At 46.4% G+C, this 70194-nt stretch overlaps 5 protein-coding genes and 1 non-coding gene across 9 annotated transcripts; 4 read left to right on the forward strand and 2 right to left on the reverse strand.

Annotated features, from left to right (window-relative positions):
- Nucleotides 1-12752: 12752 nt before the first annotated feature.
- LOC123148418 (uncharacterized) lies at nucleotides 12753-17036 on the forward strand. Of its 2 annotated transcripts, XM_044567849.1 has the most exons (3): nucleotides 12753-13385; nucleotides 13850-13905; nucleotides 16746-17036. In XM_044567849.1, the coding sequence occupies exons 1-2, from the start codon at nucleotides 12999-13001 to the stop codon at nucleotides 13859-13861; spliced, it is 399 nt and encodes a 132-aa protein (XP_044423784.1). In that variant the 5' UTR covers nucleotides 12753-12998; the 3' UTR covers nucleotides 13862-13905; nucleotides 16746-17036. The 2 variants fall into 2 exon arrangements, with proteins under 2 accessions (XP_044423784.1, XP_044423783.1); XM_044567848.1 differs by lacking the exon at nucleotides 13850-13905 and having other exon boundaries at nucleotides 12761-13385.
- Nucleotides 17037-17560: 524 nt separating this feature from the next.
- Nucleotides 17561-19436, forward strand: LOC123152341 (cinnamoyl-CoA reductase 1-like). The gene is made up of 6 exons (XM_044571915.1): nucleotides 17561-17848; nucleotides 17935-18104; nucleotides 18201-18386; nucleotides 18494-18656; nucleotides 18758-18947; nucleotides 19038-19436. The coding sequence occupies exons 1-6, from the start codon at nucleotides 17719-17721 to the stop codon at nucleotides 19171-19173; spliced, it is 975 nt and encodes a 324-aa protein (XP_044427850.1). The 5' UTR covers nucleotides 17561-17718; the 3' UTR covers nucleotides 19174-19436.
- Nucleotides 19356-19436, reverse strand: TRNAL-CAG (transfer RNA leucine (anticodon CAG)). Its single transcript has one exon. It is a non-coding gene; the product is annotated as a tRNA-Leu (tRNA).
- An 824-nt stretch (nucleotides 19437-20260) lies between these two features.
- On the forward strand, nucleotides 20261-24377 carry LOC123148419 (protein ALP1-like). Of its 3 annotated transcripts, XM_044567852.1 has the most exons (5): nucleotides 20346-20551; nucleotides 21119-21643; nucleotides 21725-21950; nucleotides 22725-23076; nucleotides 23359-24344. In XM_044567852.1, exons 4-5 carry the CDS (start codon nucleotides 22726-22728, stop codon nucleotides 23962-23964), a joined length of 957 nt encoding a protein of 318 aa, XP_044423787.1. In that variant the 5' UTR covers nucleotides 20346-20551; nucleotides 21119-21643; nucleotides 21725-21950; nucleotide 22725; the 3' UTR covers nucleotides 23965-24344. The 3 variants fall into 3 exon arrangements, with proteins under 3 accessions (XP_044423786.1, XP_044423785.1, XP_044423787.1); XM_044567851.1 differs by lacking the exons at nucleotides 22725-23076; nucleotides 23359-24344 and adding an exon at nucleotides 22029-22717 and having other exon boundaries at nucleotides 20261-20551; XM_044567850.1 differs by lacking the exon at nucleotides 21725-21950 and having other exon boundaries at nucleotides 20345-20551; nucleotides 21119-21522; nucleotides 23359-24377.
- A 9333-nt stretch (nucleotides 24378-33710) lies between these two features.
- Nucleotides 33711-37582, forward strand: LOC123148422 (RNA-binding protein 24-A). The gene is made up of 8 exons (XM_044567854.1): nucleotides 33711-34255; nucleotides 34753-34876; nucleotides 35884-36010; nucleotides 36236-36272; nucleotides 36353-36569; nucleotides 36666-36782; nucleotides 36861-36957; nucleotides 37054-37582. The coding sequence occupies exons 1-6, from the start codon at nucleotides 33998-34000 to the stop codon at nucleotides 36752-36754; spliced, it is 852 nt and encodes a 283-aa protein (XP_044423789.1). The 5' UTR covers nucleotides 33711-33997; the 3' UTR covers nucleotides 36755-36782; nucleotides 36861-36957; nucleotides 37054-37582.
- Nucleotides 37583-38589: 1007 nt separating this feature from the next.
- Nucleotides 38590-48012, reverse strand: LOC123148421 (brefeldin A-inhibited guanine nucleotide-exchange protein 1). Its single transcript, XM_044567853.1, has 12 exons — nucleotides 46785-48012; nucleotides 45254-45571; nucleotides 44722-45055; nucleotides 44203-44625; nucleotides 43839-44131; nucleotides 43486-43759; nucleotides 42319-42821; nucleotides 41888-42209; nucleotides 41406-41751; nucleotides 40608-41266; nucleotides 39120-39818; nucleotides 38590-39028 (listed from the first exon to the last, which is right to left on the reverse strand). Exons 1-11 carry the CDS (start codon nucleotides 47786-47788, stop codon nucleotides 39210-39212), a joined length of 5085 nt encoding a protein of 1694 aa, XP_044423788.1. The 5' UTR covers nucleotides 47789-48012; the 3' UTR covers nucleotides 38590-39028; nucleotides 39120-39209.
- Between the last annotated feature and the right edge of the window lie 22182 nt (nucleotides 48013-70194).

Below are 70194 nucleotides of genomic sequence, written 5' to 3' on the forward strand. Positions count from 1 at the left end.
TCTGTACTCAGATATTGTTGCTTCCGCTGACTCGTCTATGATCGAGCTCTTGTATTCGAGCCCTCGAAGCCCCTGGCTCGTAATATGATGCTTGTATGACTTATTTTATTTGTAGAGTTGTGTTGTGATATCTTCCCGTGAGTCCCTGATCTTGATCGTACACGTTTGCGTGTATGATTAGTGTACGATTGAATCGGGGGCGTCACATGTTGTCACTCCGGGGTTGTCGGATCATAACACGTAGTAGGTGACTATAACTTGCAAGATCGAATCTAGAACATGGATATAATGATGATAACATAAACGGTTCAGATCTGAAATCATGGCACCCGGGCCCAAAGTGAAAAGCATTAAGCATGGAAAAGTCATAGCAACATCAATCTAAGAACATAGTGGATACTAGGGATCAAGCCCTAACAAAACTAACTCTATTACATGATGAATCTCATCCAACTCCTCACCGACCAGTGAGCCTACGAAGGAATTACTCACTCCCAGTGGGAAGCATCATGGAATTGGTGATGGAGAAGGGTTGGTGATGACGAAGAACGGAGATCCCCCTCTCCGGAGCCCCAAACGGACTCCAGATCTGCCCTCCCGAGGAAGAACAGGGCTTGGTGGCAGCTTCATCTCGTGGATCGCAATAATTCTTTCTCCCCGATTTTTTTCTCTGAAAATAGGATTTTATAGCGTTGGTTTCAGGGTCTGTGGGGCCACCAGGTGGGGACAACCCACCTGGGTGCACTAGGAGAGGGGGGCGCGCCCTGGTGGGTTGTGCCCACCCAGGTCTCCGGTAGGTCTTGGCTCTAGAAATTCTTATATATTATATTTTTGGGGATGGCCACATATTTATAGGTAGAGGGAGCTAGGAGAGTCCAAATGAGGTGCGGTTTTCGGCCACACGATCGTGATCGAACGACCGAGATGACGGAAGAGGTTTAGGTGGGTTTTGGGCCAAATTGTAAGGGTGTTGGGCTGCAACACACACAAGGCCTTTTCGGTCCCTCGGTTAACCATTGGAGTATCAAACGAAGTCCAAATGATACGAAACTTGACAGGCGGTCTACCGGTAGTAAACCAAGGCCGCATGACAAGTCTCGGTCCAATCCGGAAATGTTTAATCCCCACACACGAGAGAAAGGTAGGATTGGCCACCAGGGAAGAACGAAGCGCCGGATTGCAAAACGGACAATGGGGAAAATGCTCGGATGCATGAGACGAACACGTATGCAAATGAAATGCACATGATGACATGATATGCAATGCATGACATGCAAGCAATGACAAGGCAACAACAGCGAATAACTGCACGATACCTGGCACATCGGTCTCGGGGCGTTACAACACTCCACCACTACGAGAGGATCTCATCTCGAGATCTAGAATGGCACCGGGGGGACAACGGAAAAGGAAGAGAAACGGTAAAACTAATTGCTTCTTTGACAAACGAGTGAAACCAAAGAACCTTGAAAAGGTTAGGCCATCTCGAGACAAATACAACAGAGATGAACGAAGTATAAAGCACTCTGTTAGGAAAGAGGAACGAGGAAGAAGAAGGTTGAAAGCACTCCAGTTGAAAAGAGATGCAAAGCTTGATAAGGCGGAAAGAACTTGAGCAAAAGGGCACAACACTCCGGTTAAGTGGATAGGCATGAAAATAACACAATCTTGACAAAACAAGAAGATGGGTTGAAGAGAGCAACATCACAATGCCTCCGGAACAAAAGTAAGAATGGAATGGAATGAACGAAGGGAAACACGATCTTGAGAGAGCACGCTTACAAAAAATGCTAGAACGGAGTTGTTGGAAAACCAACAACGAAAAGAACAAGGTTGTAGTGGGCTTATGGAGAACATCTCAAAACTATGAGGTAAAATTCTGCCACTAATAGAAACGATATATTAGGTTGATAACAACAAGGAGGTGAGAAGCTTAATTCACCGGGAGGATAGCTGAAGAACTTGGATCATATATTATCACCAATAATAGCAACAAACCTTAGGGAAAGTTTTAGGTGAAAAATAAACCCAAGACAATTACAACGAATAGGTTGATGGCTTTAAAATATCCCAATCTTGACAGCATGTGAATCATGAAAACATGAACTCAAATTATCAAGAAAGACATAATACCACCTCCAATGATATGGTTGAACGAATTGCACTTTAAAATGCAAGATAAGGAACACTTGAGCTCCTTTGAGAAGAATCTCGATGAACACTTCGAGAAAGAATTAAATCCTTGATGAACCATCATGTAGAACCTTCATGAAGAAACTCCGGTAATAAAAGAATGATCCAAAATAATTGACTGATGGAAAGAATAAGATTGAAGCCTCACAATGATTTAGATGGATCTCTGTGGTGATAAAATTGCGAGAGCTAGGAACTCCGGGAAAGAAAAGATAAAACATCTCGAACCGAGAATGTGATATGATGAACCAGTCCGGAAAGCAGGAATTAAATCACTTGGATGAAACAAGAGTAAGAATTACATTATGCTTATCCTTCACCAATTTAAATTGATGACAATCAACGGATTTGGCATATTACTTATTCTCGTAGAAAAGGATTAAGAGAGATATCGCATAAACTCGAGAAAATTTTCAATGAACCACCGGTAGGATTGAAAAGAACGAAAGAATTGATATGATAAATGAAGGAAGAAGAATCTTGGAAGAACCATCCGAAGAATTAAAAATGAACGAATAAAAGATAACGAAACACCGGGAAGAATTAACAAATTAAAGAACATGCTTGAGAGAATTTAGATACATGAGAACGAAGAGATCATGACTGATTAGAGATCACTTGAAGGATGCACCATTAAGATTGGAGAATGATAACTGAATTCTGAGAATGAATAAACCTGAAATGATGTACTCCGAAAAACAAACTGAGAAGACTCTTGAATTGCTCCGGATAGGTGAAAAGAATTCTCACGATCAACACAATTACGAGAGGATGGCAACAAGCTAGAATCACGAATCTTGAAGAGAATGGAGCAAGATTGAGAGAAAAATCTTCTTCGGACTTCAAAATCCGAGAATGACGACGAAAACATCACCAAGAATTATTTAGACCCTCCGGAAGAATCAAAACGAAGACGTTGAGCCAACGATGAAAAGAATGGTGAAAGATCTAGGAGATGGCATTTGACTGATGATAACTCATTCTTACGTCAAACTTTAAAAGGAATTTGATTATAGCTCCAGAAAAATAGAAGAGTCAGGTAAGATCCTGGAAAAAGACCTGTGGGTTAGGGCCCACTCAAGAGAAACTCCGTTGAAATGATTAAAAAGAGAGGTTGCACCAGTTGAAATAAATGGCTTGAATGAGATAACAACCTCGAAAAAAATCTTGAACGAATGCAGAGTGGAAAACATGAATCTTCGAGATAGCTTGAGCACTCCGGAACAAATGAATAGCGAAGAGTGGATGATTAAGAATTGCACCGGCATGAGAAAACATTGAAAACGAGGAAAAGGATATGATCAACACCGAAAGCTTGAATTGGTTCCACCGGAGAAGAAAACGAGTGACGAACTTGAAACTCCGTTAGCATCTTCATGACAATCACCGGATACGAACATGAAGGAAAAGAATGGAGAGACTTCCGTCGATAAAATGAATAGTGAAAAAGAACTCTGAGTTCTTGAATAAAAAGGGTGGGTGGGCGGGAAAAACAAAGGCACCTTGGAGATGAATGAAACAAACACCGTTGAGAAGAACTGATAATTGATCTTGCGAAAATTGAAGTGATCGGATCCACTTGAAGAGAAAACACGCCGGTTGAAAAAAAAGGATTGGCATGACAAACTCGATTAACAAGGAGGATTAGTATTCACATTGGAATATGAGAACACCATTTGGGGAAGGTATGGGATCAACACTTGACTTCGAAGCAACTCGAATACCACAACTCAAAACAAACAAAGGATTGGCTTGCAAAATAAGCCAGAGCAAACATATGATAGAGATTTCGTCCGAAGTTTTCGTGGTGGGGCCTACACGGGCTCGATCGTACAGCACCATCATGTACAAGGCAGTGCACATGACATACGAAGCGTCCCCGAGTCGGCATAGCCAAGGACTCTTTAAGACACAACGAGACCACTGTAAAACCGACCGTGAATAGGCGGACCACTAGACGTCGAACCCCAATTTCATATCATACATCTGTTGGAAAAATATCCTAAGAGCTACTTGATTTCCCACCTATAAACTCCTGAAATTTTCCGGTTATGCAATCAGGTGTTGGGGATACAGGGGAAGCGTAATATCTCACCCAAACTAGCAAATCCTACATCCAGCTGTATCCATCCTTCAACACATAACCAAGAAACCTTCGGAAATCATCTACCTCAACCTTCGAAAAGCATTTGTTATACAAGTTATGGCGATACTCCTGAACTCCCGCCCCAGTACTGGGTGGCGTCGAGGTTATCTCACCAACGAACTGCATAAAAGAGATTTTCGATGTCGGTGTACTAAACTCAGGTATTCCAGAACTGCAACGATAAAATTATGACAACAACACCTCAGAGCTCAACTCCCCGGGACACTTCCACTAAACCCCTGACAGGAGGCACCAAGACAATGTTCTCATCATAAAACCATCGAAACGATTCCAAGATACCTGCGTGATCCTAAAAAAATTAGTGAAATTTGAGAAGAGAAGAGTCAAAACTCTACGTCAGGATGCCTCACCAGAGTGACAAAGGGACTTAGGAGTAAAAAGAATTCCTAAACTCTCTGATATATAATTCCTAAATGACTCAAAACATTTTTCTAGACATAACTCGGCTGCTAAAAACGATCAAGCAGTGGGGCTCCTAAGGTCGGGGAAGGCTCTGATTACCAACTTGTAACACCCTCGATGCGGCTATATCTCCCACGTGTCGAAGCACGACTTAGAGGCATAACCGCATTGAAAGCAATGTCGCAAGAGAGGTAATCTTCACACAACCCATGTAATACATAAGGGAAAGAGATACATAGTTGGCTTACAATCGCCACTTCACACAAATACATGAATAAAGCATTACATCAACCAGATACAATCAAGGTCCGACTACGGAACCAAAATGAAAGAAGAACCCCAAATGCGACAAAGGTTCCCGATCGACCCCAACTGGGCTCCACTACTGATCAACTAGAACGGAACAACACAAAGGCCAAGATCTTCATCGAGCTCCTCCTTGAGCTTGGTTGCGTCATATGCACGGACTCATCGGCACCTGCAAGCTGGTTTTGGAAGTATCTGTGAGCCACGGGGACTCAGCAATCTCGCACCCTCGCGATCAAGACTATTTAAGCTTATGGGTAAGGTAAAGGTAAGAGATGGAGCTGCAGCAAGCGACTAGCATATATGGTGGCTAAACATACGCAAAAGAGAGCGAGAAGAGAAGGCAAAGCACGATCGAGAAATCTATGATCAAGAAGTGATCCTATAGCAACCTACGCCAAGAATAACTCCAACAACCGTGTTCACTTCCCGGACCCCACCAGAAAGAGACCATCACGGTTACACACGCAGTTGATTCATTTTAATTAAGGTCGACTTCGGGTTTTCTACAACCGGATGTTAACAAATTCCCATCTGCCCATAACCGTGGGCACGGCTTTCAAAAGTTCAAATCCCTGCAGGGGTGTCCCAACTTAGCCCATGACAAGCTCTCACGGTCAACGAAGGAATAGACCTCCACCCGAGACGTTCCGATCAGACTCGGTATCCCGGTACAAAAAGACATTTCGACAGGGTAAAACTAAACCAGCAACACCGCCCGAATGTGCCGACAAATCCCGATAGGAGCTGCACATATCTCTTTCTCAGGGCACACTCATATTGTCCTAGGTACGGGTAGGCCAGCCCAGAGTTGCCCCTGGTGGCCACCGGTAGCTGACAGGTGGACCAACACTCAGAAGAGCACTGGCCCGGGGGGTAAAATAATGATGACCCTTGAGTCTGCAGAACCCAAGGGAAAGAAAAGGCTAGGTGGCAAATGGTAAAACCAATGTTGGGCATTGCTGGAAGAGCTTTACTTAAGGCGAACTGTCAAGGGGTTCCCATTATAGCCCAACCGTGTAAGGAACGCAAAATCCGGGAACATAACACCGATATGACGGAAACTAGGGCGGCAAGAGTGGAACAAAACACCAGGCATAAGGCCGAGCCTTCCACCCTTTACCAAGTATATAGATGCATTAATTAAATACGATATATAGTAGTATCCCAACAAGTAAAACATGTTCCAACAAGGAACAACATCTCCATGTTCCAACAAGGAACAACTTCAATCTTCACCTGCGACTAACAACGCTATAAGAGGGGCTGAGCAAAGCGGTAACATAGCCAATCAACGGTTTGCTAGGACAAGGTGGGTTAGGGGCTTGGTTCAACAATATAGGAGGCATGATAAGCAAGTGGTAGGTATCGCAGCATAGGCATAGCAAAAGAGCGAGCAACTAGCAAGCAAAGATAGAAGTGATTTCGAGGGTATGATCATCTTGCCTGAAATCTCGCAAGGAAGAAGAACGAGTCCATGAAGAAGACAAACGGACGTAGTCGAACGGGTCCTCACAAACGCAACGTTAATGGAACCAACCCGAAGAAGCAAACACCGGAAAAGAGCACACAACATAGTAAACAACCAACACATGAACATGGTATGATATGCGGGATGCGGTATGCGATGCATATGCACGATTGGACAAGGAATGCATGAACCTGGCCTCAACTTGCAAATCCAAGTGTGCCACTGGAAAGATGAGATGAAATTGCTTGAAAACGATATAAAGAACGCCGGAATCGGAGTTACGGTTTGGAAATGGCAAGCGATTCAAATATGACACCGGTCTGCGATTTACAGCAAGTGGTCATCTAAATGCAATGAGATAAACATTCTACAGCGCTCAAATATGACAACAAAATACATGGCAGGGATGCATTCAAGATGCTTAACAAAAGTCTAGCACTGAGCTACGGCCAAATCATCCATTAACAGGCTCAAACAAGCATGTCAAAACTGCAAATGGTAAACAGATCTCGGACTTAGTGAAATTAACACTTGTCTGAAATTTCAGATCAGATAGCACTCTTCGGAGCAACAAAACTACATGCTACAGGACCTGAACATGGCAAAGTAAAACATGGCATGGAGCTACTCAAATAGCTTAACAAAAGTCCCTTAGTGACCTTGAGCCAAAAGAGATTAGAAAATATACTAACACGCACGCGAGCATAGCAAAATCATAATCAGTTTTCAGACAGTGAAAACTGACACTTGCTGAAACATAACTCAAGTAGGCATGTTTACGAGCTCGATGCACTCACTACGGTGCAAGTCATGGCAAGGCAAGCATACATCCATTAAGAAGGCACAAAATTCAAGCTAGACATGGCAAGAACAATGGCATAGCATGCACGGATCAACCACAACATCATCGGCAAAATTGCAAACAAGTTGACAATCTGCCCAGATTCACAAAGTAGCAAAAGTAGAGCTCGATTGACTCAAGCTAGGGTGCTCCATAATTGCAAACAAAGACATGGATGGATAGAGCACTACAATATTAACAAAACTCCTTTACTGATCACCCTCAAAAGAGGCACGGATCGCTAGGAAACAACATGAACATATGGCATCATGAGATAAACAGGTTAAGGACTTAGTGGAAATGCTAAGTCCCTGAAAACAGAATTACCGAGTGCCTCACTTTGCAAGCTTGCACTAGTCACCACACACATCAAAAAAATACATGGGTTGCACCTCTGGAAAGATGACAAAACTCTTAACAAAACATATGTAGAGCGTCAGGGCATAACATGCACACAATAATCATGGCAAAAATGACAAAAGTCTAAGATGGAGTAGCAGATCTGACAATTAACTCAAGTAGCCCTCTTCTAACAGCATTTCGGGCATCACGATGAGCTCAAATGAAAATGATGCAATGGAATGAAATGATGTACTCTCTGAGATGAACATTTTGATATGCTATATGCATGAATCGGAGCTACGGATGCAAAGTTACGAGTTCTCGAACAGGGCAACATGGATCTGCAATTTCCGGGACTTAGTGAAAATATACCTCCGCGAAAGTCAACGCGGGACGGAGGGATCCGGGACGGAGCGGTGCAGATCTGAGGGTGGCATGTTTGGTTGGACTCCCGATGGATCTCGTCCAGGCGGGGCGGATCTGGCCGGGACGGACTCCGGCGAGCGGCGCGGCGATTCCGGCAAGGGGCGGAGCAAGGCGGAGCTCGGACATGGCGGACGGCGAGCTTGGTTGAGCGGCGAAGCAGCGGCGGGGCATGGCGGCGACCGGGGCTGGAGCAGGGCGGCGAGGTGCCGGCCATGGCGTCGCGGCGGCGACGGCCGGCGATGGAAAACCGGCGAGGCGCGGTGGCGCAACGGCGGGCAAGGAGCTTCGCGCGGCGCAGGGCACATGGCGGCGTGGTGAAGGCGGAGGAAGTCGGCAGCGGGCGGCGCGCGGGGAAGCGCAGGGACTCGGGCGGCGGCGCTGGCGTCCGGGCCGGGCGGGCTGCGGGAGGTGGGAGGCGCGCGGCGGACAGGTGGTGGCCTGGGAGTGGAGGAGAGCGGCGGCGGAGACGACGTGGCGGCTCCCCATTGGTGGGAGTGAGGTGGCCGGCAAGATGGACATGTCCGGCGCGGCGTGGACGCGTCCGGCGGCGCGAGAGGAGGAGTTTTAGGGTTTCAACCGCGAATATTTCGGGGATGGCCCCATATTTGTAGGTAGAGGGAGTTAGGAGAGTCCAAATGAGGTGCGGTTTTCGGCCACACGATCGTGATCGAATGACCGAGATGATGGAAGAGGTTTAGGTGGGTTTTGGGCCAAATTGTAAGGGTGTTGGGATGCAACACACACAAGGAATTTTCGGTCCCTCGGTTAACCGTTGGAGTATCAAACGAAGTCCAAATGATACGAGACTTGACAGGCGGTCTACCGGTAGTAAACCAAGGCCGCATGACAAGTCTCGGTCCAATCCGGAAATGTTTAATCCCCACACACAAGAGAAAGGTAGGATTGGCCACGGGGAAGAACGAAGCGCCGGATTGCAAAACGGACAACGGGGAAAATGCTCGGATGCATGAGACGAACACGTATGCAAATGAAATGCACATGATGACATAATATGCAATCATGACACGCAAGCAATGACAAGGCAACAACAGCGAATAACTGGACGACACCTGGCACATCGGTCTCGGGGCGTTACAATTGAAATGTATTCCGCTCATTAAAACTATCAGTTTCAAACACTGAAAAATTAGTTTCACAGCAAAAACTGGTTTTATTTCACTTTATTCAAATAACTTATTTCACTCATTTCAGAAAACACACTGCACTCATTTACGAAATATAGATTTCACCCATTTCACTAGTTTCAGAAAACACATTACAGTCATTTTCAGAAAACGTATTACACTCATTTCACTAGTTTCCAAAATAAGTATTTCACAAATTTGAAACAACGTATTTCACTGATTTGGAAAACTGATTTCACTCATTTCGATAATTGATTTCAATCATTTCGAAAAATGTAATTTGAAATGAGTGAAATTAATTTTTTTGATATGACTGAAATAGACAAATTAAACTAGTTTAAATATATTCAAGATTGGTCTCATTCTAAACATCTTATGTTCAATAATTTGAATATATGAAAATTTTAAATAATAGAACAATGTTGTAAAAAATATTGGCCATCTAAAAATGTAAACAAAAATAAAATGCATGGACTTGTTTGAGAGAGAGGAGAGATGTTGCATGCATGCGTACATCCCACTGCAAAAAGTACCGCCACTCCTCACATGGGTCCTACGTATTAATCTAACATTGATTTGACTATATACAAAAGATTAACTGCCACAATACATGGTTATACATATGAGTGGGTACCACTTAAACACACATCACAAAGCATGTGAATGGTGGATGGTTAGCCGGTGGCTCCCAGCACCGGTAAAAGAGACTTTGCGATGGTGTCACTGATGTGCCCAAGGTTGCGCGCGGAGCGTAACCAGGTGGGCATTTTGTATCCTAAAGAGCGCTGCAAATGTGGCGCTAGTTTCAGCTCAAGAACGTCACGGTAGCTAATGCGATGATCAAACGGTAGCGTGAAATTGTATTGATCAGACTAGTGTGACAAATAGTACCACAATAGCTATATGTAAGTTGACCGAATTTGTAATTTGGATAAGTCAGTTTTCTGGGAGAAGGAGCGGTTGAAGAAGGAAGAACAAAAAAGAATGGTCGTTAAATCTTAATCTAATGGCACAAAAAATGACTTATCCACAATAACTTTTTAGACAACTTGGGTATAGCCGGTCCGAAAAATACCCATGTTTTGTAAGTTGTTCACATTGCAGATATGATACGCAACACAAGATACAAAGTTTCATGACCATTTGTATCTTTTTTATAAATGATGTTTGACTCGCATTAAAAGAATACAAGGATCATAAGTATGCACCGGCCTCCGCAAATTAGTATGCATACAAACCCAGTTAATCAAGGGGCATTACTTGAATGCCACTACATGTACATGTGAAGAAATGATTAAGAGAACTGTATTTGCGAAAGAATGACAACACCAATGCACACACAAGAAATAAAAAAAAGGACGTCAAAAAGTCTCGTCGAAACAAACTAGCATGCGGCAGCAGCCATCAACATTATCCACTAATTATGTCATCACTCAGACCGTGGGAAAGGTATTTCAACATCGATGCCTCAAAAATGGGATGACACGTGAGTGTTGCCGTTGCCAGATCCGACCACAAAGGCTAGATCTTGGTTTTTCACCCCTAAGAGGAAGTTAGAGCAAACTTCAGACAATGCCTTCCACAAGGGTCCCCTATGGTCATTTGCATTTTGCGTCTTGGTTGATTACTTGTCTAATCTTTCCTCAAGGTATCTTCTCTTTCTATGTTATTTTATGTATTTCTTTGGTCTGGTTATTTCAAATCATTCTACCGCAATCATAACTCTCCATCTTATACTTAAGGCTTGAACATTTCAAATGTTTCAATGAGCATGAAAAAAATCATGGGATTTGTGGATTGTTCGAAGAAAGAAGAAAATTAAGGACATAGTGATGTCGTGACACAAGATTCATCTTGAGAAAAAACTGCAAGCACGGGTGAGGATACTAGTGATGTCCTTTTAGATTCGGACAACATGCATAATCAAGAGAAATTCATACGGCGTAGCTAGAGAATGAGCAAAGTAGACGCCATAGTGTACTTGCCCAATCTTTTACTGTGCGACTTCAATGATGCATTTGCAATTAGTGCCGCGGCACACACATTCAAAATCGATGAAATCACGCGCACGCACGCATGCACGCACCTTGATGAAAAAGTGCAAGTGCATGGACAATCCTCCAAGAATCAACAATAAATTAGAGATGAGTGTCTCCAATCTCCGCCAAAAACACACAGATGGCCCAACAATAATAAGTGCATGGACTATCCTCCATCTCTCATCGTGCTCTCATCGCCCCTGCTGGAGGGCACTGACGTGTAGAGTCTGTAAAGATCCATTTCGAGATTAGGTTGATGATTGTTTGGTTTGTAGGGGGACTAGTCCCCTTGTGAAACTAATTCACTCACCATAAATACACATGATGGACAAGAATCTCTACTCTTATAAAAAACAGAGATGATGATGATGGTGTGCCTGCCATCCTACAATATAACCCGTTCAATTTATACCTGATGGATAGGAAGGAAATTATGACAATTTTGCAAAAAAAAAACCCACACCTTTCTTCACATTTGCAAATAAGGCCTTCCTTTATTTATCATTTTCTCTCACAAGATAAACTACTTATACAAATGCATCTTGATGTTACGTGCAACGCACGAGCATCTTGCTAGTAACACTAACATGCAAAATAAACGATATGACGACTCAAGCAAGACAAACATAAATTAGACCTGCATAACTGATAAATAAAGATCTTTTTACCATGAATCAGTGAGTAATTTTACAACTCATTGTACAAACTGGATGATACCCCGTGCGTTCTACGAAAATCTTGTTTAAAAACACATAAATAAGTGTAAATAAACTAAAACGAATGTAAGAGTATTTTGCATGACTAAGTTTCTAAAAAAATGGCATACATGGGTCGACGAGGTTGCATGTTTTCCATGAACAAACCAATGTAAAAACAAACTTCTAACTATATGCATAACTTGGTGATGTGACATTGTTGCATGTATAGTGAGGTACAAGTATTTAGGAATAGAGAATACCTAGAACAAGGAGTGACATTCAGGCGATGCAACTTTTATACCTAAACGTGGGGAAATGGTTTAGCGACGGGGAGAGCACGTTGAGAGCAAGCAATTTGCTTTTACTTTATAGTTAATTTGTTTTTCATTTTTGTTTATATGTTTTTACCGTTTTATTTTCTCTTTATGCGAGATATTAGTATTTTCATTTTTTAAAATGTGTGAACACTTTTTAAAAAAATCATGATTATTTTTATAAAAAACATGAATAGTTTTTAAAATTACGTGAAGTCTCTAAAAGTGCTTATATTTAGGAATGGAGGGAGTACATATTATTTTTTGTGTAAATATATTTCATATTCACGAACATATATAGCGTGATTTATATCGTTTGTTTATTATCAAAATTCCAGAAAACCTCATACCTATGTGAATGGGCCACGCTGACCTCTCGGGCCGTTAAGCCCACGACGCTCTCTCCCCGCACTATAGCAACGCCCGGCGCCCGGCGCCGCCTCCTCCCCAACGCGTCCTCCCGTCGAGCGCCACCGCACTGTTTCCTCGCCGTCGCGCGCCACCGCTGCTCTCCCGTCCGCCTTCACCATACGCTGCCGGCCGTACCAACCCTGCTCCTAACCGTCTCCAGGATTCCTTCGCGGGCGCCGCGGGCCGTCTTCTGGAAGCGGATCGGAGGCGGCGAGCGGGCGGGGAAAGCGGCGGCCAGAGGAGATGCTCAAGTTCCTGTCCAGGGTTGTGGTGGAGTACAATCCGCTGGACCCGCGCAAGGCGGCGGCCGTGGAGCTCCTCGCGCAGTGCAACGGCCGCAAGGCCAAGGACTCCAACCCCACCTGCTCCGTCGAGCTTCGGCGCCTGCCCTCCCCGGCCGCGGCCGAGGACCCCAAGGCCCAACCGCCCCCGCGCGTCCTCGTCACCTACCTCAACGGCGCCGAGGAGGCCTTCGTCGCCGCCGACGGCGCCACCGCGCAGGGCATGCGCGACCAGATCCTCGCCCGCGGCCGCCTCCTCGAGACCGAGCAGCTCTTCCGCGAGGCCGGGGAGAAGTGGCCCGTCGTCATCCCCGAGGAGGAGCTCGGCATGTCATTCCCCGGCATCAAGGTGCCTCTTCTACTCCTGTTTCGTTAACTTCACTTTCTGTCGAACACCTTGCGTGCGTGCGCGTTGTGTACTGAAATCCCTCGTCCAAACATTGGAATACAGACAGTTGCTTACGTCGTCGCTCTTTCAACCTGTATATGTGGTCATGGAACCCTTTTTACAATGCATAACATTCTTATGTGCGTCAGAGTGTTATGCTATTATTCACGTGTAGAATGGATAAGTAGGATTACTACAACTTTTAAATTTATGTTTTGGTTAATTAATAGTACAGATGTAGCGTTACCTGTGTTGTGCTTTGGCTGTAGCCTTATATCATGTTTCACATATATCACTTGAGGCATATTTGTCTATGTATGCTGGATGCTCATTTCGGGTTTTATCTAGCCTCTTTTACCTTCCTTCTTTTCATCAAACATTGCTAACATTGTGTAATTTGTTCTCTTCAACATTTTGTATGTCAGGTGATTATATAGCTGGTCTGCAATTATTGCTCATTTCATTGAGTACCAACGAACATGTATGCATACTTATTTTTTTTCTGGCATTGAATCACTTCACCGATTGATTGTGTGCATGTGTACTGGGAAAATCATTGGAAATGACATTAAAATGCATGATCCTTTCTAGCTGCTGCATAAAGTTCAGGTTCTTGTATACTGTTTGTCAAGGTGTACTGTGCCTTTTTTTATAAGAAAACGTCAAAGTGTACTATTTATGTGCAACTTGATAAATATCGTTTGGCATTTAATCCAGTTCTATAGAAGGAATTAGGATCACCAATGGTTTTAGCATTTACAATCCAGTTCGATAAGGGGAACTATGACTGCAAGCCCATAGGCTGGTATTATGCATTTAGCCCTGGCTCATGAACATACTCTTTTGTAGTCATTCATAACATTGGAAGTAAAAAACTGGGTTTTGATTTTTAAAGTCAATAAGATGTCATGTTGACCGGTAACTTTGATTGCATATTAGATCTCTTTAACCATCATTCATATGGTTTGGCTGCATGCATTTTAGGGCATCATCCTTTTTTGTAGCTGTCGGTAGTTTCTGTTATTTATTTTGTTCTTATTTTTAAAAGACGTCTACTAATCTTAGCAGTGCCTTTATTCTTGGGTGTCCATAGGGCAGTCAAGCAAAAACACCTATACACCATTTTGACTTTTTTTTCTTGTTTTGTTCACCTACTCCTACTTATTAGTTGGTTTTATATATTGTTCATATAATCTCTCAGGGTTTAATTTCGTAGGTCAGCGTTCCATGATTTGTCTAGACATTTTGATGTTCCACTCCTACAGAAACGTGTGCCTAGGAAAGAAATGCTTACGTACTATCCCTAGCCCAGTAGCCCTTGACATTTTTTATTGAGAGAATACTGCTTTGGCTCGTTACCTTTGTAATAAGACATAAACATGTTCTTTTTCATTAACGCAGTAGTTAGTCATCCTGCCTGTTTTGTCGGAAAAAATAAATTGCACGAGCATATTGAGTGGCCATTTTACATGCCTCCTCAGTCAACCTTTTACATGGGATTCTTACCTTTTTAGGAACACCTTTATTTAATCTAGATAATAAAGAGTGCTTTGTGTTCCTAAATGCAGATAAATTTTAGTTTCTAAAGAATTTCCAATCTGCATAAGTAGAACCTGAAGATAGTTTGATTTTAAATTTACTATAATCAAGCATGGTTTCATTTGTCATAACTTAGTAACATTTTTATTGAAGTTGTTTTAAAACTAGTTTAGAAACTGCCATTAGTAGAAGAAGACAGTATGATATGTAAGATGTACTTGCATGGCTATGCTTATCTTTCGAGGAAGAGTTTACTAACAATTAGATTGAACTTCCATATGGTTCTCTTGGGCACAATATTTCCATTGAAATACTCAGACAAGCATCTGCGCATTGCACACTAGTTCCTGGACTGTAGATAACACTTATTTTCTAATTACCCGCTTGTATTGTTACCTGACATGTAACAATTTTAACCAGACACAACCAGACATTTGTCTTGGGCACAAGTTTTGTAAGTACATAGATAATGAAATGCACATTGCAAGCTCCAATAGTTCCTGGGTATCATATACGTAGTTTCTAATTGCCCATACTGTTACCTAGGGATGCAGCGAGGCGCCCGATCCGCCAGGCTTCGTAGTCAAAGTAGATCAACTTAGTTATAATCCTCCCGGTTCAGCTTTAGTTCAGTTTGAACTAAATTCTTGTTTTGGCGGGCTTATGCGGGATGCCCGCTTGCATCCCTACTGTTACCTACCTGTGTATACAGTACAGACATACTTCTGTAAATGTTGTGTATGACAATGCATTTCTTTCTGCTTGCGGACCCTTTATTCTTCACAGTAGCATAGAATTTGATTTGATGCTGTTGCCAGATGTGTTTCACACATCAAATGTTATTTTCCTTAAAAAGTATGGTGTTCTTGTTTTCAACATTTTATTTCCTTTTTTCCTATAATTGAATGAAATTCACTACACATACTTATCTCCAGTTGCTGCCAGCCTGCCATGCCCACTTTCATGTTTGAAGAAGCATATTTGTTCCTATTGGGCCATGGTATATGCCATTGATGTGCTGGAGAGCTATTTACACATAAAATTTAGGAGTTATGTACTTTTCATTTTGGTGATGTTTAGATGCAATATTCTCTCCCCAGACCCCACCTTGTGTGGGAGCTTCTATGCACTGGGTCTGTCCTTTTTTTTAGATGCAATATTCTCGAGATATCCAAGTCATATGCAGTCACGTTGCTCCTAGAGATTATCGGTTTCAAAGTGCGGGTGCTATTTCTAGTTTTGTTTATAGTCTCAATGATACCATGGACATGCATGGTAGATTTATTTTCTTCTTATACAGATGTTCCCCATCATTGTATTAAACCCTTGTGTTCCTAGGGATTAAGAAAAAACATACTACTCGTTCCTACCGATCCTACTATTTTCGAACGGAGGAAGTACATATTTACAAGATTGATTGCTTTATTGAATTGAGGTGCTCCTTGGTATATCCGCGTCATTCATGCCAGGTCGGGTGTTTTTGGTACACATGTTTAAGTTGCTTGTGAGCAATCCCATCTTAGTCACTTGTTAGTAGCACCGGAAATTGGTAGGATCACAAGGTGGACTGGGCACCCCACCAGGGGGGTTTCTTTATGGCACCCCACCAGGATGCATGCTTGAATTTTCCATCCGATGTAGCAGACCTGCTCAGTACTTTGGTACTCCCTCCGATCCAAATTAATTGAGCGTTAATTAATTTGGATCGGAGGGGGTATGAGTTTGTTTTCCTCCTCTCGTGAATTCTCAATGGAAATCTTGATATATGTTTTTACTTTGCAGCCAAAGAAAGCCGAGGAGAAGCCCCAGGCTTCGTGATCCAGGCAGAGCTCTTTCAGTCTGGTGTGGTTAACTAGCAGTACATCTGTTCTCTCGCATTTGGGAGCTTGTCTTGAGGTCTTCATTGACTGACTAGTTCAGGTTCAGGGCATGTCCCTTGTTCTTTTCTCTTTTCTCGGAACATGCTATGCCGAGTAGCCCATTGGTGTTGATTTTACAACCCTGTTCTGAACGATCAACTGTGAACCAATTTATTCAGAATAAGTTTGCTCTCTGCTCTTGTAGCGGTATTCACTGCGCATTTCTCTAAAGTCTGAGATGAAGTGCTGTAATCATGTTCGTAGCATCAGTTTCAACACGGGCCCTTGTTGTACCAGCATCGGCTGGTGATTTGAGCCCAGTGGCCGCTCGTGGAATCGTTGTAATTAAATATAGGGGTGTTTATTTTACACTTTTGTGTGTGTGTGGGGGGGGGGGGGGGGGGGGGTGGATTTTACACTTGTATCTCACCGGCTGCTTAGCAATTTTTTGCTGGAAACAAAATGATGAGCCGAGACCTGTGCACTAGTGTTAAAAACACTACTATATTATGGAACGGATGGAGTATCTTCATCCATCAGATAGTCAATCGTTCATGCATCGTGCATGGCGGGTCGGCTTTGAAGCAGTTTCGGAGTATCTTTGCCGTGATACAGTTTCTGCACTAGACAAACATCATGAAGCTTAGAGATCCAGCAGGGTCCTGCGTGCCACACGAGCGGCAAGGCGTGTCTTGCTCTGCGGCCTGAGTTGGACTCCCGCGCCACACTTGTCCTACTTTCAGACCAAGCAGCTGCCACGCGCAGGCCGCAGAAACAGCGGTCGCCGCCGCCAGACGCCGGACACGCGCGCATTTATAGATCGATACGCGAAGGCGCCGGCCGGCGAGCGGTGATCGCAAGGCGGCGAGAGCACGAGGAGAAAAGGAAAGGAACCCATGGAGGGCGAGGCGAGCAAGACGAAGACGGTGTGCGTGACCGGCGCCGGCGGCTTCGTCGGCTCGTGGCTCGTGAAGCGGCTCCTGTCCACGGGCGAGTACACGGTGCATGGCACCGTTCGCGACCTCGGTAAGAAAAGGTCGACGCCACCTTTTCTTTTGAGTTGTCCCGTGCAAAGGACCGACCCGACGGTGCAAGCGCGTTGGTGCACGCAGGTGATCGCAGGACCGGCCACCTGAAGGCGCTGGACGGCGCCGGCGAGCGGCTGCGGCTGTTCAAGGCCGACGTGCTGGACTACGCGAGCGTGGCGTACGCCGTGACCGGCTGCGGCGGCGTCTTCCACGTCGCCAGCCCCGTCCCCGCCGACAAGCCCCAGAACCCCGAGGTAACGTAGCAGTACCATTTTTCATCAGGAACCTGAGTGTTGATCTACGTATCATCGAATTTGTTGTTCTGTCGTGGTGACCTCTCATGTGCTCAGGTGGAGGTCCTGGCTCCGGCGGTGAGGGGCACGCAGAACGTGCTCAAGGCCTGCCACCAAGCCAAGGTCGGCCGCGTCGTCGTGGTGTCGTCGGCAGCCGCGGTGGCCATGAACCCCGGCTTCCCCAGGGACGCCGTCCTGGACGAGGACGCGTGGTCAGACGAGGACCACTGCAGAACCACGGGGGTGGCATCCATTCTCTTTTCCGTTTTCAAAATCAAAATCCTATAGTTATCGACCTATGTAGTAGGTGTCAGTTGTCACTCACCTTGTGTCGATTTCCATCTTGGCAGATGTGGTACGCCCTCTCCAAGACACTGGCCGAGCGCGAGGCTCTGGCCTACGCCGAGAAGACCGGGCTGGACGTGGTCACCGTGTGCCCGCCCTTGGTCCTCGGCCCGCTGCTGCAGCGCGTGGCCAACACCAGCAGCCTGGTCCTCGTCAACCTGCTCAAAGGCAAGTCTTTCTTCCGGTGTGCCTTATCGTGTACTCCGTACTAGACAACGAGCAATTGTGGATCAACATTTCTCGTGTGTCTTGCCTTGTTGCATGTGCAGGCGACTGCGACACCGTGGAGGACAAGGCGAGGAACGCGGTGGACGTCCGGGACCTCGCCGACGCGCTCGTCCTGGCGTACGAGACCCCGGAGGCGTCCGGGCGGTACATCTGCGGCGCGTACCGAAAGAAGCTGTCTGAAATGGTCGACATCGTCAAGAGCTTCTATCCAGACCTTACACGCCCCATGAAGTAAGTAAGAACGCAGGAGTACATAACTGCATATGCGATCAGCTTGCAGTTGCACTTTTGTGTGACCACTAACCAGGAGGTTATGTGCAGGTTTGTTGAAGGGGAAGAGGAAAGGATGATGAGCTCCAAGAGGCTGCAGGCGCTGGGGTGGAAGTTGAGGGCGGTGGAGGAGTGCCTCAGGGACAGCGTCGAGTCGTACAAGGCCGCCGGGCTGCTGCCGGAGTGAGCGGCTGAGACCTTCTTGGAGAAGAAAGAAGCGTGGCAGTGGTGAACTGAAGGACGGTGTGTTACGTTACATTCTGTCTGTGGAATCGAATGTGGTGCTCAAACTTTTGAAACTCAGCATAAAACGAGCTGGAAGGCAACGTAGCAAATTAATAATAAAAAATGAAAAAGAAAAAAGATGTGTGTCAAGAGTGGGATTTGAACCCACGCCCTTTCGGACCAGTACCTGAAACTGGCGCCTTAGACCAACTCGGCCATCTTGACGCTGCGTTGAACCTCTTTGCCAGTACCTTTTTAACTGGTGTCTCTTCTCGTCGCTACCTCTTGGGCCGTCAGCACATCTGCAAAGAGAATTGGGACACCAGGCACGGACGGGACTCTCGGGTTCCGGCGCATCCTATATGCGCCAAAAAAAATAGTAGTTCAAAAAAAGTTTAAAAATTTTCAAATTTTTTTTGGAATCAAACATGATTAAGTATTCTACTTGTATAAAAAAATTAGATAAGAAATGATTCATATTGACTTCGGGGCAAAAAAGACAAGTTTATGACAACAGTATAGCGGGTATAGTACTTGTATATAGAGTTTTTTGCCGACCCTTCAACCCAGGATGCAACGAAAGTCATTCTTCAACGAATCTTTTTATACTACTACAATACTTGATCATGTTTGATAAAAAAAGATTTGAAATTTTTTGAACTTTTTTTGAATTACTAAAAAAAATTATATATAGGATGCGGTGACACCCAGATTCTCCTTCGTATTTTCGCACCAGGCACCCGCTCTGTATGGAGCCACTGCATCAGGGTACGTGGCGTAGGCTCATGGCCAGCAAGCAAGCCCGCACAATACGCGGTGGGAGCGGCTCGCGTGCCGGAAACGTGCAATACGCGGTGGGATTCTACACTCCCGGACAAATTGCAAGTACTACCGGTAGCGTGCGTGATCACCGTGGGAATTTTGAAATCCATCCACCCTGCCCGCCAAAGAGCAGGGTGAACGTCCATTTTACTCTGCTTCATTTCGACTAACGGGGACCAAGGGCCTAATTGGTTTGCAGCCAAATTTTGGCAAGCCAACTATTGGCACGCGCCAAAAATTGGCGGTCGATTGGTTCGACTCGAACCGTGGGCGCGCCAACACGCGGCTAGCCAAATATTGGCCGCCTGTCTTACCCCACCGCTCTTCCACTTTGCCCTCACGGTTCGCCCAAACAGGGTATCCCCTTATCCTCCTTCGTCCCAGCCCCCAATCCCTAGCCCCTCCTTTCCACCGTCCGTACCGCCGCCAGCGACCAGAAGCGCTCAAGGACCTCGGCAATCTCCTGATCCGGTGGGAAATCGTCAACGAGCCAGACCAGATCCACCGGAGCAATCAAGGTTAGTTCGTGCCCAAATCTGATAGGTCTTTCCTTCTTTCCCTGTGTGCACTTTACCCAATCCCCTGCAGTGCGCTCTCATCTGACGCCACAATCAGATGTACGTGATTATTGTTTCAGATGCGAGGGGTACTGGTCTCTCTTAGTTTGCATCTGTAGTCCGCTCTCATCTGACGGGACAAGCAGTGCGCTCTTATCTTCTCTGTCTTGTACTTGGTACAGGATTCAGGCACGGTTCAGAGTTATTTTAGTACCTTCCATCTGCTTAAATCTGAAGCTAAATACCTTGCTTAAAGATTATGCTAAACTAATTGATGCTAGCATATCAGTACACCATGTGCCCTCATACTTTTCTACTGCCACGGTGGGAGGGCTGACACCTAATACTCTTCTAATTTATTTGAGGGCCTGAAAGACAGAGCAGTATCATCTTGCTTTTGACAACAGAAGTCACACAGCTTTGGTTGAATTTTTTATATATATTGACAAATTATTTACTATCTGCTTGTACATGCTTTGCATTGCTTTTCCATTTTCTTTTATGCTTATGCATCTTATCTTTACTCAGATGGATAATTCTCAACAACAATATCTATATTACTGTATGTGGAAGCAACGCACACTACTTGTCCTTTTTGTAATGTTGGTCCTTTGGTGGAGCAAGAAAAAAGAGAGGAAGAATAGAGCTAAACGTGTCAAGTATGGTCCACTTGTCAAGAGAGATATTTGGAGGAGTACTGAACTAATTAGACTGATCGACACCTCGGAAAGGACGTGTTTGCGCCAGCTCAGGATGTATCCGGCCGTTTTCTACAAGCTGTGTGCTCACCTTAGGGACAAAAAGCTTTTGGCTGACACAATTCATGTGTCCGTAGAGGAGCAGCTAGCTATGTTTCTGAAAATTGTTGGGCAATATCACACTCATTCCTCTGTAGGATTTGCATTGTGGCGATCTGAAGAGACAGTGAGTAGGTATTTTAACATCGTCCTATGTGCCCTTGTGAAGTTAGCCCGTGAAATAATCTGCACTCGGTCTACAGATACACATGCTAAGATCACTACCAACCCAAACAAATTTTATCCCTACTTTGAGGTAACTCTAACCAGTGTGTTATACTAGTTAATTTCCAAACTAAGTTCATTCTAATTCACACACGTTTAATTTTTTTTCTAGGGATGTATAGGGGCACTAGATGGCACCCATATTAGGGCACGTGTGCCTTCAAAATATGTGGACAGGTTTAGGGGCCGCAAGCCATATCCCACACAGAATGTCCTAGCTGCCGTGGATTTCGATCTTAGATTCACGTATGTTCTAGCAGGGTGGGAGGGATCTGCTCATGATTCTGCTGTATTGCATGATGCCCTATCTCGACCAAACGGTCTCAAAATTCCAGAAGGTAATTGCACATTTAAAAAATGTTGTTTAGTCTAAACATAGTAAATTAACTTAAGGTGGTATTCCACTATGTATGTAGGAAAATTTTATTTGGCTGATGCTGGGTATGCCACCAGGCGGGGCATATTGCCACCCTATCGAGGTGTTCGCTATCATCTGCAGGAGTTCCATGGTCCGAATCGTCCAACCTCTCCAAAAGAGCTGTTCAACCACCGTCATTCCTCACTGAGGACAACGGTCGAGCGAGCCTTTGCAGCTATTAAGAATCGTTTCAAGATTCTTAGTAATAGACCTTTCGTACCCTTGAAATCACAACCCAAGGTGGTTATTGCTTGTTGCGTCATTCACAACTGGATTTTAGACAACGGACCCGATGAGTTTGTAGATGACGAACCGACTTGGTACAACCACCTGCCAAGGAGTAGCAATCGTGTCTCCGACCGAGAGAGTGATGTACGCGAGTGGGCAGCCAAGCGTGATTCGATTGCCCAACAGATGTGGAATGATAGAGAGAGATTGGCGAACAATGATGCTTCGGACAGCGGGAGCAGTGCTAGTACCATTTGAAACTACCTTGCTGTAGTACATTTCCCTCATTTAGCAGTTTAGACATTTTGTGTTAATCTAGCTCTGTAATTTTCTTTTCCATGTATTGTGCAACTGTACTTTTATTTTGGAATGTACTGTTGGGTAATGTATGGATTGTCTGCTTGTGCTGAAACCCTTGTATATTCGCTGACATAATAGCATATTGACTTCTGACCTTCATTTATAGAATGGGTGAGCAAAAAGAAGGTGCCAAGCGTGAGGTTGCTCGCTCTCGTGATAATTACATGTCATGGAGTGATGATTGTACCAAGTATATGCTTGAGTGGTATATCGAGAAGCAAAGGGACAAGCCACCAACCTTCAAGTGGAAGGCACAACACCATCTACAATGTGCTAATGATTTGAATGACAAGTTTGGAATTACAGCTACAGCGAAACAAGTTGATCGACACTTTAGGTCATTCAAGGAGAAATGGAAGTGGATAAAGCTAGCAAAGGGGAGGAGTGGATATGGCTTCGATAAAGTACTTAACAAATTTAACATTGACAAGTCAGAGAAATCACCAAGCAAGCTTGGCGTAAGTTCGCTCCAGCTCACCTTTCTATTTGCATGATTTATAGTTCTCTATGCGATCATTCTTGTTTTTGCTAAACTGATTATCTAGTTTTTAATTTGAAAATGGCATGCCAGTGTTAATAGATATTCCTGTTTTGCATTTACCACTGTCAAAATATTCACTTACATAGATTATATGGTCTCCACCAGTTATACACTTGTTTTATAATCATTGTTGTGCTTTTAAATTGACCAGACTACTCAAACAATTTATTGCATTGATATGCTTTGGTTTATGTTGCAGAAAATAAAATTTAACTACCTTACTCATTCCATCAAGTTTTATCATCTCTTGGAAGAACTGTTTAGTGACTCATCTCATGCGGATGGCTCACTTGCTATTGATGTGAATAATGCAAGTGAGAATGTGGAATCTGATGGTAGTAGTGAAACAAGCAGCCACACATCCACTGCTGAACAAGGTCTTAGTGATTCTGACATGATTGCACCCAACAGTCCAGCAGAAGGCACTAGCTCAAATCTGAAGCGCAAGCATGTTAAAGCACCACATAAGAAGAAACCAAAGGTCAAGGCGCGTCGAGCCAGAGTGTTAGATGATGATGTGGCAGCGAGCATTGTGAGTCTTGCTGAAACTGTGAAATCTGCCGCCCCTATTCAGCCAATAGCAGCTACAGACCCTAATGCCAATCTTTGGAAGCACATTGAGTCGCTAACTCTCCCAGCAAATGAGAAAATTGAGTTAGCAACCTATCTTGCTAAGCCAGAACAAGAAGTTTTCCGTGGTTTCCTGAATTGTGCTAGCGACCAGACTTTTAATGCTTGGGTCCTTGATTATTTCGCGCACAAGTACGACGGCAAAGATCGCGCAACTGCTGATCCATCAATCTGAATGACATGTTTGGTGGCTTTCTTTTGGCAAGTGCTTTTGTAGTCTACTTAGCTGCTTTCCATGCACTTATGCTAAGTGGATTCCTGTGCTCTAAGGGTGTTTAGAGGGTCTTACCTTTTGTAATGCATTGCTGTAGCACAAATCTGAATTAAGCTAGTTTGTAAGAAATTACTTGATGGTGGATGGCCTTGTGCATGCTACGTTGCAATATTGCAGTGCTATGAAGATGCTTCTAAATTAGTAAATTATGCCCATGGTATGACCTGGCGTGTAAATTATGTATTGGCTTGCTTAGGTAACAAATTACTTGTCGGGACGAGTTATGCATATTTGGTAACAAACCAATTGATAGACACATGTTTTTTTGCCAAATATTGGCGAAAAACTGGCAACCAACCAATTGGTAGCCAAACATGCCAAATGTTGGCAACTTCCAGCTTTGCCAAAAATAGGCTTGCCAACAATTGGCATGCCAAAAATTGGCTGCAAACCAATCAGCCTCCAAGTCCACCACCAGTTTTTTTTTCTTTTCTTCTTTTTTAGAGCATCTACAGCCGGACTTACAGTAAATCTGGCCCATGAACGTCTACGGACGCGACCAGACGTGTCCGTATTAAGCCCCTATTTGTTCGTTCATCTGGCCTCTTGAACGTTTGTGGACAAACACGACTGGTCAGTGACCGGACCTATTTGTCCGTTCATCTGCCCCCCTAATGTTCGCGGAGACAACTCGTCAGTGATAAGACGTGTCCATATCAAGTCCTTATTTGTTTGTTCATGCCGCCACACTTCTCATCACAAAAAAGAGAAAAGATGCTTGAGATAGGATCGCGTCCTACATGACGGGCTGACCGGACGAGCCTAGATGCCCTCATATCCTTTCTATATTTTTCTTTTAATAAAAGAGTTTGAGGAAAGTCCAGACGTATTGAATAATATGAGGGGTCAAATTGGATCATTGTTTTCCTTCTCTCGTCTGTTAGATCATATCCTCCCTATATTTGTTTTTTAATATGAGGGTTCGAGGAAGGCTCAGACATATAGAATAATCTCCCTATATTTGTTTTTTAATATGAGGGTTCGAGGAAGGCTCAGACATATAGAATAATACGAGGTGGCCGGTTGGGTCATCTTTTTTCCTTCTCTCGTCTGTTTGATCACTGACCGCACGCGTCTGCGGACATTTGAGCAGGATTTAAGGATGACCGACTGTAGATGCCCGTCTCGATGTTGTTTCTAGCATCGCCGGAGGGCGTGTGGAGATTTGTCGCCGGCGGATCTCGCGGGATCCGGTTGGCATTTGTCTTCAACAGATCCATGTGGATCTGATCTTCGTTCGTCTGTGTTCATGTGTCTACACGTTGGTTCCTTCTGTTCTACACATCTCTTTATCAGCGGCGGTTGCTGTCCTGGTGCGTTGATTCTATGGGGCCTTAGCACAGCGATTTCCGTACTGTCCACTACAACAAGATATGTCCGGCTTCATAGAGGAAGGGGCGATGGCGGCAACGCGCCTTTGGCTCGTTCCAGTGCTTGTAGTTGTCACGAGGTGGTCTACAAACCTGGATGTATTTAATATTTCTGGTGTTCTTTATACTATCATGTGACGCCCCCGATTCAATCGTACACTAATCATACACGCAAACGTGTACGATCAAGATCAGGGACTCACGGGAAGATATCACAACACAACTCTACAAATAAAATAAGTCATACAAGCATCATATTACAAGCCAGGGGCCTCGAGGGCTCGAATACAAGAGCTCGATCATAGACGAGCCAGCGGAAGCAACAATATCTGAATACAGACATAAGTTAAACAAGTTTGCCTTAAGAAGGCTAGCACAAACTGGGATACAGATCGAAAGAGGTGCAGGCCTCCTGCCTGGGATCCTCCTAAACTACTCCTGGTCGTCGTCAGCGGGCTGCACGTAGTAGTAGGCACCTCCCGAGTAGTAGTAGTCGTCGTCGACGGTGGCGTCGGGCTCCTGGGCTCCAACGTCTAGTTGCAGCAATCAGATATAGGGAAGGGGAAAAGGGGAAGAAAAGCAACCGTGAGTACTCATCCAAAGTACTCGCAAGCAAAGAGCTACACTACATATGTATGCATTGGTATCAACTGGAATAAGGCTATCATATGTGGACTGAACTGCAGAATGCCGGAATAAGAGGGGGATAGCTAGTCCTTTCGAAGACTACGCTTCTGGTAACCTCCATCTTGCAGCAGGAGAAGAGAGTAGATGGTAAGTTCACCAAGTAACATCGCATAGCATAATCCTAACCGATCATCCTTCCCTCGTCGTCCTGTGAGAGAGCGATCACCGGTTGTATCTGGCACTTGGAAGGGTGTGTTTTATTAAGTATCTGGTTCTAGTTGTCATAAGGTCAAGGTACAACTTCAAGTCGTCCTGTTACCAAAGATCACGGCTATTCGAATAGATTAACTTCCCTGCAGGGGTGCACCACATAACCCAACACGCTCGATCCTATTTGGCCGGACACACTTTCCTGGGTCATGCCCGGCCTCGGAAGATCAACACGTCGCAGCCCCACCTAGACCAACAGAGAGGTCGGCACGCCGGTCTAAACCTAAGCGCCCAGGGGTCTGGGCCCATCGCCCTTAGCACACCAGCACGTTGCGTGGGCGGCCGGAAGCAGACCTAGCCTAGCAGGCATTCCAGTCCAATCCGGCATGCACCGGTCAGTTGCTGACGTCACGAAGGCTTCGGCTGATACCACGACATCGAGTGCCCATAACTGTCCCCGCGTAGATGGTTAGTGCGTATAGGCCAGTAGCCAGACTCAGATCAAATACCAAGATCTCGTTAAACGTGTTATTTTGAAATAACCGCGAACGCCGACCAGGGCCAGGCCCACCTCTCTCCTAGGTGGTCTCAACCTGCCATGTCGCTTCACCACAAAGATCCACTCAAAGGGCCGTCGGGACAAACGTCCTTTCGGACCCAATCCGTGGATCACTCGCGGGTACTCCTACGAGCCGACCCGTCTTTAGTCACCTCAAGTATCATATATAAAGTATATAGTATATACCCGTGATCACCTCCCGAGTGATCATGGCCCGATAGTATAGCAAGGCAGACGAAAAAGAATGAAGGGCCACTGATGATAAACTAGCATCCTATACTAAGCATTAGGATTGCAGGTAAAGGTAACAACAGTTGTAGCAACAATGTCAGGCTATGCATCAGGATAGGATTAACAGAAAGCAGTAACATGCTACACTACTCTAATGCAAGCAGTATAGAGGATAGTAGGCGATATCTGGTGATCAAGGGGGGGCTTGCCTGGTTGCTCTGGCAAGAGAGAGGGGGCGTCAACACCGTAGTCATACTGGGTAGCAGCGGCGTCGGTCTCGATGTCTAGCGAGAGAAGAGGGGGAAGAAACAATAAATATAATGCAAACAAATGCATGACGATGCATGACATGACAAAGCGTGATGCTAGGTGTGCCCTAACGCGATACGAGGTGGTACCGGTGAAGGGGGAAAACATCCGGGAAAGTATTCCCGGTGTTTCACATTTTCGGACAGATGAACCGGAGGGGGAAAGTTGCGTGTTCGGTATGCTAGGGATGCGTGGCGGACGAATAGGTTGCGTATCCGAGTTCGTCTCATCGTTCTGAGCAACTTTCATGTAGAAAGTATTTTCATCCGAGTTACGAATTAAAAGATATGATTTTCTAAAAATTTAAATCATTTTTGATTTTAATTAGTTATTTAAATCTAACATTATCCAGAATAGTGTGGGATGACGCAAGCATGACATCAGAGTGATGCCAGCAGGTCAACTGATCGGTTGACCAGTCAAACCAGACAGGTGGGTCCAGTGGGACCCACATGTCATTGTCAGGGGCATTAACAAAGTTTTTAAAACTAACTAAATGGGTTAATTAGTGGGTGGGACCCAGCAGTCAGTGACTATTTAGTTAACTAAATTAATTAATTATATTTTTATTATTTATTTATTTATTTAATTCTCTCTTTTTTAACACATTCTAGGGGCGGGGCCCACTTGTCATTGGTATAGGGGGGTTAATGGGCGCTGGCGGGTTACAGGCAGCGGGCGCAACGGGTGCCCAGCAACCGTTCGCCTGGGCGCATGCAAACCGCCGATGAGACGACGGCGAGAGGTGGTCGGACCATGGAGGGCGTGGCCGGCGGGCGCGGCAGCGGCCACGGCGCCGGACCGGGAAGGCGCGGTCCTGGCGTGGGGAGCGGCGCAGGGAGCAGCATCCTGGTAGGCGGGCACAGGCCAGGCAGGCCGATGGCGAGGCAAGCAGGGGGGAAGGGGGCGGCGGCTGCGGCTGTGCAGAGCAGCAACGACGGGATCCGAGGGCGAGTGGCGGCAGTAGCAAGCAGTGTGGTGGTTGCGGCGAGCGGGCGAGCAGGGCTGCCGACGGGCGAAGTCGGGGCGGCTCAGCAGGAGCCATGAACAGGGGGAGGCGCGCAAGGCACCGTGGTGCGTGCCGGCGCACGCGCGCGTGACGCGAGGGAGTGACGGGCCGCGCGGGGCGAGCTGCGGGTGGGCGCGGCAGCGCAGGGGGGGGGGGAAGAGGTTGACATGAGGAGCTCGGCGGGTCGGCGAGCGGTGCAGCAACAGCAAGGTTCGGGTGCGGGCGGGAACACACGTTGGCACAACTTCGGGCGTGTGTAGCGCGCGGCGTGTAGGCGCGGTGCGTGGCCGGGGCACGGGCAGCCGTGGGAGAGGCGGGGCGCGGGTCGGGGCGCGTGCACGCGCGGTGAGCGAGCGAGGGGGAGAGAGAGGAGGGGCGCGGAGGCCGTGGCCTCACCGGAGACGTAGGGTCCAGGGCAGCGAGTGTCGGGGGGAGGACGGAGACGACTTCGGTGGAGCGGGTGCAGGCCGGTGGGGAAGGGTGCCGGCGAGGAAGAGGAGGCAGGCCGGCGAGGTAGAGGAGGCAGGCCGGCGAGATGGCGCGGGCTCCGGGCGGCGGCGTCCTGGCGCGGGGCGGCGAGGTCGTCGCGGCAACGGGCGATGGGATCGGGGGTTTGCCCCGATCCAGATCCAGCGGGGGGGAGGAGTGGTGCGAGTGGGGAGTGGGGTGGCCGCAGCTGGGCCGGTGGGTTGCGGCCTGGTGGGCCGAAGCCCAAGGGGCCGGGGAGGGGCTTTCTCCCCCTTTTCTAGTTTTAGTTTTTTCTTTTTTTTTCTTGTATTTTCTTTCTTTTTACTTATTTTCTATTCTATTTTATTTCATTTTAAATCATTTAGGCATTTTCTAAAAATATGTTTGCTGCACCATAATTACCCTTGTAATATTCGGCAACCACCGAATATTTTTGTTTCAATTTTTGAAAACTTTTGTTGTTGACATTAATTTGAATTTGAATTTTAAAACGGTTTGAACTAACGAAAGTTTAGCAACAGTAATCACCGATGACATGGCATTATTAGGAGAGTTTTACTGTAGCCTAATTATCCGGGCGTTACATACCATGATAGTTGATAAATAAATAGATTGTAAGTTTTCTTTAAAAAATACGGTCTTACTTTTTTTTCAAAACGGAGGCAAAAGATTTGCCTCATCGATTAATTAAGAAGAAGAGAATTGCCCGGTTAATTAATGGAAAACCGGGCGAAAACCGATACATATAGATCACATGCGGACTACTCGCTAAGAAAGAAACTCCATGACCTCACGGTCAACCCGACAAACATACAAAACACGCAACAACCACAAACCCTGGCAGTTCTATGTCGCAAAGAAACACTCAACAAAACCAATGTTGAATACATTAGACACCAAGAAATCCACGGAGGCGAGCCACTCGGAGATGGAGGACGAAGAGACTGAGTATCCTCCCTTAAGCAGCCGCAGACGCCTTATCAGTGGCGCCACTTTTCTTGCCTATGCTCTTGAGAGCCTTCTTCGCCTTCTTTATTTTGTCTGAAGAAACCTCATCCACTAGAAGGCAAGCAATCACATTGCGAGACCCAGGACAAGTTGCCTCCAAGGAGGCGAGCAAAGGTCAAGCTTTTTCACGAAGACCACCTCGTCAATACGTGCCAACATAGCGTCACAGTCAAAGATGAGCGACCGAATGGTCTTCGGCGCCTCAGAAGTAGCTGCCAAAGCACCTATCTCATCAACCTCGCCACCCACGGATGCCACCTGGGCAACAACCTCAGGTGAGAGAGCAATAGCAACGTCCAAACCTCCACGGTCCACATAGGCGAGTGACTGACTGGGCTCCAACGACAACGGTGAGGTCGCAGTCGGCATCGCCAAGTCCCCTCCAAGCGACCCCATCTCCTTAGGAACCACCATTGAAATGGGCGAAGTGGGCTCCCCACAAAGCTTCTGCAGCTCAGGCATAATCTACAGCGCCGGAGCCACGACCTCGACAACACCTTCACTCCAAGAAGCAATCAGTACGACGGGCAACAGCAACCGACAAGATGTAGCACGAGGGGAGAGATCTCCATACATGCCTACTTCCCCATTGGCAGAACCAACCAGGATCTCAGGGGACCGGGACAAATCAGGGGCAACCCCAATCTGAAGCTCAGGCAGCGAAGACACATCCGACACGACCTCAAGTTTGGCGAGAGCGGCCTCCGCTCTCACCAAAACACTCCCGACTCGCGCAACGCAGTCACGAAGCTCAGTGCGAAGCAGCTCGGTCTCCTCCGCCAACCCAACTTGCTGAGCCCAGACAAACTGGAACTGCACGTCGGTAATGGAGATATCACCGGTGGATGGAGGCGGTGGAGCATGACATTGGGCCAGTGAAGCTTGGTGGACATGCTTCTTAGCACAACAGAGGCAGGCGATGTGACCAGATTGAAGGCAGTTCGTGCATCGGATTGGATCCTTGCAGGAGTGTGCATAGTGACCTCGACAGAGGCATCGGAAACACCTGTCTCTCAACCACGCCGGCGGAGGACGCCACATATTGATAGCAGGGCGACGGAAAGAAACGGGAATCGAGCGGCACCCCCTCGAGACAAGCTGCCATCCCCCCAACGCATTCCCACTTGAAACTTGACACACGGGGGCTTCCGCGCGACACCTCGCGGTCGAAACATCCTCTCCAATCTCCCCAACCTGGACGCACCGGAGGCGCTTGCATGACGTGCCCGTCGCCCGCAACAGCAGCGGGCACGCCGTTGTCCTCGTCTGAAGCGGGGCCATCAGAGGCAGCTCCCAGAAGGCTGTTGTCTCCGACAGCAATGACGGTCGATGTGGTAGGTGTCGGAGTTGCCAGGACTAGGTCGGAGCTGGCCGGTAGGAGGGAAGCTTGCGTGAGGCAAAGCGTCCCCGCACTGCCGGGTCGCCCTTGCGGGAGGCAAGGTAGGCCGCAGCGACGTCTTCGGCAGAGGGCGTCGGCAGAAGGAGCCTGAGAGGCCGGCGTCGTCGGAGCGGGAGCGCCGACAGAAGCAGCCGAGGCGGCCTCCACCGCACGAGCGGGGTCCCTAGCAGGAGGAGCCGAAGAGGCCGGGATGGCCGCCAACATTGTGGCGGGGAGGACACCGGGCAGAGGGGCCGTGGCGGCCGCCGGTGTTGGAGCGTGGGGAGCCATGACGGCTTAACGGACGGAGAGAGGAGCTAGCGGAGAAGAGAGAGAGCGCGCGACCGGGATTCCGGATCTAGTCTCGCTGGACGCTCCTTTCCTTGTGTGAGAAGCCCGAAAAAGATCCGATCCGAAGCAGCAACTGACCTAAAGCCAGCCAGCGTCAGACGTGACCGCATGTCGCTTCCCGGCTTCCCGCAGTCCAAATTATTGCGGCCAAAACTGTCTGGATGAAAAGAGAAAGAAAAAGGCAGATCCCGGACCGTGGCGTGACAGCAACAGGCACACTTTCCCCCGACCTGCCCTGCGCGGGAGAGTTGACATGCATGCATCCAACACTCTCTCGCCGGCACGAATTTTCACTCTCAGCCCCGAGAATAAACGTCCCGGATGACAGGAACAAAGCGCTCCTTGGAGGCGTCGCACGCAAGGCTCTGCTCGCGAACTGGGACGTGCAGCAACATGGCGCTTGGCAGGACACAGATAGAATAATTGGCGGGAGGAAGAGTCCGGGTCAAGGCGGTCCGTGCACATACAGTTCGGTTGCTGTGGTCCTTGTGGATAAGCATGAACGGCGCCGGTGCATGCATCATCGGTGATGTCCCTTTGGTCTCCAGCCCCCCGTCTCTCCTCGGAATTCAACGCGACCCCCCGCCGTCTCTCTCTCTCTCTGAATCTGAATCGAGAGTAGAGTGGGACAGTGGGGGAGGAGGGAGGGCTGCAAAACCTCTCCATGCCCGTCACCTTCTGTTTTCTGTTTTGTCCTTCGAGCTGGGTACCATCCATCTGCTCCGTGAATTATTTCAATTTTGTGAAGGTCAAACAAAAGGCTAATAGCGCTGCTCGCGGGATTGGGATCAGGGGCGGAGCTATGGGGGACGAGCAGGGGCCTGCCCCCCCCCCCCCCCCCCCCCCCTCACAACGATCGACAATTTTAGTATGAGTGATGAGTAATTACCAACGAGATTAGATCAATATATGTACTTGTTCCCTTCTATACTTGAATTCTGGCTCCGCCACTGATTGAGATGTCTAGTTTTGTATCACCATCATATACTAGTATTTTACCGAGTGGCATTCCGCCCTGCGTGCTTCATTTTCTAATGAACGATTATTCCAGCTTTTAAAAGGGAAAACTACATGTGCTTGTGTACTACTTGATAATTGTACAGCAATAGTATTTCTTATTAAAATAACAATATGGTCTTTAGATACACAGTAGAGGCGCACCACCATAACCACGCATTAGAGGAAAAGACAGACGTCTAGGGTAATTTCCCGAGCTAGGCAACTGCTTCGAAGTGAGAATTTTCGACACAGATCATTCCTTCAGTGTAGCAATCAACTAGATCCATACTGACATAGCTTAAGCATGGCTTGCCGTTTTGATGCTCACGCAATCGCCATCGCCATCGCCGACGAGGTGGGGAAACCATGTGGCCATGGAGTCTGGGTTGCTCTAGCAACGGCTATGGTAGTAGGGTTCAGCCTAGGTAGGCGTCTCATTGGTGGTGGCGAGGCGCCAAAGGTGTGATTGGCATTGGCGGAGGGCGTGTGGAGCTTTGGTCAAGGCTGAAGGGTCCCGCCTTTGTCTACCTTTAGTCTAGGTGGTCTTTGACAACATCCTTTTGTGTTTTGCTCATATGCCTTCTTCTCTGTTCGACAAAGCACCATCAATTCCGATTTCGTCGAGAAGCTAGTGAGATTAGGCCTCTATGTTCTTATCTAGACGAATCTGGGATGGTTGTTGTCCAGCCCTCCTCAGCTACTTTCTTCTCGTGTGCTAGCGAACGTGTTGCACGATCCCTCTCTCCATTCCCTCGCTCGAGCTCTAACATCATGGACGGCGATGGTGATCTGGTTCTCAGTTTGTTGTTGCTGGCTTCTTCTAGCTCCGACCAGCGGCTTCTCGGGCGGCGCTGGCTTCAAGGATGTTCCGAAGATCACGGGGTGACATCGAGCTTTGCTCACGTTCGACCCCGCGAGTGCAGGAGGAAGACGACGTCGGTATAGCTCGTGTCATTTACGCCTTGTCCTCCCTGAGTTTTTTTTTTCTTTTCTTCTTTTTTTTTGAAGGGTTCTTTTCTTCTTGTAGACAAACGTATTGCGGGTGGAGAGCCATTTCGCCGGGAGTCCCATCCACAAAAAGCCCAAACCGGCCGCCCCCAGTTGGCCTTGTCCTCTTGCTCTCGGCGCGTGATCCTCCCCGCTTCGTCCCGCACCAACTTGCCCACTGGCCTTGGCTTCTCCCTTCCCCCCCTCTCCCTCTCCCGCTCCCGCTCCCGCCTGATTTTACTAACCGCTTCCGCCTTCCGGGATTATTAGCGCGCGAGACCCACCGCTATAATAACGCCGCTAGCGACTACCCAGTGGCTGCTTAACACGACACGCATCGTGCTTCCGCCTGGCTGTTAGCGCGGCCGGCTACCAGCTCAGCCCAGCCAAGCTAGGGTTAGGGTTTGCGGCGAGCGCATGCGCCTGGGATGATGACGCCGCAGCGGTCGCCGGCGGTGATGGCGGGGGGAGGAGGGGGAGGCGGTGGGGGCGGTGGCGGGACGCCGGCGCTGCACTACCTGAGCGGGCCCTACGGGGACACGACGTACACCAAGGTGTTCGTGGGGGGCCTGGCGTGGGAGACGCGGAGCGAGGGCCTGCGCGCGCACTTCGAGGCCTACGGCGACATCCTCGAGGCCGTCGTCATCACCGACCGCGCCACCGGGAGGTCCAAGGGATACGGATTCGTGAGCACGCCTTCTTCTTCCTCCCTCTGTTCTCCGCTTCTTCTTTTTTCATTTTCGAGCTAGAGTTTGTGAATTTTTGGCCGGCGATTTGTGGGGATCAGGGGTTTGTGGTTCAATTGGGGTGCTTTGTGGCCTCCAACGGTGGTGATCGGCCTGGAAGGCTTGTGAATTCGGGAGTTTTGCGGTACTAATAATAGTAGAGCAAACTTGGGGAGCTGGTTGCTTTGGGGCGGTAACAGGGAAATCATTTGACTCTGGCACGGCGATTGATTGCCAGGCTTTGTTTTTCGTGAGACCTAGGGTGTCCATGTTGGAACATTTTTAGCTGCTTGGGAAATTTTTAGGCCTTTAAATTGGACTAAAATTTACTTGTTTCATCATGAATTGCGGAACTATTTCAAGTGAATGTCGAAGCAATTTTGTTCTGGGGAAGGAAATTTGGGGGGATGTGTTTCATGATGTTAATTTGTCTTAATTTTGTGTGGACATGCAAACAGGTGACCTTCCGGGATCCAGATTCGGCGAGGATGGCCTGCATGGATCCCTATCCGGTAATTGACGGGCGGCGTGCCAACTGTAATCTTGCCATCCTGGGGCGACCTGGACCAGCTGTGCCTTTTGGTCAGTCTCTGACCTGGTTTTCTATTGCCCCAATTACAACTTTTTGAACTGCCAAATATCTGTTGAGTTCTTTCCTGCAGCTTAATATTTTGACCAGCTGGTTTAATTTAAAGTCAATGCCTGTTTCCAGTGTATTAGAGTTGCCGTAATCATCCCATTTTCTATCATTTCAGAGTCTTACATTTTTGGGCATGCCTGTTTGTTTCAATTGCTGCCTTGTAACTCACGGTAGAAGAGAATAAAATGACTTTTGTCACTACTCATGAAGTTAATGTGTAGTCCCATGCCCAATTCTTCAGTGTCAGAAAGCTAAACTGCAAAAATGGTTATGGGCTCAACAATGAAAAGAAATGTGAGTTATTTAAAACAAATAAAAGAAAGAAGCTTGAGAGCTACTAGTCATATGCTGTTTGTGAAGCTTTAGTGCATTACTTGAATGAAGGGAAGATTAGGTAACAGACAGTGGACTACTCATGAGTTGGTGGGTAGTAGAAAGTGTAGGACAATCATATTGGTTTTTGGATAAGGAACTCTTTGCCTACAAGTCAGACATCTTTTGCATAGTTTGCAACTTGTGATAAAAGATGTTCATGATCACAAACACAAACACAAACAGTTTACCCAAATGTAAGATCTTTGCTTCTGATGGAATGGCACTTTTACAATAGGAGGTTGTAACATTTGCTAAATTAGCTTGAGAAATAATTATTGTATTGTACCACTATTAGTTTTCTTGGAAGATCAAAATAGGCAGACTAGTACGCATCCAATGGAATGGCCAAATTTTATGTTGAGATATTGCTCCTGGTCGATGGACACTCATAAAATGTTTGTGCTTTAAATTTAAAATTTTATGAGTTTGTTCTACATTTATCTTTGGCAGGACCGAGTAAAAGAAATATAGTTATTAAGTTATCTTACTGGTTTATGCTTTTACTTATTTAGGCTCTTGTGTGTATATTCAATCATTGTAATAGTTTTCCTCCTTTTTAATGTGGTTATTATAGGACCTATAAGGCCGGTCATTCCATACAATGGAGGTGCGGCGGTTCCAGGAGGCATGTATGTACCAAGCCCAACATATCAGCAACCCCCCTACAACTACTCGCAGGCTCTTGTGTATCCCCCTTATGGGTAGGTTAGCAGTTCATTCGATGCATCGTTGGCAAAGATCATGCACAGCTAACGATATGATCTGTTAGGCTGTCTGGCACACTGATTAAAGCTGTAGCTAGTCTGGAATTCTATGCTTTACAGCATTGCCAGTCTATATGATGTTGTCGTGCTAGACTATCTGCTTATTTCCAATTGAACAGCCTGTCTACTGCAAATAATAATCCGTTGTTTTTGTCATTGCAGGCCATCAACGTATGGACCCGAATACTTGTATCCACAGGTTGAGAACTCGTCCATAACTTTATATATTGGTTCTATTATTTTTGCTTTTGCTAATTTATTATATTTTTAGCTTTGTAGAATGCCTATGGTCCATATGTTGGACAACAGTATGTCCCGGTGTATGGTGGTCCCAGAACAGTAGGGCCAGCGGTTTACCCATATGGGCAGTTCGGCCAACCTGTGCCAAGTGATCATTCTTATTCACCTGGCTATGTGCCAGGTCACCTTCTCCCACTATCTAATCAAAATGCTGCAAATGCGCGTGCATCAGCGGTTCAGCAACAATATCCTCCAGGTAAGAAATCAGTTGATGATGGTTGACAATGTCTTGTACAGCACAACTACGTTGTATTCTTCAAAGTTCTAACACATGCCTCTTTTGCGGAAACAGGAGCTCCGCGCCCTCAGCAACAGCTCTTGCTCCCTGCTCGCGTGCAACAGTTCCCACCAAACAACGTCTCCGAACAAATGTCGGGATGACAAAAGGGATGCCGGTGACAAATTGGAGGTGCGTTAGCCTTGGTCAAACTGTAACTACAGTTCCTGTCTGTCCAGCTGTTGTGACATCCAGCCTTCCTTGTTGCAGGTATCCTCTAGTCTGCAGCAGGACTAAGAACAGCAGTACTGCTAATTGGGCGGCGTGCTTCTTTTCTTGCAAACTGTTTTCTTTTTCATTCTTAAAGGTTGGTCATTACATTGATCTTAACATTGACATTAGCTAGCCCTTTTACTTGAAGTGCTGCCTGGGCTGAATTATATAGTTTCTCACTCTATTTCAGGTTGTCCTTATCCATGGTTACTTGCAACACTTATAATGTGAATGTTAAGCCGCTCCGTTGGATGGGGCGGGAAGCACAGAGCAAGAGCTGGAGCATGAAGCCACTCTTGCTCTGTTCAGTCAGTGTCTTGTACATTCCCCATCCCCTGCAGGAATTCTGATAGCTGGTGGTCTGTGCCTGGGACCAAACTGGATGCCCGAAAAGGAGTTCGGACATCCAACCTGTGTATAGTAGTAGTAGCTCATGTAGGGTTCAAATCTTAGAACAGTTCAATTCTTTCGGTCGCATCTGGTTCATGCTGTGTATATCCATTCTCGTCCTTCTCGTATCATGTGTGAATGTGGTGTATAGGTCCTTCAATGTCATAGTGTCTTTCTGTTGGCTATGTAAATTATTATCCCTAAACTGAGCTTGTATATCAGTTACATCACCGTGTAATTAAATAAGGCCAATTCTACCCTGTAAAAATAATATGATTCGTTGCAAGTTGCAACGCATGGAAGAATTGCAGTTGTCTATATGGTTCAAATTCAAATGCTCTCAACAAACAGCTTAGCCTCACCTCCTGAAGAAGTATTGAAATAAAAATGTTTATTTATTCTGGTTTACTTGCACCTTATATCACTCAATTTTCGCCCAAAAGGGCATCCAGGTGATTTATCTGCTTTACTTGCATCCTCAAATGGATGATCAAAGAGATAGTGTTGCAATGTCATTAATTAAGCACATTTACCATATACTCCCTCCGTCTCATAATATAAGAGCGCTTTTGACAATGATCAAAGAGATAGTTTTGCAATGTCATTAATTACATTACAACAGTGTCAAAAACGCTATTATATTATGAAACGGAAGGAGTACAATGTTAAAGCAATGCATATGCTCATCTTATTCAAGACTATCCGTCTGATGTCGAACATGGGGAATTTTATACTTCTCTCACTACGCTGCAGCATAGCCTCTTAAAATTATGGCCAACTACAAGTACATGGGGTGATTTCAGACGTAAGGGCAAAGCAGTGATTTCAAATCCAAAGATTGATTCTACTCCCTCAGTTTTTTTACTTATTATATTAGCTTTGTCTCGAGTCAAACTTTGTAAACTTTGTCCAAGTTTATACGAAAATTTCTTAACATCCACAATACCAAATCAATACCATTATTTTCATATCATGTATATTTGTTATTGTGGATGTTTCGATTGTTTTCAATAAACTTGGTCAAACTTTATAAAGTTTGGCTTAGGTCAAAAATAACATGTGGAGTAAATAAAAATAGAGGGAGTACTTTGATAGCTCTGTTCACAAATATAAGATGTTCTAACTTTTTCTAAAATTGGATATATATAGACACGTTTTAGTGTGTTTGTTCGCTCATTTTGGTCCATATGTAGTCCATATTGAAATATCCAAAACGTCTTACGTTTGTGAACGGATGGAGTACAAGGATTTGGCAGAGTTGGGAAATTTTTAGGCTCGCAACATATTTTTGTGTGTGTCCTCCAAGGCATCCGTGTGCCAAGGTCCTCATAGCTCATCTGCCTAAACAACAGCTAACCACTGTAACATCTCATCCGTTTACATGAACACTGCACTATGTTTATATATTAACAAAAAGAATTACAAACACAACCTACTGTGGATCAAATCATAAGAAAAACAGGATATTACAAAAGCAATCATACTTCAAATGGTTTCTCTAGTAACACGGCTGATGCCGTGGCACGTGTTACTATATACAGTTTGCCCCCAGTTCAAGGTGACGCTATCGATGGAATGGGCGCACACGAAACCCTTCTGCATTACAGGGTCATGAGAAATTACCTCAGCGCATACCAGGCTCAAAAGAGTGACAAGTCATCAGGAATGATCCTCTGTCTGGCCAAATGTTCAGATGATAGAGCTCACTGGCTGAAGTGGATGTAGGCAAAATGTATTTTCCTCTTTATACCTGATATCTGGACTAGTAATATGCACTGCAAAAGTTAGGACATACACAGATCAGAGTTGTTGATAACATATGTGTAGCACAATATGGAAGTGGTTAGAACTAGGGAGAATCTTGACCTTGAACTCCAGGATCCTGAAGGAAGGGCTCATTCAGGATGTCAGAATGTTGTCACAAAATTGTGCGCCTAGCAGGACGGGAATGTGCCATTATACTTCTATCATAGGGCCTATTGATGATTTGAAGATTTTGTACAGCGCGTGTTGAACATCTCCAGAGCTATGCTCGCAGCGAATCAGATCAATCAACAGTGGGAAAAAGCGGGGCAGTACTCTCCTAAATGAATTCTTCTCTAGGTTATGCAGTAACTGCATCGCTAGAAGAACCAAGGGGGTCCTAGCAGACAGCTCCTCTTGCTTGGCAGCGCCCAGTGGCACTATGCAATGTAAAGTTTGATTGCCATGAGAAGCTTCATCAGATGGTCCATTCCCGGCGCACTTCAGATATGTCCGCAGTATTTTCTCACAGGTATCAAGTAGTCGTGATTCTATGTCCATGTCTTCCGATAAGAATGGATACCCATGGAGCACAGCTTGGAGAAGCTTGAGGTAGCTTTGGTATGTCTCGTTCTCGAAATGGACAACTGCTGGCTCAGATGCCTCCAGAAGGGAACATGATTTATGGAATTTCATCTGTAACGAAGAGTCTGAGCTCACTTCACTTGCATGAGTTGCAATACTTGATATCATCTCCAAAAGAATGCTAATGTGCTCAGCATGAAGATATTTTCCCTGCTCCTCGTACAATTTAATAATGCCCTGTGTACAAGGAAAAAACTGAGTATGGTGTGGGAAGAATGGAAGAGAAAAAGACTTGATTGTCGGGATCACTACAGCACAAGATATTAGGTATTAGCCAGTAAAGGAAGATATTTGATAAGGCTTCAGAGCTTACTTCAACACAAGAACTGGCACAATAACATCTGTAAGGTAGAACCAAACTGTCCCATATAGCCATAGAGGCACTTGGACCTAGACACCTAGTTTGCTTTAGAAGGGTGCCTTTGGGGGAAATGGGAAATCACTCTATTCATTGATCCTCAGAACCCCCTATTATCCTAACAATCTCCTCTCTTTGTCCTAACAACTCATTATTCTACTCTGCTCTTTCAAAAGACGGTGTCTAATTGAGGAGAAAACCAACTAGGCACTAGCTACTAACGCTTCCGGATTCTAAGACACCTGTGCAGAAAATGAGTCAAGCCTATTCCAGTCCATCTAACCAGATGCCCAGAGCCAAACTGTGTAAACGATCAAATAGGTCCTTATATGTTTTTGCATTTTACCATCCAAAAAGGATCTCTAAATCAAAATTAAAGCATACACGAGTATGAGTGTCTTAGCAAGATAATGTACATGAGAGCAGAGTGTTGCTCAGTTGGCTAGGTGCACGAGTAGAAGACAAGGCCGCCTGCATTCAGTTCTAGCACTCCACAGTTGGCTCACAGTTGTCTCCTTATATATTAAAAAAAAGAATAGGCGCTGGTTCCCATAGATCTAGGCAAGATAATGTACATTGGTCCAATTTAATTAACAAAAAGCAAGTACCTGAACGATTAAGAGGATTAGGGCCATATGATTTTTCAGTTTGACAATGGCGTAAGAAGTTGTCTCCATATTAGCTTCATCTTCATCGTTACTATAAATTTCATGATCTGAATAGTGATCAGCTTCCGAATAAGATTCCATTCTATCTGGAATGTCGATGTCTTGCATCATCCTTACAATTTTAGAGAATGCAATAAAGGTTTGTGCTGATGATTCTTTGAAGCAGAGAAGAACATCCTTCCATTCATCCTTGGAAAGTTTACTGCCAACTCCCTCCACTAAACGTAGCAAAGCAGATACACCGATGGTAGCAGAATGTTTATAGGGACTTCTGATAAAATATGCGACAATGGATGCAACTCTTGCAAGTTCTGGCCGCATCACGTCAAAGAAATCAACAAATAAACCCACTAAAGATTTCACTGCCAATGTTTGTGTTTCAAGAGTTGAAAAATCACCCTCGGTGCCGTTTGATGTTAAGGTCTGATCATTAACCCTAGACCTTTGATTGCTAAACAGAGGATAAACAACAGACTCTAATATACTGGTCCAAAAGGACTGCGAAAAGAGGTGCCCATGATCCTTCAAAATATCAAAAAGCACTCCTACAGCACTTTTCCCAATGGTCAGCCTTGGATCAGTTGTCAATCTGGCTAAACCTGAAAAGGCAAGAAAACCAAAAGGAAAAAATAAATATTTATCAATTAATCTTAAAATTCTTTATGTTTTCATCTAACAAGGTTCACACTGCATATAAAAGTAACTAGCACTTCCGCAAATGAAGAAATAATGTTGTACCTTCAAGGAGAGGAACCCAGAAGGAAACATAATCATTCTTGTTCACAATGGCATTTCCTTCTGACATGTCTGAATTCCTGGGTCCATCGGCACCCTTATCTTGACAGACAAATCCTTCGTCGGCAAGTTTAACAGCACAGAATCGGAGAAATGCAATAGCGTTGAGACTGGCCTCACTATTAAATTGGCTACTTGTAAATGCAATAAGGCATTCGACACAATCTGTAAATGTTGTGGCATCTGTCTCGGTTATGTATCGAAAGTAGTCACGGACAATTCTTTCCATAGTCCCAAATGCCACTAGGACAGTACTCTTCGTATCATCAACCGCAGCAGAAGTAAAAACCTGTACATTGACAAAAAAAAACAAGGAATAACATATGGTAGCTTTATTTTTCCTGGACGGACCACACTAACTCCAGATGTGAACTTATCCAAGGCACTCGAAGTAAACTAAAATTAACCAATGAAGCAATACATACCGTAAAAACACCCTTCCAGCCAGATTTTATGTTGTTAACTCGACTTAGGACCATCTGTGAGACACATCGAACAATTAGCTCACGCACTTCTGGAACATTACTCTTCTGCATAACCACCACGAAGGGTTGAAGGAACTCATTTTGAAAGTTATAGTTTGCCAGTTCCTCTCTTTCCAAAAACTTCATTGCTAGCTGCCTTAGAGAGTCCATTACGAACATTGCAACAGAAAGATTTTCTAATAATCCGACAGACACAAAAAATTCTGATAAAACTTTCCAAATTCGAGACCACACCAAACGTATGCGGTTGATATTGTAATGCCTGCACAAACAAAATCCAGTATTAGACTAGCTAAGATTTACTGAGTCATGGCTGTTGTATGCTACTTAACATTGTTGGTTTTATGTGTGGATCTCAAGAATTTTCTTACGCGATCTCTACTATTTTTGTAAGGCAGAAGATACGAGGATCTGACGGAGACTGCAACTCAGTCATTGAGACCTTGCAAAGAGCTTTCACAAAAGCAACAATGGCATCACTGTTTAACCTTTGACTATGGGCAAATATATGATTCAACTCAACAATGCCTATCTGGTCCAGCAAATTTATGTTTGATATGAAACTATTGATCTGTTCAGGAGTAACCAATGGTGAGGCACTGGTTTTTGCAACAGTGCTATCATAAGAACCCCCTCTAACAGCAGCCATCACGGCAGGATTCTGAAGAGCATTGGCTCTCTTTGAAGGTAGAATAGAAGTAGACATCTGAGTTTTCCCTTCTGACTCAACCATAGGCACTGTCAGAAATGAAGCATCAGTAGGTACTCCTTCTCCAAGCAAATGTAAATGTTCAAACCGTGATAAACATGTTAGCACGTGCTCCCAAGCTTCCTGCAAGTAATTTCCATCTTCGATTGCGATAGAAATTATAGCCTGTCAAGAAAAAAAAATCAAGTAAATACATCATTCAGCCACTTTGAAACTGTCAGATATGTCTAGCTGCTTACTGGTAAAGTATATCAAGAACAAAAAATGGACTTCTATCACCAACATTGAGTATACCCTCACAAAAAAAGGATTGTTCAACAAGAATTGGCATATTTAACAGCAATCATTTTTTTGAAAATAACATCAAGAACATAATCCATAAAAATCATTTTTCAGATGGTTCAAATTCCAATGTGCTCAATGTCAGAAGTTTTATTATGTTCACTAAAAATCTCAGTCGCAAAAATCCTGCAGCAGCACTATTTGTAGGTGAGCAGTGGGTGGTTGCAATTCTGACCCTCACTGTGTTGTAAGTTTGTAGTTTTCGCTTTCAAGGAGAGCACTGAAACACCAGAAGGCGTAAAAAGACAGTAGATTATATAATTACATTAAACACCAGACGATATGCAAGATATGGAATTTGTATAAGCTGGTGCGACCATTTTGCAGACAAGGAGAGTGGCAGCAGTAAGAATTTGCAAGTAACAAGCTAGAATATATACAATCCAAAGATTCATAGAATCAAATAAACCTAGTTTCGTAAAACTGATTAGATAAAGGAACATTTTATAAATTTCACAAAAGCAATATGCTTTCATTGACATCCTACCTTAACAGCGTCGACATTCTTCTGTTTCATGTCTGCAGCAGAATGGAGGGATGTGAATTTGGCTATGGATGTCAAAAAGGCATCTCTCTGTGTCTGCAGGCACATAACAGAGGTGACATGCACTGCCGATCTTAATCCAATTAAACACTGTGATGTGGCAGCCTTGTCATCACTTTGGTCAAGAGTCACACTGAACGCAGCCATCATAGGAGCCCAACAGGCCTCCATCATGAACCTTAAAATGGTTGCATCAGCAACAATATAAAACACAGACCTGCATGCACAAGCTTAAGTTCATAAAGTATCATTCAACATATAAGTATTCTAACAAAGAGAAAATATGCTGATCTTACTCTGATTTCCCATGCTTTGCTTTAAATTTCTCATGTATGTGCTTAATGAGCAAGTCATTTGCGCCGTGTGCCTTGTCTTCTGTCAGTCCCCAATTGACAAGGTTCATAATGTTGTCTAAGCCTAGAAGCTTACTTACGCTGTTGGTTTGCTTGGTTTGTGCAGCTGAAGAATCAGCACTCATTTTGATCTCATTGCTAACGATTTGGTCGTACAATGTACTTAAGTAAGCTTCAGGTAAATCCTTCCCATCATCAATTCCCCGGTTATTGCGCATAAAATCAGCCTTAGACATCTGCACACAAAAAATCTCCATTATTACATGTGCACCATTCCCAGATGATAACATAGGCAGATTTGGCTTGCCTTATCCTTCACCATGACACTGTGAGCATCAGTGTTTAGCAAGATCACGGAATAAGCAAGAATATAAGCGGTATCTGCACTGGTAAAAACATTTGGGTTGCATTTACAGAAGCGTTCAGCAAATTTTTCCATGATCCTGTCAATTTTCTGTGCTTCCCCTGGTAACCTGAAACCTCGCAGAAAGAATCTAATTGCCTCACCGAAATCCAACCCTTTAAAGTTTAGTGCATCCACATAGGCATGCATGACTTTGAGAGGAAACTCGTCTCTTTCACCCAAATAGTCTCCAACCATTGTTGCATTTAAGCCAGCAGTGTTTATCAGGAAAGAAGCCACATCTTCTGGGGACTGGCCTAACTTCTTGCTTCGAATGAGAAAGTCAATACCTTTGGAAGGTTTTCTGTTAAACAAGGCAATTCCTTTCTGCAGAAGGAAACATAGGTCTGTCAGTAATCCTTTAAAAGAAATAGTTTCTACCTCAAGAAATAGAAACGGTTAAAAGTAGGCAATCATTTACACCTGAAGTTCTATTTTGTAAGCACGTCGTTGCTCAACTGAAGAAGAATCAGATACGTCAGAGCTACTAGACTCAGATTGCAGATCATAATCCATTCCTGTCCCTTCTTCTCCATTATGCATATTATGATTGTCCACTGAACTTAGTACTTCAGAATTTATAGGGAGAACTTCACCAATTCTCAGCTGCTGGTCCATCCATGAACCCATTGATTTGATAACAGCTGCAAGGCACTTGACAGATTCAATTCGAAATGTTTGGTCTTGTGCAACAGTTAGTGTCGTTGTTGATCCATCAGGGACACCTAAAGCCGTCTTAAGTAGTCCGTTCACAATCCTGTGAACAGCGATGGAATTAAATTGCTTTGCTGTGAAATTAGAAAGAGAACGCCATTTTTTCCAGTAGAAATTGCACATCTAGAACTGTATACTGTACCCTTTGTATAGACTGTTCGCTATATTTGATAAGAACGTAAGAATACAGATGAATCTTATTAACCAACGCAAATCTTCATCAAGAATAAAGCTAGCGTACCTTTCAAAAATGTTCGGTGCATCGACGTCACAATCATAGTTCACAAAGATATCAATAATAACCTGAGGTTCTTTACAAATCTTCACCAGAAAGTTTAGAACTGTCATTTTTTGCAAAAAGCTAGGCTGAAGAACATTTTCAAGAACCCTTAGGACAAGCATAGGAAAAAATATTCCAATTTCCTCCTTCAAACCAGATCTAAACCTTAACAGAAGACCCATAAAAATGGAGCACAAAAGCTGGAAAACGCTCATTGCTGACATGGCACTGTTCTTCAACAAGGATAAACAAAGGTACTGCTTGATTGCTTCAAGATACCTGAACAAGCAGAAGAAAAAACAGTGATATTAGTAGGATGCCCTTTCTAGTGAACCCCGCGCTCAATTCAATTTGGAATGATCAAATGACTTAACCAGCTTCCATTATGGAAATTTTGGTGTGTGATTAGATGAAACATTTCAGTACGAACAAATACTAAATTTTAGATTATTAATCAGCAGTACTGATTATTGTGTTAGTTCCAACTGCCAAGTGGCATCATCAAACTCGCTCCATCACTGACTGTTATCAATGCATAGGCTATGTAGCTCTGATATTCGCTTTTCAGTTCTCACCCACCTGCTTGGTGTCCTTAACGACCTTTTTGTATGCATTCTTTGCTCGGAGAACCACAACGAATTGAATTAGAAATTACTGCAACACAGGCTGACACTGGATAATCTGGTTCATTATTCATCAGTACTAACATGAGGTTCAGGCTCTAAATCAAATATCAATAGTTCTAACATTTAGCATGTTCATGAATTCCTCGATGATCTAGAGCAACAAATACATCATCCAAAGTTCCAAACACAATCAAATTGACGAAACAAGTACCAATGGTTCCTCCATCAGACAAATCCTCATGTGACCAACCCATATGGCAGTTAGGAGTGTTCAACCATGATTTGAACACAAACAGTGAAAAAATCGCCGATCAGTGTTGCTGTTCATTTTCTTTCATTAACCTCATACGGCATGGCAGAGTCAGTAAAAAACATAGTTCAGAAAAGCGCTAGGCGTAAATTGTGCGTTTTGCCACCGCCTTGCGCTTTACTGACCAAAGCGTATGCTTATGCGCAATTATGCGTAGATTAAGCGTAGTTATGCGCAATGCGTTTTGCCAACGCCTAAAGCCTAGGCATGCTTAAGCGCTCGCTTAAGCGTGCCTTTTTAAACTATGGTAAAAAATGACAAGTGGTTTTCACGGGTTGGATTAGAACCTTTTTGACACCCCTAATAGCAGTCGATCGAGCAGATTACACAGAAACAACACGCCCACAGATGTCATCTATATAGAAAAAATGACACGCTACTCTCCTGGGTTTTTTTTAACACTCACTGTTGGCTCCATCGTCCATTTTAACCTCTCTCCCCTACCCCTATCATTTTGGTATGTTTAGACTCACTGGAACAATAATATTTATGCAAATAGGGAATGCAATAAATTCAGATGTATATAATCAGAAGAAGCATAGCTAAGTGTGCATACTTCTCATTTGTCTTCCAGAACGGCCCAGCATTGTCGACGACCATCCTAAGTAGCTCAAGTGACAACACCTTCCCCCGGAGAAGTACAGGATCATCCGGGTTATCAGGCGTGGCGAACTTCATTGACAGTTTGCAGAGGTTTTTGAACAACGCCAGCCCATCCTCCCTGATCCTGCTCATGCTCTCATCCTCCCCGCCTCTGTCCCCCTCGCCCGGCACATGCGCGGCATCCTCTGGCGCGTCGCTCCCCTCCATCGCCTCATTTATGAACGTCTGCGCCGCCTGCACGACGCTGGAGTCGTTGAGGCTGCGGTCGGAGAGGTCCATCATGTCGGCAGCTGAGACGGTGCGCACGCGGACGTCCATGGCGTCCGCCTCCACGCGCGCGAACACGACAACCAGCACCTGCGCGAGCGCCAGCTTGGCGCAGAGCTGGTTCCCGCCGCTGGCGCTCCCGAGGTACAGGTTATAGCACGCCTTCACCATCTGGCCCAGGCACTCCCCGCGGACGGAGACCGACGGGCACCGCGCGAAGGCGACGAGCACGCGGAGCGCGGCGATCTCGAGGGCGTCGTCGCCGAGGCCGCCGCACGAGAGGACCGCGGCGAAGAGCCTGGAGACCGGCGAGGGGTCGGAGGGGGCGACGTCGCCGAGGAGGAGGCGGAGGGAGAGGAGGCTGGCGACGCACTCGAGGGCGGGCTCGGCGACCTTGGGGGAGCCGGGATCGAGGGCGAGGAGGAGCGCCTGGAGCGCGGCCTCGGCGACGGGGGCGGGGAGGCCGGGGATGGGCGAGGCGGACGGCTCGGGGGCGGGGGCGGGGGCGGGGGCGGAGGAGGAGGCGGCGGAGAGGAGGTCGATGGCGGACTTGCAGGCGGAGACGAGCGCGGAGTGCTTGCGCCAGGAGGAGTGCTTGATGACCTTGTCGAGGGCGCGGCCGAGCACGCGGCCGGCCGGGGAGGCGCCGCCGAGGGGATCGGCCTCGGCGTCGCCCGCCGACGACGACATTAGGGCGGGGCGGGGCGTGTCCGGCTAGGTGGATGCGGCGGCGGCAGAGCTCATCGGCGGTCGGTGGGGGTGGGAGATCTGGGGCTGGGAGTTGGTGCTCGCGCTGGACTCTGCCGCTTCGTTGTTGGTAGCTGCCGACTGGAGGGAGCGGGGAAACGAAAGGGAAAGGAACTCGCAGCAGATCAGCGCAGCGGAGCAGAGCACGGGAGCAGTAAACCGCAAGTCATCTTTGCTCCCGTGGACAGTTCTACGGAGCTTAAGGGCATCTGCAGCCGTTCGCCCCCAGGACGCTTAAATAAAGCGGCCTAGGTGCGTGTCGGCGCTAGGTCGCCCCGAGGGGGCGACCTAGCTCTCAGTCACGCCCCCAAGCGCCGGTCCCAGGATGCGGGAAATTTAAAACTTGGTTGTTCCCGCCCTCAAAAGACGCCATAAATCCGATGATTGAACGTAGTCTGGCGTTACAAAAAACAGAGCGTCGCACGCCGCAAGTTCGCGTGCATGATTCACTCGGCGGGGTCGGCTCCAGGCGTTGGCGGAGTCGGCGTGCTCGGGCTCGGCGGTGTCGGAGCTGCTTCGGTGCTGGGCTGTGTCGGCGCAGCTTCGGCACTGCTGGGCGGCGACGTAGAGGCGTCGTTTGGGCTTGGCGTCCGTGTGGTCGTGGGCGTGGGAGCTTGCGTCGTCGGCGTCGTCGGCGTTGCCGTCCGCATCTGATTCAGGATGAGGCCGCGCTCCGCCATGTACCACGCCCTGAGCTCCTCGTCGTCGCTCTGGAGCATGTCCGCCCCGCTCATCAAAAAAGCCATGTCGGTGTTCCTCTTCTTCGCGGCGACGTTCGTCCGGAGCAGGTCGAGCTTGATGGCGTTGTTCTTCATCAGCGACGACCACCGCGCCTCGGTCTTCTCTTCACGTAGGACGGCCCAGGCCTGGGCGTCGGCGAGGCAATGCTCGATGGACTCATGCACTCGCGCGGTTGCCGGGTCGGCGTTTTTTCCCTTCTTTGCCAATTTGTGGCCGTCTGGCCGCCCCTCACTCGCGCCCGGAGTCGTCGCGTCCGGCTTGTATGTCTCCTTGGCCTTGTCGAGGGCACGTCGGACTTCCACCCACTTCTTGCACTTGTCAATGCGCTTGTAGATGTGGAGGTGCTTGAAGTCGGCGTCTTGGTTGTCACCCCGATACATGGCGAACATACGCAGCAGCTGCGTGGAGGAACAAACAGTTGGCGGGCGGCGGGCGTAGCCGACGAAGATATGCGGGCGAACGGCGTGCGTACCTGATCCTCAACGCTGGCGCCGCTCTCCGGGCGAGCCGCGACCTCCTCGACGATTCCATGCCATTTGTTGCACGCCAACTGGATACGCCCCCAATGGTTCGCCATCGCCTTGGAGCCGCGCTGCATGTAGACGCCTTTGAAGTACGGGTCGACGAGCTTCCGCTAGTCGAACTCAGCCTTGATGCGGTCCCAACACGTCTCCAAGCTCTGGTTCACGCCGGTGGTCGGGTCAAGGCAGACGACTTTCCATGCTTCGGCGAGGCATTCCTCCTCCTTGGACGTCCACTTAATGCGCGGTTCGCCTGACCTAGCCGCCCGCTTCTTCTTCTTCTAGCGCCCCTTCATCGGAATAGGAGCTGGCTCCTCCTCCTCCTCCTCCTCGGGTTCCTGCGCTTCGTGCGCGTCCTCGCCGTAGACGTAGCCGAGCTCAGCCTCCATGTCGCCGTTGAGATCTACTACCTCGTCCTGGGTGGCGAACCCGGGAGACGCGGCGGCCGCGGTCGATCCTGTCGCGATGATGTTGTCCATGTCGGCTCCTGTGTCGTCGGCGTCGCCGAAGTGCGAGAAGGGCAGCGGACCACGTCGGAGATGGGGCGTCGGTGTGGACGCGTAGGCGGCGGGCGGCGAGTAGTTATATGGAGGGTACTGCACGCCGACAAAGGCGGGCGAGGGTGTGCGCGTCGCGGGGTGGCCATGGGGAAGGTCACGTTTGGGTTGAACCCCCCGTGCGCGTCGCCGTCGGCGTAGCCGGGCGACGACGATCCCCATGGAGAGCCGACGCCTTGCTGTCCCCAGGGCGCGTACTGGGCGTGGCTGACGGCGGGTGGATTCATCATCCCCGCGTGGTCGACCGATGAGGAAGACGCCGCCGCACGCGCCGCGTTGTCGTGGGCCTTCTTGGCAATGGCCCTGTTCCGCTGGTCGGTGGTGACTGCGTCGCGTCGCTGAACTTCCACCTTCCACTCGGCGCTCGACATGCCCGGTGGCTTCGATGGCGGCGCCCTCGGCTTCCTCTGCTTCGGCTGGGCCACGGTGCCAGTCGTGGTTGTCGCCGCGCGCGGCATGGCGTACTTCTTCGGCGGCATGGCGGCGACTGGAAGGCGAGCTGGAGGGGGTTTGGCAGGAGAAAGGGAGAGAATGGCGGGAGGAAGGCGAGCGAGCGAGAGAGATGCGAGGGAAAAGCGTCAAGAAACAACGGGAAAAAGCCCTCGGGTCGCCGCAAGGGCGGGCCCACGCATCTTTTTCGCTTGCGCCGGCTCCCCAAGCACCCCGCAGGGCGCCGGGTTCGGCCTGGGTCCACCGGCACCAGTTTTTGCCTGAGCCGACGAAAAACGGGCTTTTGAAGACGCGACTGGTCCGTTTTTTTGGCGCCGGCGCGGCAAAATCGCGTGGGAGAGCCTGTTGGGGGCGCGGTTGGAGATGCCCCAACAACCAACCAAAGACCTGAATCTGGTCTCTGGTCTGACGGCCATGTACGCCATGACTTAGACCATTGTCTGTAAAAAATAAAAGGAATTAGACCTAATTTCTCCTGTAAAAGAATCTTCAAGTTCTTGCATTTCAACTAAATATTTTAGTAGAATGCTCGTGAGATGTTAAAGGCCTTTTTTTTTGAAGTTACTAAAGCTCCCGAGGCTGGGAGTGTCCTAGTGGATCGAGGGTGAGGGAAGTCGACTGGGTCCCGTTTTACAGTGGTGAACCTTGTCAGATGGCGGCTGGGCCATCGTGTCAATGATTTGCGCGTTGACTGTGCGTGTGGGCACGTGTCTTAGTCGGTTAGGGGTGAATAGCTGGGGCAGAGGAGATTTGCGGGATTGCGGCGGTTCAGTCGCTCTGCTATTTGTTGTGGGAGCGATTGGCTGAGGGCCTCGGCCTCTCTGGCGATTCCACGCATGTCGTCGTCAATCAGCCAATGCGCGCGAGTCCTCCCGCTTCTCTGTCATCACCCCGCTACCCGTCGGCCATTCGCGCCATGGCAGCCCTTTCTTCTGTTCATGCGCCATCATAAGGGCTGCTCTTAAACTAATCTGAGAGGCAAGTTCCAGATGTGCGAGGGACTGAATTCTTGAGGAGTTTGAAAAGAGCGACAAAATAATAGATCGAGCTCCTCCTCGAGCCGGGGAGGTCAACACCTTCTCTCGCTGGTGTGTTCCTCTCGATTGAATTAGCAAGACTTTTACAAAAGCTTGCATCTTTCGGCCGAGGGCACGGTCAAGCACGTAACTGGTCGGGGAGGCATCGCCGAGGGGATCTGTAACGCCCTCGATGCGGCTATATCTCCCACGTGTCGAAGCATGATTTAGAGGCATAACCGCATTGAAAGTAATGTCGCAAGTGAGGTAATCATCACACAACCCATGTAATACATAAGGGAAAGAGATACATAGTTGGCTTAAAATCGTCACTTCACACAATTACATGAATAAAGCATTACATCATCCAGATTCAATCAAGGTCCGACTATGAAACCCAAAATAAAAGAAGACTACCCCAAATGCTACACAGATCCCCGATCGTCCCGACTGGGCTCCACTACTGATCAACTGGAAACGGAACAACACAATGAACGAGATCTTCATCGAGCTCCTCCTTGAGCTCGGTTGCATCACCTGCACGGTTTCATCGGCACCTGCAAACTGGTTTTGGAAGTATCTGTGAGTCACGGGGATTCGGCAATCTCACACCCTCGCGATCAAGACTATTTAAGCTTATAGGTAGGGTAAAAGGTATGAGGTGGAGCTGCAGCAAGTGACTAGCATATTTGGTGGCTACCATACGTAAATGAGAGCAAAAAGAGAAGGCAAAAGCACGGTCGAGAAACTATGATCAAGAAGTGATCCTAGAACAACCTACGTCAAGCATAACTCCAACACCGTGTTCACTTCCCGGACTCCGCCGGAAAGGGACCATCACGGTTACACACGCGGTTGATGTATTTTAATTAAGATCAACTTCAGGTTCTCTATAACCAGACATTAACAAATTTCCATCTGCCCATAACTGCGTGCATGGCTTTCGAAAGTTCAAATCCCTGCAGGGGTGTCTCAACTTAGCCCATCACAAGCTCTCGCGGTCAACGAAGAATATTCCTTCTCCCAGGAAGACCCGATCAGGCTCGGAATCCCGGTTACAAGACATCCTCGACAATGGTAAAACAAAACCAGCAAAGCCAAGCGAATGTGCCGACAAATCCCGATAGGAGCTGCACATATCTCGTTCTCAAGGCACACCGAATTGTCCAAGGTTCTGATAGGCCAGCCCAGAGTTGCCCCTGGTGGCCACCGGCAGCTGACAGGTTGGACCAACACTCAGAGGAGCACTGGCCCGGGGGTTTAAATAAAGATGACCCTTGAGTCTGCAGAACCCAAGGAAAAAAAAGGCTAGGTGGCGAATGGTAAAACCAATGTTGGGCCTTGCTGGAGGAGTTTTATTCAAGGCGAACTGTCAAAGGGGTTCCCATTATAACCCAATCGTGTAAGGAACGCAAAATCCAGGAACATAACACCGATATGACGGGAACTAGGGCGGCAAGAGTGGAGCAAAACACCAGGCATAAGGCCGAGCCTTCCACCCTTTACCAAGTATATAGATGCATTAATTAAAATAAGAGATATTGTGATATCCCAACAATAATCATATTCCAACAAGGAACAAACTTCAATCTTCACCTGCAACTAACAACGCTATAAGAGGGGTTGAGCAAAGCGGTAACATAGCCAAACAACGGTTTGCTAGGACAAGGTGGGTTAGAGGCTTGGCTTAACAATATGGGAGGCATGAAAGAAAGTGGTAGGTATCGCAACATAGGTATAGCAAAAGAGCGAGCAACTAGCAAGCAAAGATAGAAGTGATTTCGAGGGTATGGTCATCTTGCCCGAGATCCCGCAAGGAAGAAGAACGAGTCCATGAAAAAGACAAACGGACATAGTCGAACGGGTCCTCACAAACATGACATTATCGGAACCAACCCGAAGAAGCAACACCGGAAAGAAGCACACAACATAGTAAACAACCAACACATGAACATGGCATGATATGCGGGATGCGGTATGTGATGCATATGCATGATTTGGAAAGGAATGATTGAACCTGGCCTCAACTTGGAAAACCAAGAGTGCCACTGGAAAGGTGAGTTGATTTCGGTCGAAATCGATATAAAGATCGCCGGAATCGGATGCATGGTTTGGAAATGACAAGTAAAACAAATATGGCACCGGTCTGCGATTAACAGCAAGTAGCCTTCTAAATGCATCAAGATAAATATGCTACAACACTCAAACATGGCAACAAAATACATGGCAGGGATCCACTCATGATGCTTGACAAAAGATGAACACTAAGCTACGGCTAATTCACTCATTAACAGGTTCAAACAAGCATGGCAAAAGAGCAAAAGATAACAGGTTTCAGACTTAGTGAAATTAACAGCATATCAGGAATTTATCATCAGGAAGCAATGTTTAAAGCATGATAACTACATGCTATAGGAAAATATCATGGCAAAACAAGGCATGGCATGAAGCTACTCAAAACATATAACAAAAGTCCCTTAGTGACCATGAGCCAAAAAGGATCAGAAAATACAATTGCAAGCATGTGAACATAGCAAAAACATAAACAAATTCAGACTTAGTGAAAATCTGGAGCATGCAAAACAGATTAACAAGTAGTCATGTTTACGAGCTCGATGCACTCACTAAAGAGCACTGCATGACAATCTAAGCATACACCCAGCAAATAGACATGGCATAGAAGCTAGACATGGCAAGAACAACAACATAGCATGCATGGATCAACAACAACAAGCTCGGCAAAATCGCTAAACATGTTAACAATCTGCCAGGAACATTTTATAGCAAAAGTAGAGCTCGATTGACTCAAACTAGGTTGCTCCATAATTGCAAACAAAGACATGGATGGATAGAGCACCATAATATTAACAAAGCATCCTCACTGATCATCCTCAAAAGAGGCACGGATCACTAGGAAACAACATGAACATATGGCATAAAAATAAGGACATGGCAAGGACTTAGTGAAATTCGAAGTCCCTGAAATCAGCATCATTGAGTAAGCTACTTTGCATGCTTGTGCTAGTCACCACAAAGATCACAAAAATACATGGCATACACCCCTGTAAAGATGGCATGGCATATTACAAAACACATGTAAAGCTCAGGATCATAGCATGCACACATTAATCATGGCAAAAATGACAAAAGGCCATTTGCTGAAACAGATCTGAAATAATCATCACATAGCCCTCTTCCAACAGCATTTCGGGCATCAAGATGAGCTTAAATGAAAATTATGCAATGAGATGAAATGATGTACTCGTCGAGGAGAACATTTTTATATGCTACACGCACGAACCGGATTTACGATGAGGAATTTATGATGCAATGAAAAGGGCTACAGAATAAGCAATTCTCAGGACTTAGAGAATTTCGGGGGGGGGGGGGAGAAAGTCAACCTTCGAATCTGGATCCAATCGGGATCAAGGCTCGTCGAGGAGAAGCCACTGGAGTGGAGCAGGGGCGGCACAGACGGGCTCCGGCGAGCGCCGGCGGGAGGCGGTCGCCATGAGGAGGCGCTGACGGCGGAGGGCGCGCACCGGCGAAGGGCGGCGGTCGGCGGGAAAGGAGCCGCGGGTGGCGCGGCTAGGCGATGCGCGGCGGAGGAGGAAGTCGAGCGGGGCGGCGTGGCGGAGGTCGCCGGCGACGGAGACGGCGAGCGGCACACGGGGCGATGCTAGGGTTCCGACGACGAAGATGGGGCGCTGAGGCGCGGGCCTAAACGGGCGGACGACGGCGGCGGCGCGGGCTCGCACGGGCCCGCGATGGGTTCCGCGGGCCGGCGTGGTGGAGACGGCGGCGGAGGACAGGTGGCAGCTGCGGATAGGGCGCGGGAGGTGGCGGACGTGTCCGGCGGCGCGGGGACGATGGATCTAGGGTTTCGTCCGCGAAAATGGACGGGGATGGCATATTTATAGGTAGAGGGAGCTATGAGAGTCCAAATAAGGTGCGGTTTTTGGCCACGCGATCGTGATCGAACGACCGAGATGATGGAGGGGTTTTTGGTGGGTTTTGGGCCACTTTGGAGGGGTGTTGGGCTGCAACACACACGAGGCCTTTTTGGTCCCTTGGTTAACCATTGGAGTATCAAACGAAGTCCAAATGGGACGAAACTTGACAGGCGGTCTACCGGTAGTAAACCAAGGCCGCATGACAAGTCTCGGTCCAATCCAAAAACGTTTAACACCCGCACACGAAAAGAGGTAGAAAGGGACACCGGGTGACATAGGAGCGCCGGATTGCAAAACGTACAACGGGGAAAATGCTCGGATGCATGAGACGAACATGTATGAAAATAAAATGCACATGATGACATGATATGAAATGCATGACACGCAAGCAATGACAAGGCAACAACAACGAATAACTGGAAGACACCTGGCACATCGGTCTCGGGGCGCTACAGGGTCGGCCTCGGCGTCGCCCGCCGCCGACGACATTGCGGCGGGGCGCGTCCGTCTAGGTGGATGCGGCGGCGGCTGAGCTCATCGGCGGTCGGTGGGGGTGGGTGATCAGGGACTGGGAGTTGGTGCTCACGCTGGACTATGCCGCTTCACTGGTAGTTGCGGACTGGAGGCAACGGGGAAACGAAAGGGAAAGGAACTCGCAACAGATCAGTGCAGCGGAGCGGAGCACGGATGCAGTAAATTGCAAGTCACCTTTGCTCCTATGCACAGTTCTGTGAAGCTTAACAACCAACCAAAGACCTGAGAGCATCTATAGCCGTGCACCCCAAACCGGCCTCAAACGTCCGGGCGGACGACCCGGTCACTGACCGATCACGAAAATTCGACCCAGACAGGCGCCTCAAACGCCCGGACTAACCGACACCCCTCATATCCAACCCAAATATAGGACGGATATGGACCACCCGTGCGCACCCCGACGCGTCTTCCACGTCGGATTGACGACAGGGTCCCACGTGGAATCGCCCGGAAAGACGCCAAATCCGGCTATTTAAGCCGGTCGGCGTCCCTCAACCCTAGCCCATCCACCCCCTTACTCTGTCCCGCTCCACCGCTCTTCCCATGCTCTCCAGCTTTGCCATGGTCCAGCAAAAGATAAACACCTACCGCTATGCTCACGTCGGAGCACGGGTACCAGATCAAGCAGGAGATCCGGGCGAGGTGCGCTGCGTGCGCCGCCCGCACCGCTGTCGGGCTGCCTCCGGACTCGCAGGAGCTGGAGGAGGAGGAGCAGGTGGAGGAGGAGGAGAGAGAGGAGCAGCGACCGGCTCCGATGGAGGTGGAGGAGGTGGAGGAGCAGCTGGGGGAGGAGCTGGTGCCGGCTCCGGGCTTCAACATGAAGAACATGGAGGCGGAGTTCTCCGTCGCCCAAGCAGACGAGATGGCGGAGCAGCAGGCCATCCTGGAATCCATGGAGGATGAGGCCTATGTGAAGGTCAATCGGCAATTCATCCGACAAGTACGGGCGGCGACCGACACGCTCTTTGACGAGGTCAAAGCGAAGATGGATGCGGAGGCCGACGCGGAGGAGCCGAAGGAGCGGCAGAAGGAGGAGCCGGGCACGGAGATAATGGACATCTCCGACGAGGACTAGGGTAGTTGATCTACGTAGTATGTGGATTTTTTTTCTTTGCATGCTTGTGTATGGATTTAAGATTTTTAGTATGAGGTATGCAGATGTAGATGAGTAAATTTGAGGACTGACTGGTCACTACGGTGTTTGAGGGCCCGAATTTGCCTAGTCTGACTGTAATACTCTAAATCTAGTCTCTAGTTACTCCATGACTTTAGATCATTGTCTGTAAAAGAATCTCGATGTTCTTGCATTTGGACTGAACATATTTTAGGGTGATTTCAGTTAAACATGGTCTCATACATTTTTCAGCATTGCTTCTCCCTTTGTAAGCATCATGCTCATTGTTTGCAAGAAAAAACTCTCCAAATTTTTGCATTTTAGTTCCTCATTTTTCAAGATTGCTCCCCGTCTTTCAATATTGTTCATCATGTATGGCCACTAATGTTATGGAGAGAAGTATCTAGATGTTCAGTGAGAATTCATGAAGTTTGCGGGCTTGGTTATTGTTTTGCATGGTGATATCCAAACTCGGTTTTTTTAACACATTATAAACACAAGCCCTCCTGCATACACGCATACACTCATCTCTATGAATGCACACCCTACCCCTATGAGCACCTTCAAGAGACTGAGCCGGCATATCATCTTGAGATTTATGAAGTCACCATAGGTGCCTCGTCGTCGATGGAAACGTCTCCTCCCACTGAAAGCGCATCACCGTAAATCCTAAAATAAATCCAGGAATAAAGCGAGCAACGGGACTTGAACCGTGGTGGGCTGGGAATACCACTATCCCTCTAACCATCCAACCACATGTTGGTTCGCGTACAATCCCGGATATTCACATGTGCCTGCGAATGTGTATGTCGTATGTGGGGTTAGATGTTCCCTATCCCTAGGTCCATAGTGTGTGCATGGACATCATGGGATCTAGCTTTTGTTGCATGATATCTTCCCTGATTTGCATGTTTGACCTACGTTTTACCTTAATCATGGGAGTGATAGGATTCGAGCTAGAACTCGCGGAAGATACCATATGGAACATTGCATTGTAACTAATATGCTCCACATGGTCGTCATCACACTGGGAAGTCAAACTAGCATGAGGCATAGCAATAGGATGATCATCATCTTGCAAGCAATCAATTAATGTTCACTGGTGTGACAAGCACATCACCACCACCTACCTAGTTCCCTTTGCAGTTCCACTGGCCATCTTGTTATCATGGTTGTCATCTTGATCGAAACCGTGTGAGGGTGCATCTTCTTCCACCATGGCTATCGTCTTGTCCAAGGGAGATACGAAGTTGTCAAGGACCGGGGTGTCATCATCCATGAGACCTAGCAAGTGAGAAGACACAATAGATATAGAGGTTAAGTTGCTGGATTGCAAATGACCTCACATGACCTATCAACTACCTTACTCAACTATAAAATCCGGGTTAATAGGGTTGATGGACTACTCGTATCAACAAGGAATTTCTACCTTTTTCAGAAAATGGCTAAGTCTGCTAGAAAATATGATGCTTATCTTTGTACCAGAGGAGGTGCTCATACTCAAGAACCTTTATATCCTAAAGGACATCCTAGAAGAATAGAACAAGATTTTCAAAATATTGATAACAATGTTTCTCGTTCACCGAGAAAGATAAAGAAAAGGAAGTCTAAACATGTTAAACCAGCTTATGATAGTTCTAGGAAACCTGGTATTGTTGAGAATAAAGCTCAAGAGAATCCTAATAGTGTTAATATTTCTAATGCTGAAATACAAGAGCATTTTTAGAAGAAAAAAATCCAAAAAATTAGTTCAATTTTTTTTATCATTTTTCAAAATCTTGAACTTTTTGAAATTCAGGAACATTTTTCAATTTCTTGAAATTTTTAAACCGGTTAACAATTTTCAAGTTCTTGATCATTTTTCTAGGTTGGAGTACATTTTTTGGAGTCCTAGGACATTTTTTAAATTATGGAAAAAATTAAAGTTTGAGATTATTTTTATATTCGCAACGATTTTTTAAATTCATAACATTTTTCCGAATTGGTGTATATTTTTTGAATTTCTGAAAAAAATTGAAATACTGAAATTTTTGTTTCAAATTGGGGATTCGTGAGCCTTTTTGAACTAAATAAACACGCTAGAAAAACTGGAAGAGCCTTCTACGAGGTTCTGAAGAAATAAGGGTGTGCCATTACAGCGTTTTCTTTGCACGACGCGGGGAGTAGGAGGTCCCTAACGGCACAACGCCCACACACCTGTTTCACTATCGTAGTGGCTGGCCTATATGACATTTGGTTTTTGTACCGGTTTTCGGAACCTCCTAAAAGGTCCCCCTGGTCTTCTTGGAGCGATTTTCTCTGTTTTTTCAGAGCAATCTTTCTTCGGGTTCTCATTTTTTCCCTTTTTATTTTTAAATTTGCGAATTTTCATGTTTTTTCTTACATTAGCAAAATATTCTCAAATTCATGATTTTTTTGAATTCTAAACTTTTTTGATTCCATGATATTTTTGCAAATTCACGAAGTTGTTTTAAATTCGTGAGCTTTTCTCAAACTCATGAACTTTTCTTAGATTCATGAACTTTTCCTTATTCACGATTTGAAAAAATGTCAAATTCATGATTTTTCACAAATTTATGATTTTTTTCAAATTCACTAGCATCTTCAAATTTGATGATTTTTTTAAAAAACTCATGAATTCTCTTATATTTATGCGTTTCCACATTTATGATTTTTTCAAAAGGTAGCCGATCAGCGGTCAACTTGTCAACAAGTCAAAGTTCAGCAGCAGCAGGAAAAAAACCAGAAGAAAAGGGCGAGGGGGCGTCTGGCGCAGGAGCGAACGTTAATTTGTTGGCCGCGGCTCAATCACTACGCGCGCTGAGAGGGTGTTTGGATACTCACTAGTCATGTGACTAGTAGTAGTCAGACTAGAAGTTTTTAGTCAGGCCCTGTTTGGAAGGTGACTACTACTAGTCAGCATTAAATGTCTCAGTATTAAATGTCCTTTGTGCAACACCAATTAGAGGAGAGAGAGCGGGACTTTAATTAGTAAAAGTCAGGGGTGTTTGGAGGTTTACTGACTAAAGGTGACTACTACTAGTCTCTAGTCAGTAAAAGTTGGGGGTGGGGTGACTAGGGACTAAACTAGTTTTAGTCACCCACTAGTCAGGGGTGTTTGAAGGTTTACTAACTAAAGGTGACTACTACTAGTCTTTAGTCTCTAGTCTCTAGTGATCCAAACACCCTCTGAGTCTTTTTCTTTTGCGACTAACTTAGCTGGTGGGCGTTTTTACTTTTTAGTACCACACGGCTCGCTTCCAAACGTATTTAGCGGCTTAAAATGTCTGGTGCCGATCCTTCCATCGCAGAAGAATAGCATTCATGAACCAGCTATGCTAGCTAGCTGGTCGCTACAGGTCTGCTGAGGCACCACCGATGACGGAATATTCATGAGCCAGCTATTCTAGCTAACCTGGCCGCACATGTCTACCCAGGTGAACCCAGGTGAAAGGCATTCACTGGCCTAGCTAACCAACCAGTGAATGTCTTTTTTCTTTTCTTCCACTAATATTGTTGATTTAATTTTTCATTTTTTTCTCTCGCTCGTATGAGGACTTTAACATCAACTTTTCCCCAAAGAATGGACTGTTAACTCTTTTTTTTCTTCCTGGCTAAAAATACTATGTAGAATCGAAATATCTATAAGAAATTACATTATACTCGTGTGGCCAATCGTGAATGTCTTTTTCCCCTTCCACTAACACTGTTGATTTTATTTTCCAGTTTTTTCTCCCTCATACGACAGACTATTGGCACTAAGTTTTCTCCTTCAAACAACGGAGTATTAACATTAATTTTTTTCTCCTTGACTACAAATACTAAGTAAAATTGACATGTCGTATAAGAAATTACATTATACTCGTGTGGCCAAATAGGTCTAGCTAACCAAACTAGTGAATGTCTTTTTTTCCTCTGCTAATACTGTTGATTTTTTCCAGTTTTTTCTCCCTCGTATGACGGACTATTAATACTAGGTTTTCTCCTTCGAACAACGGATTATTAACATTTTTTTCTCCCTGACTATAAATACTAAGTAAAATTGACATATCATATAAGAGACTACATTATACTCATGTGTTCAAACTGGTCTAGCTAACCAAACCAGTGATGCCAGCCAGGCAAAAAAGAAAAAAACCAGTGATGCCAGACTTCTTTTTCTCTCTCTTCCGGTAATATTGTTGATTTTCTTTTAAATTCTCTTCCCCGTCGACTATTAACACTAAGTTTTCTACGACATAATAGACAATTAACCTAATGTAGTCATCCATCCCATTACACATATCACGTCAACATGTATGTACTCCCTCCTTCCATCTATATAGGGCCTAACGCGTTTTTCGAGGCTAACTTTGATCAAATGTTAGAGCAATAACATATGACATGCAAGTTACACAAAGCATACGTCAAATTCGTACATGAAAGAAGCTTTCAATGATATAATTTTCACATTACACATCTCATGTACTTGAAGAAAATATGCCCTAGAGGCAATAATAAAGTTGTTATTTATCTATATCATGATAAATGTTTATTATTCATACTAGAATTGTATTAATCGGAAACTTAATACATGTGTGAATACATAGACAAACATAGTGTCACAAGTATGCCTCTACTTGACTAGCTCGTTAATCAAAGATGGTTATGTTTCCTAACCATAGACATGAGTTGTCATTTGATTAACGGGATCACATCATTAGAGAATGATGCGATTGACTTGACTCATCCATTAGCTTAGCACAATGATCGTTTAGTTTGTTGTTATTGCTTTCTCCATAACTTATACATGTTCCTATGACTATGAGATCATGCAACTCCCGAATACCGGAGGAACACTTTGTGTGCTACCAAACGTCACAACGTAACTGGGTGATTATAAAGGTGCTCTACAGGTGTCTCCGATGGTGTTTGTTGAGTTGGCATAGATCGAGATTAGGATTTGTCACTCCGATTGTCGGAGAGGTATCTCTGGGCCCTCTCGGTAATGCACATCACTATAAGCCTTGCAAACAATGTGACTAATGAGTTAGTTACGGGATGTTGCATTACAGAACGAGTAAAGAGACTTGTCGGTAATGAGATTGAACTAGGTATTGAGATACCGACGATCGAATCTCGAGCAAGTAACATACCGATGACAAAGGGAACAACGTATGTTGTTATGCGGTTTGACCGATAAAGATCTTCATAGAATATGTAGGAACCAATATGAGCATCCAGGTTCCGCTATTGGTTATTGACCGGAGACATGTCTCGGTCATGTCTACATAGTTCTCGAACCCGTAGGGTCCGCACGCTTAACGTTCGGTGACGATCGGTGTTATGAGTTTATGTGTTTTGATGTACCGAAGGTAGTTTGGAGTCCCGGATATGATCACAGACATGACGAGGAGTCTCGAAATGGTCGAGACATAAAGATTGATATATTGGATGACTATGTTTGGACATCGGAAAGGTTTCGAGAGAGTTCAGGCATATACCGGAGTACCGGGGGGTTACCGGAACCCCCCAGGGAGTATATGGGCCCTAATGGGCTTTAGTGGAGAGAGAGAGAGAGAGAGAGGCAGCCAGGGCAGGCCGCACGCCCCCTCCCCCTCTGGTCCGAATTGGACTAGGAAGGGGGGCTTTCCTTCCTCCCTCTCTCCCCCTTCCTTCTCTCCTAGTCCAACTAGGGAAGGGGGGATCCTACTCCCGCTGGGAGTAGGACTCCTCCAGGGCGCGCCATAGAGGGCCGGATGTCGGTGTCAAAAGCGGCGGATCTCGGGTAGGGGGTCCCGAACTGTGTGTCTAAGGTCGATGGTAACAGGAGGCAGGGGACACGATGTTTTACCCAGGTTCGGGCCCTCTTGATGGAGATAATACCCTACATCCTGCTTGATTGATATTGATTTGTATGAGGATTACAAGAGTTGATCTACCACCAGATCATATTGGCTAAAACCCTAGAAGTCTAGCATGTATGATTATGATTGCCTCTACGGACTAAACCCTCCGGTTTATATAGACACCGGAGGGGACTAGGGTTGTACAAAATCAGTTACAGAGAAAGGAATCTCCATATCCAAATGCTAGGCTTGCCATCCACGCCAAGGAGAGTCCCATCCCACTACTGGAATCGGCTTCTTTGCCGTCCGCCATGGCAGACGGCAAAGGCATTGATCACGGACGACAAACATCTTTGCCGTCCGCCAGCAGACGGCAAACTGTCCGTCTGAACATGTGCCAGCAAAAGCCTTCTTTGTCGTCCGCTTCTTAGAAACGGACGACAAAGGATTGTGCCGTCCGCCATCCGAGGCCAGCAAACGACAAAGATAACGGACGACAGTGGGGTGGGGTGAGAGCCGTTAGGGGGTTAACGGCGCTCTTTGCCGTCCGCCAACGGACGGCAAAGATTCGAAGATGTTTGCCGTCCACTGACAGATGGTAAAGAGCTCAGCTAGGCAGCACTGGGAAGCTGCAACGTGGCCATCTATGCCGTCTACCAGCGGACGACAAAGTTATCTGAATCTTTGTCGTGTGCTGGCAGACGACAAAGTGACCAAATAGGCAACCAGTGTTCCTAGTTTCTACAGGTAGCTGCCATGTGTCCTCTTTGCCGTATGCTAGCAGACGGCAAAGAGGCTATATATCCCCTATTTTTATTTGAATCCATTTAATTTCACAGGAATTCACACATAGATATACATATATATTTTGTTTCACATGCACGGCAGACATATGATGTATCCAACACATAGCTCCATCCATGACAACATACATATATACATAAGAAACAGAGTTCAATCCATACATATTACAGTAACATCACAATGTTCATCCAATACATTGTTCCATGCATCCATATAACAAGTTCCACATTTTTCATTGATACAAACGAAAAAAGAACAGGGAAACAAGCACTCCATCCATGCAAGCTTCCATATAGTGAACTAAATCTGCAAAATGGGAAACAAGAAAGTTAGAAGAAGAAGACTGGAATCAGAAGAAGAAGAAGAAAATGAAGAAGAAGAAGAAGTAAGCATACTTAGGTAAAATGGAGCTAACCTAGCTAATTATGCCATTTTTGAGTCAACTAAGCATATTATGCCATTTTTGATATAACCTAGAGCTAACTTCATCTTAGAGAAGAAGAAGAAAACTAGAAGAAGACTAGAAGAAGAAGAAGATCTTCTTCTTTTCTTCCTATTTCTTCTTTTCTTCCTCTTCCTAGATTTTCTTCATCTTATTATGTCATTTGTGGACTAAATAAGCTAAATTATGTCATAAATGGACTAAATAAGAAGAAAAATGACTTTTTGAGCTTACCTAGTTAATTATGCCATTTTTGACCTAACTAAGCATATTATTCCATTTTTGATATAACTTAGAGCTAACTTCTTCTTCGTCTTCTTCTTCTTTTCTTCCTATTCCTTCTTTCCTTCCTCTTCCTTGATTTTCTTCATCTTATTATGTCATTTGTGGACTATATAGGCTCAATTATGTCAAAAATGGACTAAACAGGCTAAATAAGAAGAAAAATACCATTATCACGGAGGTGTAGGAATGGTCGGGGCTGCGCCAGTGGCAGACGGAGGTGAAGGACCGGTCGGGGTTCCGGCATTGGTAGAAGGAGTGGTCGATGCTTGTCGGGAGCCATGCTGCACCAAATATCATTTCCAATAATGTCTCGTTAGCAAGTTCGAAAACTGAAATGTGAATAGTAGTAACTAACGACCATTCAAATCAAACTCACCGTGGTCGCCGGAGCAATCTGGGGCATCGGCGGAGGGGCCTGACCATTTTTCTCGCACATGGTCTGCACATTTGGTTCTCACAAGCTAGTCATATTAGATAGTAATGCGAACATTACGTGCATGATTGGGCTTATATGCACGAGAAACGTACCACGATGATCTCGTATAGGGTCCGGTTAGCGCTGTCATTTCGGTTCCTCTTCTCCTCCAATAACTTAGCCGTCCTCTCCTCCATCTCCCTCTCCCTCTTCGTCGCCTCCCTTTTTGCCTCCTCCAAAAGCGCCTGGGTCTTCAATATCTCGTTCTCAACCACTGCCTGCAACACACCACTCCTCGTTAGCATTGTAATCAGCGACGGACACACACACACACAATGTAATGGAGGAAAGGTGTGAGAGTGCGTATAACTAACCGCCATGGCGAGCTCCGCGGGCCGTGCACGAGGCGTTATCTCAGGATCAGAGCTACTCAGGCGCTTCTTGATCTACGGGAGAGTCCTAGGACAACGTATCAGTCCATCACCAATGGCTTGAGAGCCATGGGACCTCCCGCCACAAGATATCATCACCAACTCTGTATCAAAAGGATCCTGGCTCGAGTTAAAGTCCTCCCCTTTCCTCGCCTTCCCCTTGTCTTTGTACTTCACAAGCTTGTGGTGGGAGGAGATGTTGGTGAAGCTCTCTGGATGATCTAGGTCAGACTCCATGAATGGATTGGCCTTCTTGTACGGGGCCATATGGGCCATGCCATAGAGGTCGAACAGACTTGGCACAGGCTTCTTGTGGTGGTGCGCCCGAGAGAGAGGAACAAAATGTTAGTTATGCCACTTTTAACTAACTAAAGCATATTAAGTCATTTTATAGAGCTATCTAAGGTTATTATGTCATTTTAGAGCTAAATATGTCATGAATGAACTAGCTAAGATTAGTTTAGGTCGTTATTGAGCTAACGAGACAACACTGATTAGTACAATCACTAGGTAGTGTTGATTTTTAATTCTACAAAGGAGAAATTACCCAAAACCGATGGAACACAATGTCGACCATCGTCTCGCACAAGACACCGCCGACCCTCTCCTCCGGCGGGGCCGGGGCAATCGAGTACAACTCCCAGGTCAGTGCTAGCTATGGAACCTGACCCTCACCGGGCAACGTGACCCACCCAGGGAAGTGCTGCCGGCAAAGCACACCAAGGACCTGGTTGGGCCTGCGGACACCACGGGGGTGTACCCAGCCCCTGCAGTATGACAAGGCCAACGCATTAGATATTAATTTGAAGGAACACGAAGGCAAAAGGTTAAAAAAATAGTAAATGCACTTACTTCAACCCTTTAGGCACAATCAACCACCTTTGGTCGGGGGTCGTCGGCACGGGCGGGAGCTTTGTACAGCCACACTTGTAGACCTTCTTGCCCTTCTCAACCAGCTTGTCGTCGCTGTAGCTATCATCTGAAAAGGTGTCCTCGCTACCATCCTCCGGGCCACTAGCCTCCGGAGTCTCGTGTGAAGAAGACTGCGGGATCGGAGTCTTCTGGGACGAAGACCCCGTGACCGGAGTCTTCTGGGACGAAGACCCCATGACCGGAGTCTTCTGGGATGAAGACTCTGGGACCGGACTCACGTGGGGCGAAAGATCGGTGACCCGAGTCTGGTGGGGCGAAGGATTAGAGACTGGAGGCTCATGGACCGGAGTCCGAGATGGGTCTACGTCAGACGGAGCGGTCCTGTGGTCGGGTGAATCAGCTGAGGGTGGTGCCGAGGAAGGCGTAACAACCTTCCTACCTCTCCCGTTGCCACGTCCACCTCTACCAGCCTTCTTCGTCCTCCCTCGACCTCTCCCAGCCGAAGAAGAAGCGCCTGTTGGGGATCGTAGCAGAAATTTAAAATTTTCTACGCATCACCAAGATCAATCTATGGAGTAATATAGCAACGAGGGGAAGGGGGGGGGGGGTGCATCTACATACCCTTGTAGATCGCTAAGCGGAAGCGTTTAAGAGAACGGGGTTGATGGAGTCATACTCGTCGTGATCCAAATCACCGATGATCCTAGCGCCGAACGGACGGCACCTCCGCGTTCAACACACATACGGAGCGGAGACGTCTCCTCCTTCTTGATCCAGCAAGGGGGAGGAGAAGTTGATGGAGATCCAGCAGCACGACAGCATGGTGGTGGAAGTAGCAGGATCCCGGCAGGGCTTCGCCAAGCGCAAGCGGGAAGGAAGAGGTGTCACGGGAGGGAGGGAGGCGCCAGGGCTTGGGTGCTGCTGTCCTCCCTCCCCTCCACTATATATAGGGGCCGGGGGGGGTGCCGGCCCCTAGAGATCCCATCTAATGGGAGGGGCGGCGGCCTACGGGTTGGCTTGGCCCCCAAGCCAGGTGGAGGCGCCCCCACCCCTTTAGGGTTTCCAACCCTAGGCGCAAGGGAGGCCCAAGGGGGGTGCACCAGCCCACCAGGGGCTGGTTCCCACGTCACTTCAGCCCATGGGGCCCTCCGGGACAGGTGGCCCCACCCGGTGGACCCCCGGGACCCTTCCGGTCGTCCCGGTACAATACCGGTGACCCCGAAACTCTTCCGGTGGCCAAAACTGGACTTCATATATATATATATATATATATATATATATATATATATATATATATATATATATATATATATATCTTTACCTCCGGACCATTCTGGAACTCCTCGTGACGTCCGGGATCTCATACGGGACTCCGAACAACTTTCGGTTAACCGCATACTAATATCTCTACAACTCCAGCGTCACCGAACCTTAAGTGTGTAGACCCTACGGGTTCGGGAGACACGTAGACATGACAGAGACAACTCTCAGGCCGATAACCAACAGCGGGATCTGGATACCCATGTTGGCTCCCACATGCTCCACAATGATCTCATCAGATGAACCACGATGTCGAGGATTCAATCAATCCCGTATACAATTCCCTTTGCCTACCAGTATAGTACTTGCCCGAGGTTCGATCGTCGGTATCCCGATACCTTGTTCAATCTCGTTACCGGCAAGTCTCTTTACTCGTTCCCTAACACATCATCCCATGATCAACTCCTTGGTCACATTGTGCACATTATGATGATGTCCTACCGAGTGGGCCCAGAGATACCTCTCCGTTTTACACGGAGTGACAAATCCCGATCTCGATTCGTGCCAACCCAATAGACACTTTCGGAGATACCCGCAGTGCACCTTTATAGCCACTCAGTTACATTGTGATGTTTGGTACACCCAAAGCATTCCTACGGTATCCGGGAGTTGCACAATCTCATGGTCTAAGGAAATGATACTTGACATTAGAAAAGCTTTAGCAGACGAACTATACGATCTTGTGCTAGGCTTAGGATTGGGTCTTGTCCATCACATCATTCTCCTAATGATGTGATCCCATTATCAATGACATCCAATGTCCATGGTCAGGAAACCATGACCATCTATTGATCAACGAGCTAGTCAACTAGAGGCTTACTAGGGACATGTTGTGGTCTATGTATTCACACATGTATTACGGTTTCCGGTTAATACAATTATAGCATGAACAATAGACAATTATCATGAACAAGGAAATACAATAATAACCATTTTATTATTGCCTCTAGGGCATATTTCCAACAGTCTCCCACTTGCACTAGAGTCAATAATCTAGTTCACATCACTATGTGATTGTAATGAATCCAACACCCATGGGGTATGTTCATATCTTGCTTGTGAGAGAGGTTTATCAGTCAATGGGTCTGAACCTTTCAGATCCATGTGTGCTTTACAAATCTCTATGTCATCTTGTAGATACAGCTACCACGCGCTACTTGGAGCTATTCCAAATAACTGGTCTACTGTACGAATCCGATTTACTCCTCAGAGTCATCCGGATTAGTGTCAAAGTTTGCATTGACGTAACCCTTTACGACGAACTCTTTTACCACCTCCATAATCAAGAAAATTCCTTAGTCCACTAGTTACTAAGGATAAGTTCGACCACTGTCATATGATCCATTCCTGGATCACTCTTGTACCCCTTGACTGACTCATGGCAAGGCACACTTCAGGTGCGGTACACAGCATAGCATACTACAGAGCCTACGTCTAAAGCATAAGGGACGACCTTCGTCCTTTCTCTCTCTTCTGCCGTGGTCAGGTATTGAGTCTTACTCAATGCTCACACCTTGTAACACAGCCAAGAATGTTGCTGATCTATTTTGAACTCCTTCAAAATCTTGTCACGGTATGTATTCATTTGGAAGTACTATTAAGCGTTTTTGATCTATCCTTATAGATCTTGATGCTCAATGTTCAAGTAGCTTAATCCAGGTTTTCCATTGAAAAACACTTTTCAAATAACCCTATATGCTTTCAAGAAATTCTACATCATTTCTGATCAACAATATGTTAACAACATATACTCATCAAAAATTCTATAGTGCTCCCACTCACTTCTTTGGAAATACAAGTTTCTCATAAACTTTGTATAAACCCAAAATCTTTGATCATCTCATCAAAGCGTACATTCCAACTCCAAGATGCTTACTCCAGTCCTTAGAAGGATTGCTAGAGCTTTGCATACTTTTCAGCATCTTTCAAGATTGACAAAACCTTCTGGTTGTATCACATACAACCTTTCCTCAAGAAAAATGTCGAGGAAACAGTGTTTTTACATCCAATCTGCAAGATTTCATAAATAATGCAGTAACTGCTAACATAATTCCAACAGACTCTTAGCATCGCTACGAGTGAGAAAGTCTCATCATAGTCAACTCCTTGAACTTGTCAGAAAACATCTTAACGACAAGTCGAGCTTTCTTAATGGTGACACTTACCATCATTGTCCGTCTTCCTTTTAAAATCCATCTGCACCCAACAGCCTTACGACCATCAAGTAGTTCTTCCAAAGTCTATACTTTGTTTTATACATGGATCCTCTCTCGGATTTTATGGCCTCGAGCCATTCGTTGGAATCCGGGCCCACCATCGCTTCTCCATAGCTTGTAGGTTCATTGTTGTCTAGCAACATGACTTCCAAGACAGGATTACATACCACTCTGAAGTAGTATGCATCCTTGTCGACCTATGAGGTTTGGTAGTGACTTGATCCGAAGTTTCATGATCACTATCATAAGCTTCCACTTCAATTGGTGTAGGTGTCACAGGAACAACTTCCTGTGCCCTGCTACACACTAGTTGAAGTGACGGTTCAATAACCTCATCAAGTCTCCACCATCCTCCCACTCAATTCTTTCGAGAGAAACTTTTCCTCGAGAAAGGACCCGTTTCTAGAAACAATCACTTTTGCTTCCAGATCTGAAATAGGAGGTATACCCAACTATTTTTGGGTATTCTATGAAGATGCATTTATCCGCTTTGGGTTCGAGCTTATCAGCCTGAAACTTTTTCACATAAGCATCGCAGCCCCAAACTTTTAAGAAATGACATCTTAGGTTTCTCTAAACCATAGTTCATATGATGTCGTCTCAATGGAATTGTGTGGTGCCCTATTTAAAGTGAGTGCGGTTGTCTCTAATGCCTAACCCATAAACGATAGTGGTAATTCGGTAAGAGACATCATGGTATGCACCATATCCAATAGGGTGCAGTTGTGATGTTCGGACACACCATCACACTATGGTGGTCCAGGCGGTATTAGTTGTGAAACGATTTCCACAATGTCTTTATTGTGTGCCAAACTCGTAACTCAGATATTCATCTCTATGATCATATCA

Source organism: Triticum aestivum, chromosome 7A (assembly GCF_018294505.1).
Source record: "Triticum aestivum cultivar Chinese Spring chromosome 7A, IWGSC CS RefSeq v2.1, whole genome shotgun sequence".
In the NCBI taxonomy this organism is placed as follows: domain Eukaryota; kingdom Viridiplantae; phylum Streptophyta; class Magnoliopsida; order Poales; family Poaceae; genus Triticum; species Triticum aestivum.

Excerpts from the sequence above, each read along its gene's own strand:
- LOC123148418 (XM_044567848.1), top strand. The coding sequence starts at position 12,999 with ATGCTCAAGTTCCTGTCCAGGGTTGTGGTGGAGTACAATCCGCTGGAC. Across the intron at positions 13,386-16,745 it reads TGTCATTCCCCGGCATCAAG|CCAAAGAAAGCCGAGGAGAA; the intron begins GTGCCTCTTCTA and ends TTTACTTTGCAG.
- LOC123152341 (XM_044571915.1), top strand. The coding sequence starts at position 17,719 with ATGGAGGGCGAGGCGAGCAAGACGAAGACGGTGTGCGTGACCGGCGCC. Across the intron at positions 17,849-17,934 it reads TGGCACCGTTCGCGACCTCG|GTGATCGCAGGACCGGCCAC; the intron begins GTAAGAAAAGGT and ends TGGTGCACGCAG. Across the intron at positions 18,948-19,037 it reads GACCTTACACGCCCCATGAA|GTTTGTTGAAGGGGAAGAGG; the intron begins GTAAGTAAGAAC and ends GGTTATGTGCAG.
- LOC123148419 (XM_044567850.1), top strand. The coding sequence starts at position 21,119 with ATGGATAATTCTCAACAACAATATCTATATTACTGTATGTGGAAGCAA. Across the intron at positions 21,523-22,724 it reads TCTGAAGAGACAGTGAGTAG|AATGGGTGAGCAAAAAGAAG; the intron begins GTATTTTAACAT and ends CTTCATTTATAG. Across the intron at positions 23,077-23,358 it reads AATCACCAAGCAAGCTTGGC|AAAATAAAATTTAACTACCT; the intron begins GTAAGTTCGCTC and ends TTTATGTTGCAG.
- LOC123148421 (XM_044567853.1), bottom strand. The coding sequence starts at position 47,788 with ATGTCGTCGTCGGCGGGCGACGCCGAGGCCGATCCCCTCGGCGGCGCC. Across the intron at positions 42,822-43,485 it reads AGAATGTCGACGCTGTTAAG|GCTATAATTTCTATCGCAAT; the intron begins GTAGGATGTCAA and ends TTTTCTTGACAG. Across the intron at positions 42,210-42,318 it reads ACAAAAATAGTAGAGATCGC|GCATTACAATATCAACCGCA; the intron begins GTAAGAAAATTC and ends TTGTTTGTGCAG.
- LOC123148422 (XM_044567854.1), top strand. The coding sequence starts at position 33,998 with ATGATGACGCCGCAGCGGTCGCCGGCGGTGATGGCGGGGGGAGGAGGG. Across the intron at positions 34,256-34,752 it reads GGTCCAAGGGATACGGATTC|GTGACCTTCCGGGATCCAGA; the intron begins GTGAGCACGCCT and ends ACATGCAAACAG. Across the intron at positions 34,877-35,883 it reads TGGACCAGCTGTGCCTTTTG|GACCTATAAGGCCGGTCATT; the intron begins GTCAGTCTCTGA and ends TGGTTATTATAG.